This window comes from Capricornis sumatraensis, chromosome 8 (assembly GCF_032405125.1).
Source record: "Capricornis sumatraensis isolate serow.1 chromosome 8, serow.2, whole genome shotgun sequence".
NCBI classification, from domain to species: domain Eukaryota; kingdom Metazoa; phylum Chordata; class Mammalia; order Artiodactyla; family Bovidae; genus Capricornis; species Capricornis sumatraensis.
The window spans coordinates 11689138-11750838 of NC_091076.1; the positions used below are offsets into that span (position 1 = coordinate 11689138).

General features: G+C 42.7%; 1 protein-coding gene and 1 pseudogene across 1 annotated transcript; both read left to right on the forward strand.

Moving 5' to 3' along the window:
* The first annotated feature begins 7404 nt into the window (after positions 1-7404).
* Positions 7405-16594, forward strand: LOC138084424 (pregnancy-associated glycoprotein 1-like; annotated as a pseudogene).
* A 34125-nt stretch (positions 16595-50719) lies between these two features.
* On the forward strand, positions 50720-59609 carry LOC138082961 (pregnancy-associated glycoprotein 1-like). The gene is made up of 9 exons (XM_068976477.1): positions 50720-50820; positions 51899-52046; positions 53020-53137; positions 53236-53354; positions 54545-54738; positions 55659-55775; positions 57448-57589; positions 57676-57774; positions 59460-59609. The coding sequence occupies exons 1-9, from the start codon at positions 50720-50722 to the stop codon at positions 59607-59609; spliced, it is 1188 nt and encodes a 395-aa protein (XP_068832578.1).
* Positions 59610-61701: the final 2092 nt, after the last annotated feature.

The window sequence follows — 61701 nt, forward strand, 5'->3', positions numbered from 1 at the left end:
AACACAATAATAGTGGGAGACTTTAATATCCCACTCACACCTATGGATAGATCAACTAAACAGAAAATTAACAAAGAAACACAAACTTTAAATGATACAATAGACCAATTAGACCTAATTGATATCTATAGGACGTTTCACAACAAAACAATGAATTTCACCATTTTCCTCAAGGGTTCATGGAACCTTCTCCAGGGTAGATCAAATCCTGGGCCATAAATCTAGCCTTGGTAAATTCAAAAAAATTGAAATCATTTCAAGTATCTTTTCTTTTCTTTTTTGTTTATTTTTATTTTTTTTTAATTTTATTTTTACTTTATTTTACTTTACAATACTGTATTGGTTTTGCCATACATTGACATGAATCCACCAAGGGTGTATACGAGCTCCTTCTGACCATAATGCGGTAAGATTAGATCTCATTTTTATACTTTCTTGTCTTCTTTCCTTTTTTGTTTTCTCCATATTTGTACAGCCTGGGCTATCTCCTCTCTTATAACCTCATCTATATCCATATCTGCAGGCCAAAACAGACAGAGAGCTGTGTGGGGAGAACCAAAGAAGAATGAATTACAGCGAGATGAATGAAGGTTGGTGGCCCTTGCTACTCATCATGAATGTTCTTCAGTAGGATCACGTTCCCCTGCCCTTCTGTGTGCCCACCACCCCCAGGTTTGCCATGAACATGGAAGATTCTTCAGCCAGTGGAATTTGAGTAGAAGTGATATATTACTTCCAAATGGAAGTATTATTTTCTGTCCCACTAGCTGGAATGCACATGTAATGACAGGAGCTGGAGTAGCCATGTTAGACCAGAGGTAAGTAGCACAGGTGGAAGATGTGCCAAGAAAGAAGTGGGCCCTCATCTCTGCGGAGAGACCTACACTAAGATTATATGACAGAGAATTGAAATTGTGTTGTATTTAAGACAATGTTATCTAGAGTTTGATTACACTCGTTGAAGCTGTAATCTAACACTCAGAATAGCTGATCTTTGTGTTAGCATTTTCTTAACATTAGGGTCTGAATGAGACAATATCTACTAATGTACACTTACAAGTGAGTCAAGTGACAGCCCTGCCCTCTGGAAGGAGTGGTCTAGTGTGGGATTCAGAAATTCAAGCAAGAACAAAGCCACATGGCAGGACACTTTCAAGATCCTGTAGGATCAGCCTTCCCAAGAAGGGAGAATCTGGGGTTATAAAGAGGCTGAATATGCTTTGGTCTCAGGGATGTGTCAACAAACTGGTTATCACCAGGAGCATCAGGTGCCAGGGGCACCACCAATGCCTCTGACTATCTCCATGTACTTGTTCTCAGGAGTAGAAATGCCAAGAAACTGCTAGAGCAAAGAAACAAGTAATGACTCTTGTTTCATCTTGCCCCGTGTGAATCCCATGGACCTTTGACCACACTACTCTCTGCCCAAAAACTCTTTCCCCTTTTGCTTCCTCAAAGGTGACTTGTGAATTACATCAGCACCTGACTCTGAAGCCTGGTGGATGGAACTCAACTCACAATCAGCTGGGACCCAGAGATGTCTAGCCTTGTCCTGAGTTTATGTCCTTTTTCTCCAATCAGATTCATAAACCAAAGTCCCTAAAAAATATAAGGGTGATTGTAATTCTCTCAAGGCCTTCGAATCCCCAAGGTCTATTTGGAGCATCAAAGAGGGAACACATTCCCCTGCATCCAGGCTAGTCTCAGACCTTAGCCTCCCTCAGCAAGGGGTTCCCTGAGGAAACATAAGACACTTATCTAAGTTGCCAGAAGGCTAAGAAGAGTTTCTCACTGTGAATGCAGATTCATGTTATCCAGTCACCCAAAGGTCTGTGTTGTCTGAATGAGGATTGGGAGCTCTGGGGATTCTGAGCTGGGAGTGAGTCAGTCACCACCTGCACGACTGTCTCCTTGGGTCACTACAGCTGAAACTCCCCTGCTGTGCCTGGAACCCAGAAGAAACAGCCTGCAGTATTGCTTTCCTGCTGCTACAAGAAGGCAGGTCTGCTGATAAAATCAGAACCAGACTTGAGGGGCAAAGGGAAAGGAACTTCCACTCTGGTGCCTGCAGATATCTGAGAGCTGCCCTGCAGGGGATGCAATTGAGCTTTCTCTCATCTTTCCCTTCCTTGAAGTCATCTAGCCTGGGAACCAGAGTTCCAGGGTCACAAGTCTTCACTAACTTACCTGCAACTTTAGAGTGAGTCATACCACCCAGGGTTCAGTTTCCCATCTCTTGGATGAGGGAGACTGGACTTGCTCCAGAACACTTGTTCCAGACTGAAGTTCAGCGCCAATCAGTGGACAAGAGGCTCAAAGGTGCATGTTGCTGAGGATGCTTAGGCTGCCTCTGGTGGGCAGGGGGCTGTAACTGTCTGGTGATGTTCATGGGTCCTGGGATCAGAACTGATAGAGATAGACCACTTGGCACACAGCTGCTGTGACACCGAGGACCTTAGAGGCCTTGCCCCCTGAAACTTACCATCATTTGGATCCTGTGGGATGAGATCAGGTACTTAAAAGTCAGATGCTACCCATGGGGAAGTTTGTAGATTCCTCAGCAGAAATCCAAATTAAGCTGATGAATCATCTCTGCTAAAAATCTTGGAGAACTAGATATGCCAGGACTCTTAGACAAATTTTGTTGCATTTTACATACCATTAAAGTAGGTCATCTTTTGGATGACCTGCCATTTGCTCTCTGGCTTGGGATGATACCCACAGTTAGAGTGAAATCAAAGGGCTCTGGGGGAGGTGTCCCTCTCCCTGTGACTCATTAGCAGTGAGTACAGCTCTCTCCCCTCCACATCTGGAGCAGGAATTCCAGCAGGAAGGACGTGACTTCCAAGTTTAACCAGAAGCCTTAGGTATGTCTGGCCCTCAGGTAGGTGCTATTCTTTTCCCATTGCTTCTTCCTTCCCTCCTGGGTCCTGTGAAAGCTACCCACCTCCTGGTTATTGGGTTGTGAATTCCTCCTCCCTTCTCTTGCAAATATCCATGCAGTCCTACTTGTGGCTTCCTCTCTACCCAGGCCCAATCCCTTACATGCAGATGGCACTAAAGAAGGGAAAACCAAGGAGGGGTCTGCCCAGTTCATTCTTTCTAAAAATGTCCACATTCCTTCTGCTTCAAGACCTTGTCCTGAATCATTAACATCTCCAGCTAGATGACTCAGCTTAGCAGGGCTATGGAGATGAAGATAGTGGGGGGCAGTAAGGTTGTCAAGTGTGGGGGACAGTTTTCAGATGACAAGAGATGAGTTGGAGTAAGGAGCATGTTGTCCTCCAACCACTCATTCATTGGGGACCTGCCTGAATCTGCTATCTTGGGCCCCTCAGGATATCTCTAAGACAGAAATTCAAAATGGACTTTCTATAAACTTCTTACTACAAAACGGTTTCAAACATAACAAATAAAATAAAGAAGAGTATCATAAACCCTTTATTTTGTCATTTGGCATCAATAACTACAAAACTAACCTCTTAGTCCCACCGGTTGTCATAGACTGGAGACTATGCAACATCAAGGTGATGACCAATTGATTCCCCAGTGAAGACATTCTTGAGTTGCATCAGTCTTTCTCTTCTTGCTATCTTCTCACATGTGGTGGTTGAAAGGAACTTGGAAGAGGGAGAATAAGAGAGAAAAAGAGGGAGAGGCTAATCCTATCATGAGGTACCACCATCAAAACCCCATGTCAATGTTGGTACCTCCCAAAGGCCCTACTTCCTAATACCATCATATTGGGAGTCAAGGGTGGACACAATTCAATTCATAGCAGCTATGCAGATCTGTTTTTAAATCAATACAGACACTAATTTCATTCTTTTTTTTTTTTTTACTTCTTATTCTTTTTTCCTGAAGTGTTTTAGGGACCAGATGAACAATTCACAAAATGTACATAATTAGTATTTTGGGAAAATAATGTGATGTTAAAAAAATGCTCTTAGTTCCCAATAAAATTAACATTTAATATCCAGTCCATATGCAAATTTTCCTGATTCTCAAAAAGCAGATGTCTTTTCACAGTTTATTGAAAGAATGTACTCATATGTTACACTTGGTTGTTCTCCTTTAAGATGAAATAACTGTTCCTCTCACAATTTTAATGTCATTCATTTTTTCAGAAACTGGGAGGAAGCAGGGTGGTTTGTCTTACAGAATGCCCCACTATTGGGTTTAGAACAGGAGTCCACAATACCTGCACAGTGGGTCAGGACCAGTACCAGTCCTTGGTCTATTAAGAACCAGACCTCCACAACAGGATCTGAGCTGCAGGCTAGTGAGTGAGGCTTCATCTGTATTATACCCGCTCCCCATCACTCTCTCATCACCCCCAGAAGGGACAGTCTAGAGTGTTTTCCTGGAACTGTTGGTAATTACATAACCTATGCTTAGTAGAAGCCAAAATATCTTAAATATTGATGATAATTTTCCTTTCTCGGTGCTCAGAATGGTGAGTTGGTGCCCTAGCAATCTATCACAGTGACAAATTGGATGTCGTCTGTTAACATTTGGACACATTTGGCCAGCTTAAAATTAAATCTTAAAAAACTAAGATCATGGGAGCCAGCCCCATCCTTCATGGCAAATAGAAGGAGAAAAGATGGAAGCACTGAAAGATTTCTTCATCTTAGCCTCTAAAACCACTGTGGATGGTGACTGCAGCCATGAAATCAGAAGGTGTTTGCTTCTTGGCAGGAAAGCTATGAGAAACATAAACAGTGTGTTGAGAAGCAGAAACATCATTCTGCGCAACAACCTGGTAGATGTTTGGCCTTTTCATTTGGAGACCTAAACTTTCTGTCCAGTCCCCATTGGTCTTTGAAGTACCTTAGCTTTCTGGTCCTTCACAATTCCCAAGATTATTTTGTGCATTTCTTTACCCAGTCCTGAAATCAGCCATCTCTTTAAGAATCCATTAATCGTCTGATGGGAAATGTACTTAGAAGCTAGATGTTAGACCTCAGAATAGTCACTGTTATCAAGTTGTCATTGCTTCTAGGCTTTACATTGGTCAGAGTAGGAAGGACACATTTTCTAAAAAAAAAAAGAATATAATTAGTTGGTACAAACTTATGCTTTCAGTTCAAGGTTTAAGACAGCAGAGTTTTAATTAGAGTACTTTATGTTATGAGTGAACCTCTTTTTCTAGCCACTGAAAGGCTTACTTCAGAACATTAGTTTTAATTATTGTGTAGCTTTTACCTGTTAACACATACATGATTCTGTCACAATAACAGAAGCAATATGAGGAAGAATAAGTTGTATAATATAGTTTCAGATTTCTTTCCTGTATTTCTTTTTATTTTCTTTGGTCTTGTTTTGGACGGGCAGCATTTTTATTTTTCCTTAGAAGATATTCCACTCTGAATGTAGTCATAATTCTGAATTTTAAAGCCATTTAAGTAATGTGTTGTTATGGGCAGCTAGTCACCAACTTGATGCAATTAGATTTATCAGTCTTTGTTCTCAATTTGTTCGGTTCAGTTCAGTCCTTAAGTCTTGTTGGTCTCTTTGCAACGCCATGGACTGCAGCATGCCAGGCTTCCCTATCCATCACCAACTCCTGGAGCTTACTCAAGCTCATGTCCATCGACTTGGTAATGCCATCCAACCATCTCATCCTGTCTTCCCCTTCTCTTCCTGCCTTCAATCTTTCCTAATATCAGGGTCTTTTCCAATGAGTCAATTCTTCCCATCATATGAGCAAATAATTGGAGCTTGAACTTCAGCATCAGTTTTTCCAGTGAATATTAAGGGATGATTTGTTTAGGATGGACTGGTTTGATCTCCTTGCAGTCGAAGGGACTCTCAAGAGTCTTCTCCAACACCAGAGTTCAAACGGCATATATTTGTGTCATTTGTCAGTGACGTCACATAACCCCTGTTGGGATTTAACCACCAGAACTGAATTTTAACAATGTGCAAAAATCAGTGTTAAGACACAGTGCCCCATCTACACACATCTGGTGACTAGGAGAGGCTCTTGTTGTATTCAAGGGACATTCATTGATAGATCTCATGCATGAATAGGCCCTGGGAGTCCTGGATGAGTCATTAAATATGATTGGCTTTACATGGCTGCCACAGTTGTTTTGTCTTCTTTGATTGGGAAGACGTTTCAAAAAAAAATTTTTTTTTGTATGTTTGATTTGGCAGACAAAATTTTTCACAGCATAGACCCTATGAAGAAATTATATCAGAAATATATCCATTTATCTTCAGCAGTTAAATTCATTGGTTTGTATGTCCCCGGTGATATTTCTTCATAAATAGAAAGGAAACACACATGTTCAGTATGCATTCAGTCTCTTTGTAAATCAACCAACATGAATTAAATTCCTCTCTGTCTCCACAGCACTCCCAACTCTAGGCGAGAAATAAAAACCTGCAGAGACTGAAGGCTTATTCCAGCACATCACTGTGGAGATTTCATTTCCACTTTTTTTTTTTTTTGGTAAAGAAAACTTTAGTTGCTAATATAAAAATCAGCACATTGTACGTATATATCCAAACTTCTGATTTCTCTTGAAAATGTGGCCAATTGGCCTGCTTTCCAGCATGGTTGAAGTGTAGGAAAGGCTGCTCCCAGTGCTGTGCTGGGAGGGTTCTGTGCTGCCCAGGGCCTCCTGGGGCCATGAGTGTGTGAGAACTAGACTGCTAGCTATCTTAAGATAAAGACTACTTTTGTCTTGATCAACTTTGACTTTGAAGCCTTTAACCCAGAACCCAGAACACGCTACTTCCTTGTACATTTTTTGGATGATATGAAATATCTTGTGGATGCATATTACATTTCTTCCAGTACTGAAACCATGCAATTGAAGTACTGCTCTGCTCTAAATCTTTGATGCAGACTGGTATCATAGACTGCCCCTGATATCTGCCATTAGACCCACTACCTAAAGCCAGTTGTATGTCCCTGGGCTGTCCCTGAAGTCTTCACTTTGCCATTTGACAACTTATCCTCCTAGCAATCTCCTCTCCAATGAAGACAGCAATGCATATCTCATGAAGTGGCTAGGAAGATGACATGAAACCACGAATGTCGAGCATGGCTCTTAGTATCCATTTTCATGATGCTCTTAGCACTTTTTTTCTCCAAGTAGTCAAGGTTCTCCATCTTCTTAGATGTCCATACAGATCAGTCTGATTTTCCAACCAAGCTTTAAGGAAGATACTACAGTTCAATTCTCTGTATTCTGTGAAGCTTCAAAGTCCACTCGCCAAGGACACTGATGAAGGAAAGATTTTGTCGAGACCTTGTGTTTTTTTCAGACCTATTAGTGGCCTAAAGGCCTAAACTAGGGCATGTCAGATCATATACAACTAAGGACTCCCGGTCACCACTACATGCTAAGAAACTGATCTTTCCTGAGTACTTGGAGCCAGGAAAGAAGCATGAAGTGGCTTGTGCTCCTCGGACTGGTGGCCTTCTCAGATTGCAGAGTCATGTAAGTATGGAGACTGTAAGCCACATCATATTCATTTCTGTGATTTTTCTTTTCATCTGATTATTCTATTCATCCGTTTTATAAGGGAATGGAATATTCCCCTGACAATCTTAAAGTTCAATTCTTACTTTTTGATAAGTATGTTGCTATAGGAACTGTGGGTCCCAAGGGTCTTTGTGTAGATTTGCGTAGCTGCACAACTCTTGGGGTCCAGTCATGTCATGATCTATTGAAATAGGAACTCCTTGCAATTTTCAGTACACAGTCAATTCAGATGTAGGTGCGGTCCTGTGGAATAGCACTTTTCTACCTTTTATTTAGCATGTTTTCTTTGTTCCCTCTCTGCTTCAGTGTGTATATGTCTATGTCTGCATCTCTGTATCACTGTCATTTATCTCTCCATCCCTTTGGAAGGCTCTGAGTGTATTTCTCTGTGTTGTTTTCTTTTAATTTTTCATGTGACTCATCTTTCCTTCTCAAGCTTCTACATTTCCCTAACTTGTTCCCTATCTCCTGGATTCTTTTTTCAACTATCTCTTCTCTTTCAACTTGGAGAAACATTGGGAGAGCTACTTATACACTGTTTTATATCTGACAAGCAGTGTGACCACAGCCAATTCACAAGCCTCTTGCATTTCTAATTCCTCCCATGTAAAAGAGGAGAGGAATCCCCCTTCAACCTCCTTCCCTGAGCTTCTATGAGAAGGATAAAGTGGTATGGCAACAGCAATGCTACTGGCTGTCATGTTGAGACTTCCTATTTATCAGACACCTTATATCCATCACTTCACTTATCCCCAAGATATCCTATTTGGAGGGTTTGAATCATTACATTCCATTATTTTACCAAAGGGGAGACTGAGACTCCACGTGGTCATATGGTTTACTCAACATTACAGAACAGAAGCTTTATTCAAACCTACGTCTTTGCCATGGAATATGCATAAAATTCTGATAATAAGCTACCTCATAAAAATGATTAGAAAATACACACTGCCATTGCAATGACAGTTATACCTTAACACTGACAGCTAAATGTAGCATCTTCTTTGTTTTCTTTGTCAAGTGTTCAGTGAAAGAATACCTCTAAGGAAAGTGAAGACCATGAGAAATACCTTCAGTGAAAAAAAAAATGCTGAACAATTTCCTGAAGGAACATGCTTACAGACTGTCTCAGATTTCTTCTCATGGCCCAAATATAACTATTCACCCCCCTGAGGAACATCATGGATGTGAGTGTTTTGGGAGGATGGTGCTCCACAGCGCCCCCTGGTGCTCTAGCCTACCACTGGGGCTCAGTTGGAGATGCCAGGTGGTATGCTGTGGCTGGGGCTCCTGCATGAGGCAGAAGAACTGGGCCAAAGAGGCCCCACGCAGAGGAGAAGGCAGTATCATCCTTAACTCTTGTCTTGGTGACTTGGCCCAGAAATTAGCAGATGGCGAGTAAACATCCATTTCTGTGTCAAAGATGTGTCATTAGTTTGAGGAGATTGTTCCTTCTGAGCAGAAGGCAATGATGACCCACTACAGTCCTCTTGCCTGGAAAAACCCAAGAACAGAGAGGCCTGGTAGGCTGCAGTCCATGGGGTCGCTAAGAGTTGGACACGACTGAAAGACTTCACATGCAGTTTTCACTTTCCTGAACTGGAGAAGGAAATTGCAACTCACTCCAGTGTTCTTGCATGGAGAATCTCAGGGACGGTGGAGCCTGGTGAAATGCTATCTATAGGGTTGCACAGAACGGACACGACTGAAGTGACTTAGCAAAGCAGCAGCAGCAGCAGCAGCAACAGCGGCAGCATTTGCTTCTGAACTAAGGGAGTGAACTAGTTACAGATGAAGAGTGAACCGTCTCTGATCAGAAGGTAGAACCAACTGCAAAGCAATTGTGAATAACCGGGCAGAGGAATTCAGTTTCCACAGATGCAAGAACCACAGCAGTAAAAAGTTATGGAACCCATATTCCGTGTAAGGCCATCAGAATCTAACACAGTGGTTATGGTTTTTTGATTAGAAAAAGGGCTTATTTTGTCTTCAAGAATGCCCATGCCCGCCTGAGAGATATGCAAAGAGTAAATACATGTCAAATGAAAGGGTCACTTGTGTTGACTTGTGTTGACTGGATGTGGTCTGAGTTTAGAGGGAGTGGCTGGGGTTGATCAAGAAGGACCTCCTGGAGAAGGAGGTGCTAAGGCTGGGTTTGAAGAGACTACAGAGTTCCTCAAATAAAGGCACCAGGACTTCCCTGGGTGTCCAGCAGTCCTAGATGCCCAGTGGTTATGCCTCTGTGCTTCCAATGCAGGAGGTACCACTTCAACATCTGGTCATAGAATCAATATCCTGCTTGCAACGTAGCATAGGAAAAAAAAAATCAAATGAAAGCCCCTCTGTGATCAAAGGCTGTGAGCTTCACAGTGGTTGGAAAGTGATCTCAAGAGATCTATAGCACCCAGAGGGAGACATCAGTGTGGGATTAGAGGGTAGCCAGTTCTGCACTAACCCACTCCCTCCTTTGCACTGTAGATGCTCTATGTGGGTAACATCACCATTGGAACACCCCCTCAGGAATTCCAGGTTGTTTTGACACAGGCTCATCTGACTTGTGGGTGCCCTCCCTCTTTTGCCCCAGTCCAGCCTCTTGTGAGTACGAACACTCCCTACCCGGACCATCCTTTGCTTGCCCTGCCGCCCTGTTTCCATCCTTGGCACCTGCTGACACTCATCTCTTGTGTCTGCAGCTACACAAGTTAGATTCAGACATTACAAATCTTCCACTTTCCGGCCTACCCAAAAGACCTTCTGGATCACCTGTGGATTTGGGAGCATGAAGGGATTTCTTGCTTATAACATTGTTTGGGTAACGTGTAAAGAGAAGCTGAGTCAGGACTAGCTATGGACAGATGCAGCACCATCTGGTAGCTCCATTCCTAGTCTAACTCCCATAGATGTTGATCATCTTATCCACAGGATCCTGTCCCTGGGAAGGCAGTGCCCATGGTGACACACAAGCAAACGGATTAGCTAACCCAGGGGGTGGGTTGAGGTATGGACTTGCAGCTCCTCTGCCCATGAGCAGTTCAAGACTCATTTGCTGGGAGTGAGAAGATGGGGAAAAAAGCACCCGCTTTTATATTCACAGACTGTTCCAGGCACTTTCAGGTAATAACTGGTTTAATCCTGCAACAACCCCACAAAGCAGGTGGTCTGATTAGCTCATGAGACATATGAGGAAACTGAGGTGCAGACACCAAGGGCCTTGCTGAGGTCACACATGTGGTAAATGGTGGAGCTGGGTTGGTTTTTCAGGACTGAAATTGCTGTAGGGTGTTTAGGGACAGGATAAAAGTGATCTGGGGATCCTTGGGGCAGTCAATGGCTTCAGGTATCAATAGAGAGAAACTGGAGGCCAGAGATGTCAAGGGGCCTGATAAATGAGTTCTCACTCTAGGGTGCGTTTGAGAGTCTCATAAAACGTATGGCCTACCTTCTCAAAGTACTTGAGTAGTTCTCCCCCTCTCTTTCTCTCTCATACACACTTGCACAAATACACACATATTCCCAAAAGTGAATTTCCCAGGCAGCAGTTTCATTGAACCCTAAGAGCAAGACTATGTTTTCGACTTCTGTCTTCCTGGACAGATGCATAATCGACAGTACCTTACAGAGAATTCATTCCATTCCTGTCATTAGGTCATAGTGATGCCAGAGAAGGCTACCTTGCTCTTGACTCATTTTGGCCACAAGGGGGCACCAATGGGTTCTGGCCTGATTCTTGATTGCCCCACCTGGACAGAAGCCACAAGGCCAATTTGACTCACTCAGGTGGTGTTTTTCAGAGGGGCAGATGTTTTAAAATTCACAGCTTCTCACAAATGAGACACAAATTTTCCTCCCAGCATGGTCTAACCGTCTGAGGTCCACCAAAGACACACCCCAGCCTCATTTCTTCTCTGAGGATTTAATGGCAATGCACCCCAGCTCAGTCCTAGCCTCACTTCTTGTATCTCTAAGGGAACACTCTTCTCTCCCACAGATTGGGGACCTTGTAAGTACTGACCAGCTATTCAGTCTAGGCGTTGTGGAATACAGGTGTGAGGATGCATCTTTTGATGGCATCTTGGGCTTGAACTACCCCAATATATACTATCCCTATTTTTTCCAACCTGAAGAATCAAGGTGCCATTTCTGAGCCTGTTTTTGCCTTCTACTTGAGCAAGTAAGTTTGAGATGAACAATTCCTTTCTCCAAAGTAGCTATAAGATACTTTCAGTTGCATGAAAATTATTGAACACTTGATAAAGAAGAATCCTGAGAGATAATCTAACCAAGGATAAATATAGCCCCAGGGCCGTACCTGGCTTCACCACTGGCCGTTATAAATAACTTTTTTTATTGGAACACAACCCTGCTCCTGGGCTCAAGACCAGTAACTTGGTCTAGGGGGTTGAGGAGGAAGACTAATGGAAGGCTACAGGAAACAACTTGGAGGAAAAAGCAATACGATTTGCTTATGAATTTGATAAGGAAGGAAGGAGAAGGATGGCGGATATCTTTCCTTCCTCATTAACATTCCAATGGGAGCCCTGGCCAGCAACCCAATTTGTAGGAGCCAGTGAAAAATGAAAGTGTGGAACACAAAACAAACATGTGGGACCCCTTGTTCAAGAAATATTCAGCATTTCAAAACAGGGAAAGCAGAGGTGGGGTCCCTTCTGAGTGTGGGGCCCTTTGAACAGTAGAGGTCACAGGCCAGTGGTGCCACATCTGGGTGTCGTGAACCCACACCCTTAGAACTCCCAGGCTTTGATTTTCCTGAAAAATGACAGGCTGGACAAGGAGAAAGCCAATATGCTTCAGCACCGAGTCCTATGAGTGTGTCTGAGCACTCAGGTCGCAGGAGGTAGGGCATCTTCAGAAGATATAGTGGGTGGATCCCAGCCAGGTGACTCAGCTTCTAACCTCCTCTGTGCTACTCATTAGCCAGTAACAGACCTCAGTCTGGATCTCAATCGCTCCTAGATGCTATTTCTGCATCTGTACATCGGGACCTTATTAGGCCTTGATAGGTGGACCAGCACAGCTCTCAGACAGTGCTGTTGTTGCTGTCCACCAAGGATGTCCTCCCTCTCTTCTCTCTATACCTGCAGGGCAAAAGGCAGTGTGGTGGTGTTTGGTGGGGTGTATAAATCCTCCTACCAGGGAGTGCTCAACTGGGTACCATTGATCCACACGGGTGGACCGGTAAACATCTCCCTCTGAGGGTCAGCCCAAGTAATGCTCCCGCTACTGTACATGGACACAGGCAGTCACACACAGATGCATTCTCAGACACTCAGTCACACAGACATAGACACCACCCAAAATGACATTGACACACAGACACATTGAAGCACACAAGCAGACACATGTCAACATACACAGAGACACACAAAAACATGCATAGCTAGTCAGAGACACACAAACACTCACAGAGACACATACAAACACATATACAAAAAAACACACAAGCACACAGATATACAAACAACCCATGGGTTCATCATCCCCAGGCCTTCTGACCAGGGCTCTACCAGGGCCCTAAAAGGGTCCGGAGAGGTCTGTGCCACTGGAAGAGGATTGCACCCACTGCCCTGTGAGGCGTGGAGCATGGTTAGAGGACTCTACAGTGTGGTGAACAGAGGATCAGGGAGAATTTCTCCAGCCTGAAGAGAGGTATAAGATGACCAACTGTCTGGAGCTATCTGGGACCAAAGAAGTTCTCAGTACAGGTAAATGCCAGGTAGAAAACAGGGACGGTCTTGAGCAAATTGGGAGAACTGGTCTACTAAGGGAGCAACTGCTGAGAAGTGTACAGAGATTTGCTAGAGTCTTAAGATGTGAAAGCAACTAATAAAAAGACACCCCAAGTTCATGGGCACAGTGGGGCAAGGGCTATAACAGAGAATCAGGACGGTGGAATCGAGGAGTGACCTGTGGACAAGAGGCATAATTGATAGGATTCTATGTGATCAGACAAAAGCTAACCCATCCTTTGGAGTTTCTGTGGGCTAGTCATGTATTTCCTGGCCAGGGACTCAGCATCTGAGCTGGTTGTAGGAGCAGTGCTGGCAGACACCCTCTCCAAGAGGAGCCCCTCTCTCCCACCACTATGAGAATCAGCTGCCCTTGTGAATCTCCATCATCACTCTGCGGTTGACCTGTTATTTGTTCCCAGTCAGATACAGCTCTCTGGATGTTTCTCATTCATTATTTTCAGTCTTCGTTCACTCACTAAACAGACAAGCATTGGGTATCCACAGTGTGCCAGGCACTTTAAGGAAGCAATGAAAATAAAACTTGCCCTCACATCTAAGAAGGCAGATGCACAGGTAATGAGACACACATAGTGAATTGTGACTTTGGTACATGCTAGACATGAGGGAATCTCTTGTGCCTCAGATGGTAAAGTGTCCGCCTACAATGCGGGGGACCCGGGTTCAATCCCTGGGTCAGGAAGTTTCCCTGATGAAGGAAATGGCAACCCACTCCAGTATTCTTGCCTTAAAATCCCATGGCCGGAGGAACCTGGTGGGCAACAGTCCATGGGGTAGCAAAGAGTCAGACACGACTGAATCACTTCACTTCAGACATGAGGAAGTGTCTACAGAGACTGTCAAGAAAGGAGACTGAAAAACACCGAGGGAAAGACTTCCCTGAAACCATGACAATTAAGCAGGAATCTGGAAGATGAGAAGAAATTTGCTAGTCAAAGGGGAGTGGGCTCCTCTAGGAAGGAAGACCAGCTTGTGTCAAGGTGCAAAAGAGCCTGGTGTATTCAAGTACTGCATTCAAAAATGTCAAGGAAGGTGCCGTGTCAGGAGCAAAGGAAAAGAGGGCAAGAGACAAAAGGCTGTTTAGAAGACAGTCGGGAAGGGGGCATTTCTGGGGAGATCCAGAGTGACGTCGATGCCTGCTTAGTCACACTGTCTTTCAGCATCTCCATGAAAAGAAATATTATTGCTTGTTCGGCGGCTGTGAGCCCTTTGTGGATACCAGGACATCACTGATCCTTGTCCCAAGAAGACTGGTCAATAACATCCAGAAACTCATCAGCTCGACGCCAAGGGGTTCAGAGGTAAAGGGTCATGCCCCAGGGTCACTCCTAGTCTCCACACACAAGAAGGCTCTCCAGGGCCAACCTCTGTCACTCTCTCTCTAACAGCACTACGTTTCATGTTTTGCAGTCAATACCCTGTCCTCTATTATCTTCACCATCAATGGCATCAACTACCCAGTCCCAGCTCAAGCCTACATCCTCAAGGTGAAGGGAGGACCCTGAGGGGTGGTTCTCAAATAGGAACTTGCAGGAACCCTTGGGCTGCTATGGGGAAGAAGATGCCCTCTGCAGGCCATCTCACACTATTGCAGATGCTGCTGAGCCCTGTGGCTGGGCCAGAGTCTCCCACAACATGAACCATTTGAGAGTAAAGGGCCGTTTGGGACACTGATCATCTTGAAATAAATGTGGAGACACCACACCATGCTGGCATGGTGGGAGTCACAAGGAGAGGTGATCACTCAGGTCCTCAGTGTTCAAAGAGCTTCAGTTCAATCTGAACCCTCAGATGTATGAACATGGTAGGTTAGCTCTAGCAGCCCTTGAAATAAGTCATGTGACAAGGAGAATGGCTGGGGACACTCCCAGTGTGCTGCCCCACCATAAGGATTAACAGTCTCCCTTCCCTTTTCGCAGTTTTCCTGGTTTCGATGATAAATTACAAGGTCACCCTAGTTCTCAGATGCATCTTCCCATAGCTCTGGCCTGGTGTCCCCTTTGTGAGTTGGGATACCTGACCCCTCTGTGGGGAGGCTGGATGCTAATGTGAATAAAGGGTGCACAGTGACTGCTCAGCCCTGGCACAGGGTGCAGGCTTCATGTCAGCTCCCTGTGGGAGTTCAGAGCTGGCTGATGGGCTCAAAGAAGACTTTGAGGAAGGGAGGGAATTTCAGGAATTCTAAAACTGTAAACTCATGGAGCCATATGGAGGGTTACTTTGTTCTAGGCGAAACTGCACTGGATTCCATGCAAATGGCATCCCAAGGTGCTCTGGGTTGGGGCACTGGGGACTTAATCTGGGTGATGAAGGCTATGGACTGACCAGAGGGGTTGGAGAACCGGAGTATGTTACCCAACCAAGCCTGGAGTGGCCAAAGAGGGTGAGTTTTGGCCAAAGGAGGCTTCCCAGAGTTTCTAAGTTAAATCTTCAAGAACGTGTTGTGGGCACTGTTCTATTTAAGATGGATAACCAACAATGGGTTACTGTGTAGAATGGGGAACTCTGGTTAATTATATGACAACCTGGATGAGAGGGGTATTTTTGCAACCAGGATACAGGGATATACATTGTTGAGTCTGTTTGCTGTCCCCCTGAATCTCAGAATATTGTTAATCAGCTACACTCTAATACAAAATGAAGCTTTTTAAATAAAGTATGGATTGTGGGGATGCAGGAGGAGAACCAGCATTCTCTGCAGAGAAAACAAGGAGCAGGAGTCAGAAGGAAATAAACAGGGAGAGAGGAGAACTATGGACATTCTTTTTGCTTTCTAAAAATTTTATTCAACTGTGGCTAATCTTCAGTGTTGCATTAAGATCTGCTGCACAGCAAAGTGACTCAGTTATACACATACAGAAATACATATTATTTTTCTTATTCTTTTTCATGTGGTTTATCAATGGATAGTTAATATATTTGCTTATGCTCTCCAGTAAGACTTTGTTGTTTATCATTCCTCTGTATCCCCAACTCCCACACCCTTCCTCATGGCAACCTCATATCTTGGCCCCTTTGGTTGTGGATGAACTCTCATATCCCCTGCTTAGGAGAAAATCCCTTGATACTTACCAAAAGAGGGAAATAAAACCAAGAATTGTGCTGGGTCTGGATATTTGTGGGAGTCATAGGTAAGGGCTCACGCTGACTGATGTGTGTCTCTGACTCCCCCAGGATTCTAGAGGCCACTGCTATAACACCTTTAAAGAGAACACAGTGAGGACATCTAGAGAGAACTGGATGCTGGGTGACGTCTTCCTGAGGCTGTATTTCTCAGTCTTGGATCGAGGAAATGACAGGATTGACCTGGCATAGGCAGTGTAAATGCTTGGAATGGTTCAGGAATCAGTAAGGCTGCTCCAAGCAAGCACTAAATCACACTTAGGGTACTCCTGCCTGGGATGCTGTTGAACTGTGTTTTGTGGTCTGCACACCCTATTCTCAATAAAGAATAAAGTGTTTTACTCGTAATGTTGCTGAAACAAATGGATTGCCTCTGTTTGTGTCTGGGAGGAGTAAAATGATCGGGAAGGATCTAGAACCAAGTCTGAATCACAGTTGAGAGGATCGCACTTTCAACTGGCTTTCAGGAAAGTGGAGACTCATTGAAATGATTCTGGGAATCCAGGACACAAGAATCAGAGCAAATGCAAAGATCTCAGTGACTGGACCCAAGAAATCAGAAGTCATCAGTTCTCTATTTCACACCCTCACTCTTTCATGCCCTCTTCTTTGATGGTCTTAGACTGACAACTTTCTTCCTTAAGGCTTCTACACCTAGTGAGGGAGTCCAAGTTACCTGCCCTAGGCTTCTATATCCTCAAGGCATCTCCAATAAGGAAAGAAAAGATTGAAGACATCAGAGTTCAAGGGTGTTCTCTGAATGACCCACCTCAGATCACATTTACAGCCCTAGATCAGCCATCCTGACAGGGCCATTTGGTCCTATGATTGGCTTTACATGGTCCTGTGGCCCTGACCCAGCAGTACACATGATTGTCAATTTCCTCCAGAACTACATGACTGAAGCTGGGAGAGACAGCCTCAAAAAAAGTGACTGGGAGATAGTCTAGGCCATGGAATGGTTGGTGATGACCCACCAACTTCACCACCTCCTCATTCAGATGAATTATGAGGGGTAATGAAATAGACTCTCTTCATCCCATCTCAAATGATCTTATCACTGGGCTTGTCCTCCAGGGGTGTTTTGGTGAGGTACTTCATGCAGAGCTGGTTCCTTCTTGTTCCCACATGAGCTCTCTGCCACATATGCCTGCTCTGTCCTTTCCAGTCTTACTTGGTAAGTGGTGGCCCTAGTGGATCCCTGAGCCATTCCCCTCCTCCAGGGCCCAGAATGCCCCTTCCTTGGCCTCCAATGCTGCTAGTGAGAATGCAACACATGTATCGAGAGACCCAGGGTACACAGAGCCTTCAGCCTTTCTGAGCCTCTCCATGGGTGGGGATACACACTATTTGCTTGGAACTGCCATGATCAGGCACTTTTGCAGTGGAACCATCTGTTCTTTTCTCTGGAGGCCATCAGTAGATGCCTCAGCTGAGACAGCAGGGGTCAGAGGTTGATTTCCTTTCAGATTGACTAGTTTGATCTCCTTGTTGTATAAGGGACTCTCAAGAATCTTCTCAAGCACCACAGTTCAAAAGCTCAATTCTTTGGCAATCACTGTTTCTTATGGTCTAGATATCACATTGGTACCTGATTACTGGAAAACCATAGCTGTGACACTACAGTCCTCTGTAGCAAAGTGAGTCTCTGCTTTTTAATACACTGTGCAGGTTTTTCATAGCCTTTCTTCCTTCCAAGGAGCAAGTGTCTCTTAATTTTGTGGCTGCAGTCAAGGTCCATAGTGATTTTGGAGCCCAAGAAAATAAAATCTGCCACTGTTTCTACTTTTCCCTCATCTATATGCCATGAAGTCGTGGGACTGGATGCCATGGATGTTGAGTATCTTTTTGTGAATAGTTTTTTGAATGTTGAGTTTAAGCTAGCTTTTTCATCTCTCCTCATCGAGAGGTTCTTTAGCCCTTTTTTGCTTTCTGCTATTAGGGTAGTGTTCTCTTCACATCTGTGGATGTTGATACTTCTCTCAGCAATCTTAATTCCAGCTTGTGATTTATCCAGACCAGCATATTGAAAGATGTATCCTACATGTAAGTTAAATAACCAGAGTGACATAACCAGTGTATGCCTTGTCATTCTCCTTTCCCAGTTTTAAATCTTCCAGTTGTCCCATGTGTGATTCTAACTGCTGCTTTTTGGCCTACATACAGACTTTTTAGGAGTAGGCAAGTTGATCTGGTACTCCCATTTCTTTAAGAATTTTCCACAGTTTGTTGTGGTCCACACAGTGAAAGGCTTTATCATAGTCAGTGAAGCAGATGGAAATATTTTTCTGAGATTCCCTTGCTTTCTCTATGATGCAATGGATGTTGGCAATTTGATCTCTGCTTCCTCAAGCCAGTTTGTGTATCTGGAAATTCTCAGTTCATGAACTGTTGAAACTTGAAGGATTTTGAGCATTACCTTGCTAGCAAGTGAGATGAACACAATGGCATGATAGGTTGAACATTCTTTGGAATTGCCTTTCGTTTGGATTGGAATGAAAATTGACCTTTTCCAGCACTGTGGCCACTGCAGAGTTTTCCAAATTAGCTGACATATTGAATGCAGCACTTTGACAACCTCATTCTTTAGGATTTTTAAACAGCTCAGCTGGAATTCCATCACCTTCCCTAGCTTTTCTTGTAGTGATGCTTCCTAAATCCCGCTTTACTTCATACTCCAGCATATCTGGCTTTATGTGAGTGACCCCAGCATCATCCCTGTTGTGGTCATTATGACTATTTTTGTATAGTTCTTCTGTGCATTCTTGCCACCTCTTGCTAATCTCACCTGCTTCTGTTAGGTCTTTGACTTCTCTGTCCTTTATCATGCCCATCTTTGCATCAGGTGTTCCTCTGGTAGCTCCACTTTTCTTGAAGAGATCTAGACTCTATACAATTTTGTTCTTTTCCTCTAATTCTTTCACTTTTCACTTATGAAGACTTTCTTACCTCTCCTTGCTATTCTCTAGAAGTCTGCATTCCATTGGGTATATCTTTCCCTTTCTCCTTTGCCTTTTCCTTCTCTTATTTTCTCAGCTGTTTTAAAGGCCTCCTCAGGCAACCACTTTGCCTTGTAACATTTGTTTTTCTTGAGGATGGTTTTGATGCCCACCTCTCGTACCAGGTTACAAACCTCTATCCATAGTTCTTCAGGCTAACAGACCTAATCTCTTGAATCTATTTTTCATCTTCACTATATAATCATGGGGGATTTGATTTATGTTGTAGCTGAATGTTCTAGTGGTTTTCCTTACTTTCTTCAATTTAAACGTGAATATTGTTTTCTTCTGCGTAAGCATTGCTTCCAGATCACCACCCACCACTCCCAGTGGGTGTGGAGCAAAAAGACACAATATGAGGACTGTTACCCTGGGTTTGTGCTTGGCTTTTCACGTGCTTAGCTGTGTGACCTTGATCAAGTCTCTTAACCTCAGTTTTCTCATCTGGAAAATGGGCACCATGATGATAATTCCACCTTCTAGATTGCATGTGTGCCTGCAAAGAGCAAGTGGTCCCAAGAGGGCTTTCTGTGTTCCTGAGTCTGGAACAAATATGAATTATTCTGCCACCTGGGGAGAAGGAAATGTGTTTAGAGGTTATGGCTGCCATCCCAAGGCTAAATATTGATTCCAGCCAAATGACATCTATTTCTGACCCAGAACTGACCCAGAACTCTGAGCCAGTGCTTCTGTTTTCTGGGATTCCTACAAGAGCTATTGATTACTGGCTCAGATCACTCCCTTCCTCAGCCTTACCAGTCAGCCTTTTCTTGTCAACTACTTCTCCCCTGAAGTCACACTGCAAGGAAAGTTGTACAGGCTCTTGGCCTCTTGTCAGTTTCCCACAACTTCAGTGTAGCAACAAGTAGCTGTTATGGCTACTTGTTATAGCAACAACAATGGCAACCTGTACAGTTCAATCTCAGCCTATTAAATGAATCTTTCTCCATTTGGCCCTTCATGTTTAAATTACCTGTAGTTACCTTTGTAACCTTCCTATGCTTACTGTTTAATGTCGAAATATGTGTGGACCTCATCTAGTTTTCTTTCGCAAGCATAATTCCAACCATGCAATTAAGTAATCAAATATTTAGTCTTTGAACTACCCACAGGAATTAACAAAAACAAACCACCCATCATACATTTCTTGCTTGCCCCAAGACACCATTGAAATGATCTGCTGAAACAATGTGATACATTGGCATGTACTCTCCAGAAGGGACACTTTTTCACTGGATTTGTTTTCCACCTAGTGCAGAATGTTTACCATAAGCCTAGCCCTCCTTAGCTGGTCACCCAATTTTTGCAGACTCAGTCCACTCCAGATCCCTTCCACATCCCTCAGTAAATCTAGAGAACAGACTCAGCCAAAGTTCTCACTCCTGCAGGAAACAGTTTTTTGTTTTTTTTAGAAAACAATATTTGGTAATACATTCAAAATCTTGTGCTCCTTGCCTTGGATTCAAGGACCTGCACCAGAGGATGGGAAGCCTGTGCTTCCACCTAAATCTTTCATGACTCCCACCAGGGCCACAGGCTTGAGTGGACCTGAAAGACTTCTGCCTGCTCGCTGATGTCCTCTGTACATCAGTTCAGTTCAGTCTTTCGCTCATGTCCAACTCTTTGCTGTATCGTGGGGTTCAGCTTGCCAGGTTTCCCTGTCCATCACCAACTCCCAGAGCTTGCTCAAACTCATGTTCATCAGGTCGGTGATGACAACCAACAATTTCATGTTCTGTCTGCCCCTTTGCTTTCTGCCTTTAATCTTTCCCTGCATAAGGGTCGTTTCTAATGAATCAGTTCTTCCCATAAATTGGCCAAAGTATTGGATGTTCAGCTTCAGCATCGGTCCTTCCAAAGAATATTCAGGACTTATTTCCTTTAGGGTGGACTGGTTGGATCTCTTTGCAGTCCAAGAGACTCTCAAAATTCTTGTCCAACACCACAGTTTAAAAGCATCATTTCTTTGGTATTCAGCTTTCCTTATGGTCCACCTCTCACATTCAACACAACTTCTGGCAAAACCACAGCTTTGACTATACAGACCTTTGCTGTAAAGTAATGTCTCTGCTTTTTTAGTATGCTGTCTAGGTTTTTCATAGCTTTATCTTCCAAGGATCAGCGTCTCTTTTTATCACAGATGCAGTCATTATCTCCAGTGATTTTGGAGCCCAGGATAATAAAGCCTGTCACTGTTTTCATTGTTTCTCCAGGTATTTGCCATGAAGTAATGAAATGGGATGCCATGATCTTCGTTTTTTTTTTTTTTTTGATCTGTACATACCATATCAAGACCATCCTTAAGAAAAAGAAATGCAAAAAGGTTGTCTGAGAAGGCCTTACAAATAACTTAGAAAAGAAGAGAAGCAAAAGGCAAAGGAGAAAAGAAAGACATACCCATCTGAATGCAGAGTTCTAAAGAATAGCAAGAAGAGATTTTTTAAAAAGGCTTCCTTGCTGGGGTCCAGCCCCAGTGGATCCAGGGTGATTCGAAGGTGGGGACGGAATCAACGTCCTAGGAAAAATCTTAATTACAGATATATAGAGAGATTAGAAATGGATAGTGTAGTAGGAAAATTAGTGGAGAAAAAGAGGCTGAATAACTGGTTTACATGGAATACCAATCACCACCTACGTAGGCCACAGGCGTCTTTCCATTCTCCCGAAGGAGAGGAGGCACTGAGGCCTCCCTTGTCCAATCTCAGAAGCCCAGGCAGAATTAGCAGGTGTGGTGAGTACCCACATTTCAGATGGGAATTCAGCCAGGAAAGCAAGAAAAAATGACACAGGGGAATCAGTCTTTCCAGAAACTGATCGGATTTCTTTATTTTTCAGGTTTGTTTATATACCTTTTGTTATACATAGGGATGAATACAGAGTCACGTGGGGGTTAGTGGACCTGACCCTTGTCAAAATCAGATGCTTCATATAAAATTATACAAAGGTCTTATGGGTTTTTACATCATCTTCTGGCCATGAGGTCTGCTGACATTTTATGGCCCTTTCTGATACCGGTCAGTTAACCAGAAAACTTATTTTTCCAGGGGTGATTTTTTTCTTAAATCAGGCGCCACCCTCCAAATAAAGTTGCATTCCTATAGGGTGAGGGTGTAGTGAGTTACAATCAAGAAAGGAATTTACTGAGCCTAATGTTTAACATGATTAATCTTAAAGGTTAATACTTATTTTTCCTATATGCTAGTTATATTCATTATAAGGGCAAGGAATATGGAGATTTAGCAGCAAACATCAACCCAACAAATGAAAACCCTTCACCAATGTTTCCCTTAAGATCTATTTAGTCTTAAAATAGTGATAAAGTTACATTTTTGGATAGCAAGGATGCAGTGATTTATAACAAAGTACAGTGGTCTATAATAAAAGAAAATTCATTAACTCAAAAAGTCTGGTATTGCTAACATCAAAAACTACTATATTTCCTTTTCTATATTCCAAATACATTGATTAATATATTCCCAGGTGCTTAAGGATATGGAGGCCTGATGGCAATCATGGACTCATCAATGAAAAAAGCCCTATGCTAATACTCCAAACTCTCTGTGCTGTTCATGGTTGAGAGGTTTTCACACAAGCTAGCCTGTCAGCAGAGAGGTTTGACCTGAGACATCCTTGTCACACCCAGGGCAGGGAATTAGCAGTAATTATTGGCATGACAAATGAAAAAAACCCTTCTCCAATATAATTCCTAATCAACCCACTAATACTATACTAATAATCTTCTAACTTCTCAAAAGAGTCTGTATTTAGAAAGTTTTAAAGTACCTCGTGCTTCTCACAGTTGGGGGGTTGTAAACAATCACATGTGGCTGGACGAACCTATACAGGCAGGCTAGATAACCTTCAGAGTTTGTAAGTTGAAACACTCTTGTCACGCCCAGGAATTTTTATTAACTTGGAGTTGCAAGTTAACTCCTTCTCTGAGAGAAATGGTTATGGGGGAGAGCTCCCCGTAAAGTACTCTGGTTTTGGGGGTAGATGCTCAGGAACAGGGGGTTTCCTGAGGCTTGATCACGCCTTTGCATATGCCAAGCTTCCTTCCTCATGACCTTTGCCATGGGCGGAGTTCCTCACGCCGGCTCCCGGCACTTCCTAAGGATCAGTGCAAAGAAATAGAGGAAAACATTAGAGTGGTAAAGACCAGAGATCGCTTCAAGAAAATTAGAGATAAGGAAGGAATGTTTCAGGCAAAGATGTGCACAATTAAAGAGAGACATGGGATGGACCCAACAGAAGCAGAATGTATTAAGGAGAGTTTGAAATAATACATAGAAGAACTGCACAAAAAAAGATATTAATGACCCAGATAACCACGATGTGGTGAGCACTCACCTAGAGCTAGACAATCCTGAAATGTGAAGTCAAATGGGCCTTCAGGAGCATCACTAAGAGCAAAGCTAGTGGAGGTGATGGCATTGCAGTAGAGCTATATCAGATCTTAAAAGATGATGCTGTTAAAGTGCTGCACTCAATATGCCAGCACATGTGGAAAACTCTGCAGTGGCCACAGGACTGGAAAGGTCGTTTTCCTTGCAATCCCCAAGAAAGGTGATTTAAAATAATGTTCAACTACCACACAGTTGCATTCATCTCACATGCTACCAAAGTAATTTCTCCAAGCAATCTTGAACAGTAAAATTTCTTCAAGCAATCTTGAAACTGTGAAATTCCATATGTTCAAGCTGAATTTAGAAAAGGCAGAGGAAACACAGATTAAATTGTCAACATTCGTTGGATCATAGAAAAAGCAAGAGAATTCTAGAAAAACACCTACTTCTGATTTATTGACCATGCAAAAGCCTTTGACTGTGTGGAGCACAACAAACTGCAGAAAACTTACAAAGATGGGAATGCCAGACGATCTTACCTGCCTTCTGAGAAATCTGTATGCAGGTCAAGTAGCAACAGGTAGAACTGAACATGGAAGAGCAGACTGGTTCCAAATCGGGAAAGGTGTATATAAAGGCTGTATATTGTCACCTTGCTTATTTAACTTATATGCAGAGTACGTCATGTGAAATGCCTAACTGCATGAAGCACAAACTGGAATCAAGATTGCTGGGAGAAATATCAATAGCCTCAGATACGCAGAAGACACCATTCTCATGGCAGAAATTGAAGAGGAAGTAAAGAGCCTCTTGATAAATGTGAAATAGGAGAGTGAAATATCTGGTTTAAACTTCACATTCAGAGAATGAAGATCATGGCATTTGGTCCCATCACTTCATTGCAAATAGATGGGGAAACAATGAAAACAGTGAGAGACTTTAATTTTGGGGGCTCCAAGATCACTGCAGATGATGACTACAGCCATGAAATTAAAAGATGCTTGCTCGTTTGAAGAAAAGCTATGACAAACCTATACAATTTTTTTTTTAAAGTGGAGTCATTATTTTGCTGAAAATTTCAGTATAATCAAAGCTATGATTTCTCCATTTGTCATGTATAGATGTGACAGTTGCACCATAAGGAATGGTAGCGATGAACAATTGATGGTTTTGAACTCTGGTGTTGGACAAGTCTGTTGAGAGTGCCTTGCACTACAAGGAGATCCACCCAGTCATCCTAAAGGAAATCAAACCTGAACATTCACTGGAAGGACCGATGCTGAAATTGAACCTCCAATACTTTGGCCAACTGACGTGAAGAACCGACTCATTAGAAAAGACCCTGTTACTGGGAAAGATTGAAGGCAGGAGGAGAAGAGGATGACAGATGATGAGATGGTTGGATGGAATCACCAACTCGGTGGACATGAGTTTGACCAAGCTCCAGGAGTTGGTGAAGAACAGCGAAACTTGGTGTGCTGCAGTCCATGGGGCTGTAAAGAGTCAGACATGACAGAGCCACTGAACTGAACTGAACGCACCACATAGCAAATACTATTTGTAATTGGCATGTTTTTCCAGCAAGACTGGGGCTCCCTAGGCCACAACACATATCCCCAATCAAGTTTGCACCCATGCACAGAAGTCAGTGTCTAGAATTCACAAAGCATTCAGTGAGTTCTGATTGCAGGGGAACCTCCATTTTAGTCGACATAAAGGAGTAAAGGACACATTTATCCTCCTGTCTCAAAGAACTCCAAAGTAGAAAAGACAAATGAAAGAGCATTGTTTTACATCAAACATCTGGCAGCAGAGAATGGATTCCTGAGGTGTGGAGCAAGCAAAGAGAGTTCTACAATTGCGCCAACTCTAGAAATTGTTTCCAACACATACATGGAAGGTGTACCTAGGCAAAGACAAACAGTCTCCCCAAGAAGAGAGTTTTATGACTCTATATAGTTAGAGCTCACAAAAGAGAACTACATACAGAGAACTATGCGAGGTACAGGTGATGCCCTTCAAATTTTTAGCAGAGAGCTGATAGTACTGGTCTGTATTATAGGGAACAATCATTGAGTCTCAAATTTCACCAAGTCTAATTGTGTCCCCATTTGCCAGCGTGGAAATTACTCATTTTTTAATATAAATTTATTTATTTTAATTGGTGGCTAATTACTTTACAATATTGTATTGGTTTTGCCATACATCAACATGAATCCTCCATGGGTGTACTCGTGTTCTCCATCCTGAATCCCTCTCCCACCTCCCTCCCCATACCATCCCTCTGGGTCATCCCAGTGCACCAGCCCTGAGCATCCTGTATCATGCATTGAACCTGGACTGGAGATTCATTTCACTTGTGACAATATACATGTTTCAATGCCATTCTCTCAAATCATCCCACCGTCACCCTCTCCCACAGAGTTCAGAAGACTGTTCTATACATCTGTGTCTCTTTTCCTGTCTCGCATACAGGGTTATTGTTAGCATCTTTCTAAATTCCATATATATGCGTTAGTATACTATATTGGTATTTTTCTGTCTGACTTACTTCACTCTGTATAATAAGCTCCAGTTTCATCCACCTCATTAGAACTGATTCAAATGTATTCATTTAAATGGCTGAGTAATACTTCATTGTGTATATGTTCCAAAGCTTTCTTATCCATTCGTCTGCTGATGGGCATCTAGGTTACTACCATGTCCTGGCTATGATAAACAGTGCTGCGATGAACTTTGGGGTACATGTATCTCTTTCAGTTCTGGTTTCTTTGGTGTGTATGCCCAGCAGTGGGATTGTTGGGTCATATGGCAGTTCAATTACCAGTTTTTTAAGGAATCTCCACACTGTTCTCCAGAGTGGCTGTAGTAGTTTGCATTCCCACCAACAGTATAAAATGGTTCCCTTTTCTCCACACCCTCCTCAGCATTTGCTGCTTGTAGACTTTTGGATAGCAGCCGTTCTGACTGGCGTGAAATGGTACCTCATTGTGGTTTTGATTTACATTTCTCTTATAATGGGTGATGTTGAGCATCTTCTCATGTGTTTGTTAGCCATCTGTATGTCTTCTTTGGAGAGATGTCTATTTAGATCTTTGGCCCATTTTTTGATTGGGTCTTTTACTTTTCTGGAATTGAGATGCAGGAGTTGCTTGTATATTTCTAGATTAATTCTTCTTCTGTTACTTCATTTGCTATTATTTTCTCCCATTCTGAAGGCTGTCTTTCACCTTGTTTATATTTTCCTCTGTTGTAAAGAAGCTTTTAATTTTAATTAAGTCCCATTTGTTTCCTTTTTGCTTTTATTTCAAATATTCTGGGAGGTGGGTCATAGAGGATCCTGCTGTGATTTATGTCAGAGAGGGTTTTGTCCATGTTCTCTGCTAAGAGTTTTATAGTTTCTGGTTGTACATTTAGATCTTTAATCCATTTTGAATTTATTTTTGTGTATGGTGTTAGAAAGTGTTCTAGTTTCATTCTTTTACAAGTGGTTGACCAGTTTTCCCAGCAACATTTGTTAAAGAGATTGTCTTTTCTCCATTGTATATCCTCGCCTCCTTTGTCAAAATAAGGTGTCCATAGATCCATAGGATTTTTGCATCTATGTTCATCAGTGATATTGGCTTGTAGTTTTCTTTTTTTGTGTGTGTGACATCTTTGTCAGGCTTTGGTATTAGGGTGATGGTGGCCTCATATAATGAGTTTGGAGGTTTACCTTCATCTGCAATGTTCTGGAAGAGTTTGAGTAGGATAGGTGTTAGCTCTTCTCTAAATTTTTGGTAGAATTCAGCTGTGAAACCATCTGGACTTTTGTTTGGTGGAAGATTTCTGATTACAGTTTCAATTTCTGTGCTTGTGATGGGTCTGTTAAATTTTTCTATTTCTTCCTGGTTCAGTTTTGGAAAGTTGTACTTTTCTAAAAATTTGTCCATTTCTTCCACGTTGTCCATTTTATTGGCGTATAATTCCTGATGGTAGTCTCTTATGATGCTTTGTATTTCTGTGTTGTCTGTTGTGATCTCTCCATTTTCATTTCTAATTTTATTGATTTGATTTTTCTCCCTTTGTTTCTTGATGAGTCTGGCTAATGTTTTGTCAATTTTATTTATCTTCTTAAGAACCAGCTTTTGACTTGTTGATTTTTGATATGGTTTCTTTCTTTCTTTCTTTCTTTCTTTCTTTTTTTTTTTTTTGCATTTGTTTCTGCCTGAATTTTAAAGATTTCTTTCCTTCTACTAATCCGGGGTTCTTCATTTCTTCCTGTTCTAGTTGCTTTGGGTGTAGAGTTAGGTTGTTAATGTGACTTTTTTCTTATTTCTTGAGGCATGCCTATATTGCAATGAACCTTCCCCTTAGCACTGATTTTAGTGTCCCACAGGTTTGGGGTTATTGTGTTTTCATTTTCATTTGTTTCTATGCATATTTTGATTTCTTTTTTGATTTCTTCTGTAATTTGTTGGTTTTTTATCAGTGTGTTTTTCAGCCTCCCTAGGTTGGAATTTAATAATTTTTCTCCTGTAACTGAGATCTAATCTTACTTAATTGTGGTCAGAAAAGATGCTTGGAATGATTTCAATGTTTTTGAGTTTACCAAGGCTAGATTTATGGCCCTGGATGTGATTTATCCTGGAGAAGGTTCCGTGTGCACTTGAGAAAAAGTTGAAATTCATTGTTTTGGGGTGAAATGTCCTATAGATATCAATTCGGTCTAACAGGTCTATTGTATCATTTAATGTTTGTGTTTCCTTGTTAATATTCTGTTCAGTTGATCTAGTCATAGGTGTGATAGGGTAGTAAAGTCTCCCACTATTATTGTGTTGTTGTTAATTTCCCCTTTCACACTTGTTAGCATTTGTCTTACATATTGCGGTGCTCCTATGTTGGGTGCATTTATATTTATAATTGTCATATCTTCCTCTTGGATTGATATTTTGATCATTATGTACTCTTCTTATTTGTCTCTCCCCTTTTGATTCCCCCTTTTCTCTCCTGTTCACCTCTATCTCCATCCTCCCTCTTCTCTTTGCTCTGTAACTCTGTGAACATCTCTGAGGGATCCAGACTGTAGAGAGCTATAAGGAAGTGATTGCTGGCTAGCTTGCTCTCTCCTTTAGATTCTCCCTCTTCTGCTCCTGGTCACCTCTGTCTCCCTCCTCCCTCTTCTCTTCTCCATGTAACTCTGTGAATCTCTCTGGGTGTCCCTCACTGTGGAGAAATGTTTCATCTTTAACCTAGATGTTTTATCATTGGTGCTCTATAGATGGAGAAGTCTTGAGGCTACTGTAAGAATAATACTGAAAACCAGAGACAGGAGGCTTAAGTCCAAATCCTGAGAACACCAGAGAACTCCAGACTCCAGGGAACATTAATTGATAGGAGCTCATCAAATGCCTCCATACCTACACTTAAATCAAGTACCACCCAAGGGCAAACAAGTACCAGAGCAAGACATACTACACAAATTTTCTAACAACACAAGAACATAACCCTGAGCTTCAATATACAGGCTGCCCAAAGTCACTCCAAACCCACTGACATCTCATAACTCAGCCATGACATTAAAAGATGCTTAATCCTTGGAAGGAAGGTTATGACCAAAATAGATAACATGTTGAAAAGCAAAGACATTACTTGGCCAACAAAGTTCCATCTATCAAGGCTATGTTTTTTTCCAGTGGTCATCTATGGATGTGAGAGTTGGACTGTGAAGAAAGCTGAGCGCAAAAAAATTGATGCTTTTGAACTGTAATGTTATAGAAGACTCTTGAGAGTCCCTTGGACTGCAAGGAAATATAACCAGTTCATTTTAAAGGAGATCAGTCCTGGGTGTTCTTTAGAGGGAATGATGCTAAAGCTGAAACTCCAGCACTTTGGCCACATCATGCGAAGTGTTGACTCACTGGAAAAGACTCTGATGCTGAGAGGGATTGGGGGCAGGAGGAGAAGGGAAAGACAGAGGATGAGATGGCTGGATGGCATCACCGACTCGATGGACATGAATTTGAGTAAACTCTGGGAGTTGGTGATGGACAGGGAGGCCTGGCGTGCTGGGATTCATGGGGTCACAAAGAGTCGCACATGACTGAGCGATTGAACTGAATTGAATTGATATGCTCTCCACAATCTGGATCCCTCAGAGATGTTCACAGAGTTTCACAGAGAAGAGAAGAGGGAGGAAGGAGACAGAGGTGGCCAGGGGGATAAAGAGAGGAATCAAAAGGAGAGAGACAGATCCAGCCAGTAATCAGTTCCTTAAGTGTTCCCTAAGTGTTCCCTAAGTGTTTCCGGAACACACAAAGAGATTCACAGAGTTGGGTAGAGCAGAGAAGGGGGGAGGGAGGAGATAGAGTCAACCTGGTGGAGAAAAAGGAGATCCAAATTGGAAGAGAGCAATCAGACCAGTGATCTCTCTCCCAAGTAAAAATGGTTACTGAAGATTGGGTTCTTAAAGGTACAAAATTGATACCAAATACCAAAAAGCAAAATTTGAAAATCTAGAGTAGAGTTTGGATTCTCAAAAACACAATATTTAAGGAAAAAAACAAAGTCACAAAATTATATATATGTATGAAGTTTGCTTTAAGAAATAGGGTCTTTTATTTTTTCAAAGTAATAGTAGGTTATGAAAATGAAAATTAAAAGAGTAGTAGAGGACGTAAAAATTAAAAAGAAAATAAATTTAAAGAATGAAGATAGTAAAAAATATATCTAGGACTTTCTCTGGTGGTGTTGTGAACAGTGTGGGGTCAGTTCGCTTTCAGATAGTTCCCTGATCCAGCTTATACTTCTCAAGATCTATAGTCTTCTCCCTATGTAGTCGGTGCTAATTGCAGGGTTTTAATCTATTGCACCTGTCAGTTCCAGGGCGATTCCCTCTGTTTTAGCTTCTTTTGTTTACTGGTCTCTTCAGTGTCTAATTTCCACCCTAACCCAAGGGGGTGGCAGTGGATAAGTTTTTAGGTTCACTTGTTCAGTCGTGCTGTGGGGAGGGAGGAACGCTGCAAACAAATATCACTTGTGTGTGTGGGGGGAATGCTCCCAGTGTCTCGGGCACACTGGGTTTGCCCCTGGTCATGGAGTGTGTGCTTTCACAGTCTACACTGCTCAGGCTCTAGGTTGCTCTGCCAGGAACTGTCTGAGGAGAGCCCTGGGTTGCCTGCACTTCCCAGGTCTAAGCCACTCAGGTTTAGGTACTCGAGTACTCCTCAAAGGTGCAGAATTGCTTGGGCCTGGGTTTTGTGCCCTCCCCAAGTCTGAGCAACTCAGTTGACCAGGTGTTTGGAGAGTGTGGTCACTGTGACTTATTGCCTCTCCCATCCCTGCCACCCATTTTTCTGGGTGTACAACCAGCACACCTTCTCAGGCGGATGTTGATGTCCAGAATCCCAAGAAATCTTGGTTAGCATTGAAGCCTGCTTGCAGTTTCATAGATGATGACTCTCTGGGGCTGCGGTTGCCCCCTTCTGACTCTGGCTGCCCTTGCCTCCCTGTCTTGGGCAGGGGATGGGACGGTCTGCAGCTGGCTAGCTCTGCTTAGTCCTTTGTTCTGTGAGCAGGCCTGGTGGTGTCTTAGTTTATGGCTTTTCACTGGGGTAGCTACCCAAGGGTCTGGTTTGCTATTTCAAGTTAATTCCCTTAGATTGCCCTAGGAGCATTCAGGCCTGGTCCTTATTTTAAGCAATGCAGTCCGCTCCTCCCTGGCCAGCCCCTGCTTGCTAGTGGTGGATGCAGGTGCCTGTGCTACTTCTGCACTGGGAGTTACCGTTGGGCATGTAATCTGTGGGTTTAAATTATTTATTCATTTTTCCTCCCAGTTATGTTGCCCTCTGAGGTTCCAAGGCTCACCACAGACTCCCCAGTGAGAGTGTCTCCTGGTGTTTGGAAACTTCTCTCTTTTTTAAGACTCCCTTCCCAGGATAGATCTTTGTCCCTACCTCTTTTGTCTCTCTTTTTATCTTTTTCATTTTTTTCCTACCTCCTTTTGAAGACAATGGGCAGTTTTTCTGGGTGCCCGATGTCCTCTGCCTGCATTCAGAAGTTGTTTTGTGGCATTTACTCAGCGTTCAAACGTTCTTTGGATGAATTTGTTGGGGAGAAAGTGGTCTCCCTGTCCCATTTCTCCACCATCTTGTGACTGCCTTCGAAATTACTCCTATTTCCTGTGAGATCAATAGGGCCCTGAAGACAATATTGCCTTCCTAGTGGGGAATAGTAAACATGGTCTAAAGGCTGGTTGCATCTCAGCTTAAAAAACTTTACAGGAAGCCTTCAAATATGCAATTGTTTCCAAGAAATTAACAGTGTTTGCAAACAGTGAAAGGAATAGTTTATAAAAATTAAAAAAAAAAATCCAGCATCCAAAGGCACTTTAAAATGACCACATCCACAATCTAATTTAAAATTTTCATATAAATTGTGAAAGTATTTGTCCTAGTTTCATCTCAGTATTGTAAGGTAATTATACTCTGATTAAGATAAATAATTAAATTGAAAAAAATTCCTGATGTGTAAATAAGAAAGAAAATATCCATAACGAGGGAAAAATCAGTTAGTTAAAATACAAATAAAATATATATGACATAGTTAGCAGGGAAGGACATTAAAATGCTTACTACATCTATAATCTTTATTTTCATGAGGCTGAAGAATATTAGGTATTTTAAATAGAGACATGTAAAATAGAAATGCAAAGACTGTGGGAAAAATTAATTGTGCATCAGCGAGATCTGAAGTAATTTTAAGAGTGCTAAAACATATGTAAATGGAATCCCACAGGAAGTGAATGGCAGGAGAATAGAGCAAAGAACTTCATAAATACTGGCTGAAAAATTCCCAGGTATAATGAAAGCTTTAAACCCATTAACACAGAAGCTCAATTAATTCAAGGACAAGAAATATGACAACTATACAAAGGCACATCATAATTCATGATTTAAGACAATCAGTGAAAGAAATGTAACCAGAAGGAGAAACAGACACAGTAGAACAAAAAATGGGGATGACAGCAGATTAGGCAAATGAAACAATGTTAGCCAGAGGACACTGGCCTTATATCTTAAATTCTGAGAGAAACATAATTGACTCAGAATTCTATATCCAAGAAAAATACATATCAAAAACAAGATAAAATACTTTCTCAGACATACAACAACTACAAGACTGCATCACCACCAAGAGACCACTGTAATAATTTTTTTTAAAAAGGTCTCAAGTCAGAAGAAATTTAAAACCAAGTGAAAATCTGGATCTACAGGGGGAATGAACAGTACCCAAAATGATAAACATGTAATATGTTTAAAAGGTAAATATATGGACTTCCTTGGTGGTCCAGTGGGAAAGGATCTGCTTTGCAATGCAAAGCATTTGCAAATGGCAAAGGCTTGTTCCTTTGCCAGAGAACTCAGATCCCACATGCCGCTGAACAACTAAGCCTGCATGTCTCAAATAGAGTTTACATGCTGCAACTACTGAGCTTTCCCTCCTCAAATAGAGAGTCATTACCAAGTCTAGTCAAGGCTATGGTTTTTCCTGTGGTCATGTATAGTTGTGAGAGTTGAACTGTGAAGAAGGCTGAGCACTGAAGAATTGATGCATTTGAACTGTGGTGTTGGAGAAGACTCTTGAGGGTTCCTTGGACTGCAAGGAGATTGAACCAGTCCATTCTGAAGGAGATCAGTCCTGGGTGTTCTTTGGAAGGAATGATGCTAAAGCTGAAACTCCAGTACTTTGGACACTTCATGCGAAGAGCTGACTCATTGGAAAAGACTCTGATGCTGGGAGAGATTGGGGGCAGGAGGAGAAGGGGATGACCCAGGATGAGATGGCTGGATGGCATCACGGACTCGATGGATGTGTCTGAGTGAACTCCGGGAGATGGTGATGGACAGGGAGGCCTGGCGTTCAATTAATTCAAGGACAAGAAATATGACAACTATACAAATGCACATCATAATTCATGGTTTGAGGCAATGAACCAAAGAAATGTAACCTGAAGGAAAAACAGACACAGTAGAACAAAAAATGGGGATGACAGCAGATTAGGCAAATGAAACAATGTTAGCCAGGGAACACTGGCACCACATCTTAAATGCTGAGAGAAATATAATTGACTCAGAATTCTATACCCAAGAAAAACACATATCAAAAATAAGATAAAATACTTTCTCAGACATACAACAACTACAAGACTGCATCACCACCAACAGACCTTTTATAAAAGGTCTCAAGTCAGAAGGAATTTAAAACGAAGTGAAAATCTGGATCTACAGAGGGAATGAACATACCCAAAATGATAAACATGTAATATGTATTAAATTGTAAATATAGGGACTTCCTTGGTGGTCCAGTGGTTAAGGATCTGCTTTGCAATGAAAAGCACTTGCAAAAGGCAAAGGTTTGTTGCTTTGCCAGAGAACTAAGCTCACACATGCCACTGAGCAACTAAGCCTGCATGTCTCAAATAGAGTTTACACGCTGCAAGTACTTAGCTTGCCCTCCTCAAATAGAGAGTCCCTACTACAAGGAAGATTTTGCATGTCACACTAAGATCCAGTACAAATAAAGAAATGATAAATAAATAAATAATTTAATAATATCATAATAATGATAGACTGGCAAGTTAAAGATGCATACCATGGATCTTAAAACTACTTAAAAACAGTTACAGTTAATAAAATGACAAAAGATATAAAAGGGAATTATAAAAACTACTCAGTCACAAAGAAGTCAGCGATAAAAAGAGACATCGAAAGAAAGAAAATGGGACAAAATAAAGATAAAGAGCAAGATGATCGAATTAAACCCGACTAGAGTTAACTGCTCCGATGTGAACCCAGAATGAAGATATACCCCAGGGCCCAGACGACAGCAGATCCACATACACTGCATATTGCAGCCAAAAGAGAGCCTGCCAGGCCCCAGGGCCCCACGTGCCTGGGCACAGAACAGCACCAGAAGTTTATATGGAACAGTAAATTAGAAGACTTTAATCATACAACGTACATCCTCTGTTTATAAAGAAATGGCATTAGAAATCAATGTTCAGTGGACAAAAGAAGAAGAAGGTGCTAGCATAGTGAGGACCTTCCCTCTTTTACAACTCTAATTCTTCTCAGGAGGGACCAAGTAAAATGACAGGACTTACATCTCTTCAATACTAGACATACTTGGTATACATAGACATTACTAGACATACATGTTTGATTTTCACGGTTCAGTCTCCTCTCTCTTCTCCTCTCTTGCTCATCCTGGGCAACAGGGACTGATCCTCTAAACCACAGCTCAATCACTACACAGAAATCTGGATGATATTTGCTGAGTCTTTCACATAAACTAGTGAAAACTTTCCTCCTATTTCTCACTCTTGGCTCTTTTCAACCAACCACAGCTCTTGTCCTACCTCCTGGGTTCCTGGTCCTCTGTCACTTGCAGCCATGTTCCCATACACGGGGCCTAAATTACACCCAATGAAATTCCTATTCAGAGTGGCCATAATACATGCAAAAATGGAAAGAACAGGGAGCTCCTTTCTTTCATCTCTTGTTCCTTCATACATACATTCACTGAAAACCTGTGTAACAAGTTTGTTACATAAAAACATTCAAGTTGAAAACTTTCAAACATGTAAAAGTACATTTGCATGTGCAATCACATCACTTAGTTCACAGATCTAACACACACTGTCATAGGCACATCCAAGACAAGTTGGTGTGCATTTGTGTACTTTACTGTACAGAGCTGTATGGAGTACAATAATGCAAGACTTTTACGTCAAGCCAACACTGTCTGAAAGGAAGCATAAATGCAGTGGTAATGTAGATGGTGCTAATATTCTATTTTTAAAAGTGTGCTTAGATGCTCAGCTGTGTCTGAATTTTCAACATATGGACTGCAGTCCGCCAGGGTCCTCTTACCATGGAGATTCTCCAGACAAGAATACTGGAGTGGGTTGCCAAGACCTATCCAGGTACTGCAAGATTAAAAATGTTTCTTTTATTGTTTGTGTTTGCTTTTAATGTATTATTTGTGTGAAAAGTATCATAAAGCTATGAAACTACAGTAATATATAGCCAATTGTTTTCGTTGGCTACCTAAGTAACTTTGCTGGATTTATGAAGAAATTGGGATTTTTGAACACCCTTTTCAAATGTAACTAGTTCATATACAGAGGACTTACTGTGCTGCTAAAACCTGTGGATCCAAAAGTAAGCATCCCTCCAGGTCCAAGGAAGTCACATTCTTGATTGTGATTTTAGAGGAAATGTGAGATCTCAATAACTCTAGTGATTTCAGTCTTTTCAAAAGACCTTGATCAAGACAAACAAATACTAAAGTAGAAATAGTCATTGTGTTTCTACCCACTTCTAGAAAGTGTTGCTAAGTTCTCAATGCTGGATCTTGTAATGCTGATGGACTAGATGGAGAAGTGATGTGAACAGAAATAAAGAAGATGAGACAGGTAGGTAAGAATGCGAGGTAATAAAGAGAAGATATTTAGAAGCTGAAGAATTGAGTGAGATTTGGGACCTGGTTTGGAAAAGCTGTTTTCAAAACCAGTTGGGTCATGTGGTATGTGTAATCCTCACGTCCTTCCTTAGAATATCTCTACTGACCAGTCTGCCTCTATTTTCCAATGCACAGTTCAGATCCACCTAGCTGTTTCTCATTGTTGCTCCTTTCTTTCTTTTCTTTTCTTTTCTTTTTTTTTTTTTTTTTGCTTTATTTTACTTTACAATACTGCATTGGCTTTGCCATACATTGACATGAATCCACCACGGGTGTACATGAGTTCCCAATCCTGAAGCCCCTCCCACCTCCCTCCCCATATCATCTCTATGGGTCATCCCAGTGCACCAGCCCCTAGCATCCTGTATCAAACCTAGACTGGCGATTCGTTTCTTACATGATAGTATTCATGTTTCATTGCCATTCTTCCAAATCATCCCACCCTCTCCATCTCCCACAGAATCCAAAAGTCTGTTCTATATATCTGTGTCTCTTTTGCTTTCATGTATATAGGGTTATCATTACCTTTTTTCTAAATTCCATATATATGTGTTAGTATACTGTATTGGTGTTTTTCTTTCTGGCTTACTTCACTCTGTATAATAGGCTCCAGTTTCATCCACCTCATTAGAACGGATTCAAATGTTTTCTTTTTAATGGCTGAGTAATACTCCATTGTGTATATGTACCACAGCTTTCTTATCCATTCGTCTGCTGATGGATATCTAGGTTGTTCCCATGTCCTGGCTATTATAAACAGTGCTGCAATGAACATTGGGGTACACGTGTCTCTTTCAATTCTGGTTTCCTTGGTGTGTATGCCCAGCAGTGGGATTGTTGGGTCATATTGTAGTTCTATTTCTAGTTTTTTAAGGAATCTTCACACTGTTCTCCAGAGTGGCTGTACTAGTTTGCATTCCCACCAACAGGGTAAGAGGGTTCCCATTTCTCCACACCCTCTCCAGCATTTATTGCTTGAAGACTTTTGGGTCACAGCCATTCTGACTGGTGTGAAATGGTACCTCATTGTGGTCTTGATTTGCATTTCTCTGATAATGAGTGATGTTGAGCATTTTTCCATGTGTTTGTTAGCCATCTGTATGTCTTCTTTCAAGAAATGTCTGTTTAGTTTTTTGGCCTATTTTTTGATTGGGTCGTTTATTTTTCTGGAATTGAGCTGCATAAGTTGCTTGTATACATTTGAGATTAGTTGTTTGTCAGTTGCTTCATTTGCTATTATGTTCTCCCATTCTGAAGGCTGTCTTTTCACCTTGCTTATAGTTTCCTTTGTTGTGTAGAAGCTTTTAATTTTAATTAGATCCCATTTGTTTATTTTTGCTTTTATTTCCAGTATTCTGGGAGGTGGATCGTAGAGGATGCTGCTGTGATGTATGTCGGAGAGTGTTTTGCCTATGTTCTCCTCCAGGAGTCTTATAGTTTCTTGTCTTAGGTTTAGATCTTTAATCCATTGTGAGTTTATTTTTGTGTATGGTATTAGAAAGTGTTCTAGTTTCATACTCTTACAAGTGGTTGATCAGTTTTCCCAGCACCACTTGTTGAAGAGTGTCTTTAATCCACTGTATATTCTTGCCTCCTTTGTCGAAGACAAGGTGTCTGTAGGTGTGTGGATTTATCTCTGGGCTTTCTATTTTGTTCCATTGATCTATATTTCTGTCTTTGTGCCAGTACCATACTGTCTTGTTGACTGTGGCTTTGTAGTAGAGCCTGAAGTCAGGCAGGTTGATTCCTCCAGTTCCATTCTTCTTTCTCAAGATTGCTTTGGCTATTCGAGGTTTTTTGTATTTCCATTCAAATTGTGAAATTATTTGTTCTAGCTCTATGAAAACTACCGCTGGTAGCTTGACAAGGATTGCATTGAATCTGTAGATAACTTTGGGTAGTATACTCATTTTCACTATATTGATTCTTCCGATTCATGAACATGGTATATTTCTCCATCTATTAGTGTCCTCTTTGATTTCTTTCACCAATGTTTAATAGTTTTCTATATATAGGCCTTTAATTTCTTTAGGTAGATATATTCCTAAGTATTTTATTCTTTTCGTTGGAATGGTGAATGGAATTGTTTCCTTAATTTCTCATTATTAGTGTATAGGAAAGCAAGGGATTTCTGTGTGTTGATTTTATATCCTGCAACTTTGCTATATTCATTGATTAGCTCTAATAATTTTCTGGTGGATACTTTAGGGTTTTCTAGGTAGAGGATCATGTCATCTGCAAACAGTGAGAGTTTTACTTCTTCTTTTCCAATTTGGATTCATTTTATTTCTTTTCCTGCTCTGATTTCTCTGAGTGGCCAATACTTCCAGAACAATGTTGAATAGTAGCAGTGAAAGTGGACACCCTTGTCTTGTTCCTGATTTGGCTCCCACACTGTTCGCAGATGTTCAGCGTATTCCATTCTTTTCTGTTTTTGTTGCTATTCTTTAAGCCAGGCGATGCAGGCTGCCTACAAAATGATCTATTCCCTGCTTCTCTTTCAAAACTGGAAATAGTTTGTTATATAGCCATGAGCACAGTAGCTACAGGACTGCGTTTCCTGCCCACCCGTGCTCTTAGTCATGACTGGTGATTCAGAGATGCAAGCAGATCTGTAAGAGGGATTTCTTGGAAGACTGCTTTCAAGGAGCTGATTTAGCTGAGAGATGGGACTCTTCCTTTCCCTACTTTCTTCCTAACTGTTGTCTGGATTTTAGTTGTGATTTCTGGAACTCCTATAGTTGTATTTGGCAATCATGTAACCTTGGAGATGGATACCGCCCAAGCTCTGGCTGGCCCAACTCCAGCTTTGTTTCAGTGGGAGAGAAAAATCAAGTTTATCTTGTTAAAGTTATGGTTGTTTTAGTTTTTTTCAATGGGCATCCAAACTTAATCCTGATACTACTATGTGTTTAATATGATATAGCCTTATTGTTTAGTTGGGTTTAGTGAATATATTTATATTTTACATTTCTCTATTTTTTATTTTATAAGTTGATTTATCAACCATTATATCTAAATTGTATAAATGCAAAATTATGACTCTAAACATTCTTTCCTTTAGATTTTGCATTGTTCTATTTTCTTATCTTATTACCGTTCTTGTTTTCTCCATATTTGTACAGCCTGGGCCATGTCCTCTCTTATAACCTCATCCATATCCAGATCTACAGGCCATGACAGACTGAGAGCTGTGTGTGGAGAACCAAAGAAGAATGAATTACAGAGACATGAATGAAGGATAGTGGCCCTTGTTACTCATCGTGAATGTTCTGAAGTAGGACCATATTCCCCTGCCCTTCTGTGTTCCCACCAAACTCCAGGTTTGCCATGACCATGGAATTTGAGTAGAGGTGATATGTAACTTCCAAATGGAAATATTATTTTTTGTCCCACTAGCTGTAATGTAGATATAATGACAGGAGCTGGAGCAGCCATGTTAAACCAGAGGTAAGTAGCACAGGTGGAAGATGTGACAAGAAAGAAATGGGCCCTCATCTCTGTGGAGAGACCTGCACTGGCATTATATGACAGATAAGTGAAATTGTATTGTATTTAAGATAATGTTATTTCGGGTTTGATTACAGTCGTTGAACCTGTAACCTAACACTCATAATAGAATAACTGATCTTTGTGTTAGCCTTGTCTTGACATTAGGGTCTGAATGAGATGATATCTACTGACATATACTTAGAAGTGAGTCAAGTGACAGCCCTGCCCTCTGGAAGCTGTGCTCTAGTGTGGGATTCAGAAACTCAAGTAAGAACAAAGCCACATGGCAGGATAGCTTCAAGATTCTCTAGGAACACTTGGGAGGGGAACCTCAATCATTCCTGATCTCAGGAGGTTGTTTGAAGCAGGGACAATCCTCTTTCAGTCTCCTCATAAATAGGCCATGGTGCCAAGTTTCATGTAAAAGTGATTTTTATTTCAAATTCCTTCCAGAGTGTTTTTCCTTTTGATCCAGTGATTAAGACCTGGTTTGGGAAGATTGCAAATGCCCCAGGGCAAGTAAGCTGGTGGGCCACAACTGAGCCTGAGTGCCCTAGTGCCTGTGATATACATCAACAGAAGCACAGGATTGAAAAGCCAGTACACTGCAATTACAGAGTAGCCCCTGCTCCCTGCAAATAGAGAAGTCTTGAGCAGCAATGAAGACCTGCTGCTGCTGCTAAGTCACTTCAGTTGTGCCCGACTCTGTGCGACTCCATAGACGCCAGCTCACCAGGTTCCCACGTCCCTGGGATTCTACAGGCAAGACCAATGGAGTGGGTTGCCATTTCCTTCTCCAATGAATGAAAGTGAAAAGTGAAAGTGAGGCTGCTCAGTCGTGTTCCACCGTCATCAACCCCATGGACTGCAGCCTTCCAGGTTCCTCCATTTATGGGATTTTCCAGGCAAGAGTACTGGAGTGGGGTGCCATTGCCTTCTTCACAATGAAGACCTAGTGTTGCTAAAAAAAAAAAAAAAATTCCCAGAGAAGCCAGTGAGGTCTCAGAGGAAGCAGGACATGTAAAGGATGAAACCAGTCTGTGTCTGATATCATGCAAGTCATGGAGAGGGAAGCTACAGCCTGTTTTCACAGGAAACTTGGGATGTAAGTTGTGTCTCAAACTTGACCAATCCCAAGTCTAGGGAGCTGGGATTTCACTCTCCTACTAGCGCCTCCCTCTCATCTTTCAACTAACACCAAGCTGGTGTCTCCAAGACCTTGTATTATATCATTCAAAGACAAATCAAAGGTGACACTAGAAGCAAAAGACATCAAAGCTCAGGAAAATGCAACCTCAAATAATCTCTAGATTTCTGCACCCATTCTGCCATCTCCAGCACCATATCTAAAATCCTGCAAGTCGAAAGAACTCCATGGGTCTCCAAATGCAAGCATTTTTTTAAAAATCAGGTGTCAATTTATATAGGAGCATAGTTGATTTACAGCATGTATTAATATTAGTTGTATGGGAAATTAATTCCCTTATACATCATATATCCATTGTTTCTTAGATTCTTTTCCCATACTTGATATTACAGACTATTGAGCAGGATTCCAATGCTGTACAGTAGGTTTTTGTTGATTATCTATTAAATAAAGTAGTATACATATATTAATCTCAAACTCTCAATTTATCCCTCTCCCACCTTTCCACTCTGCGAACTATAATTATTGTTTTCCCAGAGGGAAGGGTCTAGGCATTTTTTGGACGAGAGTCTGTGCTTGTGAGAGTGCAGAGGCCAGGGAAAGCAAGCCTGAGAGAGACTCACTTGAGATGATGCTAAATGTTGAGAAGGACCTTGCCATGCAAAATTTTGGAGAAAAATACTGTAGATGTGGGAAGTAGACCCTGCTAAGGACCAAGGTAACAAAGTTTAATAAATGGCTACCCTTCAACTGCCAATCTTCCTTCCTTTCTTGGAACTTGGCCTACAGATCAATCACCATGACCTCATCCCATGCTTCAGTTGTGAGTTAGCAGCAATGAGCCATGTCAGCCTTCCCAAGAAGGGAGGACCTGGGGCTATCATGAAACTGAATATGTTCTGGACAAACTGGTTATCACCAGGAGCATCAGCTGCCGGGGCACCACCAATGCCTCTGACTATCTCCAAGTACTTGTTCTCAGAAGTAGAAATGCCAATGAAGCTATAGAGCAAAGAAACAAGTAATGACTCTTGTTTCATCTTGCCCCATGTGATTCCCAGGGCCCTTTGACCACACTGCTCTCTGACCAAAATCTCTTTCCTCTATTCCTTCTTCAAAGGTGGCTTGTGAATTACATCAGCACCCTACTGTGAAGCCTGGTGGCTGGAATTCAACTCACCGTCAGCTGGGACTCAGAGATGTCCAATCCTGTCCTGTGTTTCTGTCCTTTTTCTCCAACCAGATTCATAAAGCAAAGTCCCTAAAATAAATAAGGGTGATTGTAATTCTCTCAAGGCCTTTGAATCTCCAAGGTCTAATTGGAGCCTCAAAGAGGGAACACATCCCATGAATCCAGGCTAGTCTCAGACCCCAAACTCGCTAAGCCAGTGGTTCCCTGAGGAAACATAAGCACATATCTAAGTTTCCAGAAGGCTGAGAAGAGAATGCTTCTCGCTGTGAATGCAGGTTCATGTTACCCAGTCAGCCAAGGGTCTATCTTGTGTGAATAAGGAGAAGAAGCTCTGGGGATCTGAGTTTGCAGTGAGTCAGTCACTGCCTGCATGACTGCCTCCAAGGGTCGCTACACCTGGGGCTCCCCCACTGTGCCTGGAACCCAGAAGAAACAGTACTGAATATTGCTTTCTTGCTGCTACGTGTAGGCAGGTCTGCTGATAAAATTGGAACCAGACTTGAGGGGCAAAGGGAAAGAAACTTCCACTCTGGTGCTTGCGACATCTGACAGTTACCCAGCAGTGGATGCAATTGAGTTTTCTCTCATCTTTCCCTTCCTGGAAGTCTCCTAGCCTGGTAAACAGAGTTTCTGGGTCCCACGTGTTGACTAACTTACCTGCATCTAAGGTGAGTCATACACTCCAGGGTTTAGTTTCCAATCTCTTGGATGAGGGAGACAATACTTGCTCCAGAAGACTTGTTCCAGACTGAGGCTCAATGCCAATCAGTAGACAAGCAACTCAGATGTGCGTTTTGCTGAGGATGCTGAGGTTGCCTCTGGTGGGCAGGGGGATGTAACTGTCTGGTAATGTTCATGGGTCCTGGGGTAGGAATGGGAGTGGTAGACCACTGCACACAGATGCTGTGACACTGAGGACCTTACAGGCCTTGAGCACTGGAACTTACCATCATTTGGGTTTTGTGGGATGAGATCAGGTAGTTATAAGTCAGAAGTTACCAATGGGGAAGCTTGTAGATTCTTTACCAGAAACCCAAATTAGGCTGATGAGCCATCTCTCAAAAAACAAACAAACAAACAAACCAACAAACCTCTGTGAACTAGATATGCCAGGACTCTTGGACAAATTTGGTCATATTTTAAATATCGTTTAAAGTAGGTCATCTTTTAGATGATCTGCCATTTTTTCTCTGGCTTGGGATGATACCCACACTTAGAGTGGAATCCAAGGGCCTCTAGGGGAGGCTGTCACTCTCCCTGTGACTCATTAGCTGTGAGGACAGCTCTCTCCCCTTCACTGTGGAGCAGGAATTCCAGCATGAAGGACGTGACCTTCAAATTTAACTGGAAAACTTAAGAAGGTCTGGGACTCAGGTAGGCACTATTCCTTTCCCAGTGCTTCTTCCTTCCCTCCTGGGTTCTGTGCAAGCTGCCCACCTTCTGGTTATTGGGTTCTGAATTCCTCCTCCCTTCTTCTGCAAATATCCATGCAGTTCCATTTGTGGCTTCCTCCCTACCAAGGCCCAATCCCTCACCTGCAGATTGCACTAAAGAAGGGAAAACCAAGACAGGCCTTCCAAGTTCATTGTTTCTAAAAAATGTCTGCATTTTCTGCTTCCAGATCCTGTCCTGAATCATCAGTATCTCCAGCTAGATGGCTCAACTTAGCAGAAGAATGGAAATGCAGATGGGGGAGGGGGGCAATAAGGGTGTCATGTGTGGGGGACAGTTTTTAGATGACAAGTGATGAGGTGGATTAAGGAGCATGTGGTCCTCCAAACATTCATTCATAGGTGACCTGCCTGAATCTGTTATCTTGGGCTCCTCAGGGTATTACTAAGACAGAAGCTTCAAAACTGACTTTCTATAAACTTCTTACTGCAAAACAATTTCAAACATAACAAATATAAGAAAGATGAGTGTCATGAACCCTATATTTCATTATTTGGCATCAATAACTGCAAAACTAACCTCTTAGTGCCACAGGTTGTCATAGACTGGAGACTATGCAACATCAAAGTGGTGGCCAATTGAGTTCCCAGCAAAGACAATCTTGATTTGCCTCAGGCTTTCTCTTCTTGCTATGTTCTCACATGGTGGTTGAAAGGAAGGAGAAGAGGGAGAATAAAAGAGAAAAAGAGCGAGAGGCTAATCTCATCATGAGGAACCACCATCAAAACCCCATGTCAACCTGGGTACCTCCCAAAGGGCCTACTTCCTAATACCATCCCATTGGGAGTCAAGGGTGGACACAATTGAATCCATAGCAGCTATGTATAGCATAGAAGCTATCTGTTTTAAAATCTAAACAGACCATCATTTTATTCTCTCTTTTATTCCTTATTCACTTTTCCTGAAGTATTTTAGGGACAAGACGAACATTTCACAAAATGTACATAACAAGTATTCATGGTAGAATGATAGGATGTGAAAAAAAAAAAAAAGCTCTTTTGTTCCCAATAAAATGAACATTTAATATCCAGTCCATGTACAAATTTCCCTGATTCTCAAAAAGGAAATGTCTTTTCACAGTTTATTGAAAGAATGTAGTCATATGTTTCACTTGCTTGTTCTCCTTTAGGACTAAATAACTGTTTCTCTCCCAATTTTAATGATATTTATTTGTTCAGAAACAGGGAGGAAGCAGGGTGGTTTTTCCTACAGAATGCCTCACTATTGGTTTTAGAGGAGGAGTCCACAATACCAGCAGAGTGGGTCAAGACCAGAATCAGTCCTTGGTCTATTAGGAACCAGACCTCCACAGCAGGAGGTGAGCTGCAGGCCAGTGAGTGAGGCTTCATTTGTATTATTACTGCTCCCCATCACTCTCTCATCACCCCCAGAAGGGACAGTATAGCTTGTTTTCCTGGATCTGTTTGTAGTTACATAACCTATGCTTAATAGAAACAAAAATATCATAAATATTGATGATTATTTTCCTTTCTCAGTGCTCAGAATGGTGAGTTGGTGCCCTAGAAGTCTCAGTGACAAATTAGATGTTGCCTATTAGCATTTGGAGATATTCAGCCAGCTTAAATTTAAATATTAAAAAAACTAAGATCATGGGATCCAGCCTCATCCTTCAAGGCAAATAGAAGGAGATGTTCCTGCAGCCATGAAATCAGAAGGCATTTGCTTCTTGGCAGAAAGCTAGGAGAAACATAAACAGTGTGTAGAGAAGCAGAAACATCGTTTTGCCCAACAAACTGATAGATGTTGGCCTTTTCATTTGGATTCCTAAACTTTCTGTCCAGTCCCCATTGGTCTTTGAATTCCCTCAGCTTTCTGGTCCTTCATGATTCCCAAGATTGTTTTGAGCATTTCTTTACCCAGTCCTGAAATAGCTGTCTCTTTAAGATCATCTGATGAAAAATGTTTTTAGAAGCTAGATGTTAGACCTCAGATAAGTCACTGTTATCAAGTTGTCACTACTTCTAGGCTTTACAGTGATCGGAGGAGGAAGTACACATTATCCTTAAAAATTAAAATAAAAAGAAATATAATTAGTTGGTACAAACTTATGCTTGCAGTTCAAGATTTAAAACAGCAGGGTTTGAATTAAACTTCCATATGTTATGTGTGAATCACTTTTACTAGCCACTGAAAGGCATACTTCAGAACGTTAGTTTTAATTATTGTCTTGCTTTTACCTGTTAACATACATACAATTTTTTCAAAATAATGGAAACAATAGGAGGAACAATAAGTTTTTGGATTATTGCTCGCATCAGCTGCAATGGCGGTGCAGATGCATGGCGGCTGCAAAGGCAGCCCAGAAGCGTGGTGGAGAGGAACTCCCCCACGTCCAAATCAGGGGTGGCATCCGAGAGGAGCTACCCTACTTTCAAGGTAAGGAGCAGTGGCTGCGCTTTGCTGGAAGAGCCATTAAGAGATACCCCACGTCCAAGGTACGAGAAACCCAAGTAAGATGGTAGGCACTGAGAGACGTCATCAGAGGGCAGACAGACAGAAACCACAGTCACAGACAACTAGCCAATCTATCACATGGACTACAGCCTTGTCTAACCCAATGAAACTAAGCCATGCCATGTGGGGCCCCCCAAGATGGACAGGTCATGGTGGAGAGATCTGACCGAATGTGGTCTAGTGGAGAAGAAAATGGCAAACCACTTCAGGATTCTTGCCTTGAGAACCCCATGAACAGCATGATAAGGCAAAAAGATAGGACACTGAACAATGAACTCCCTAGGTCAGTAGGTACCCAATATGCTATTGGAGATCAGTGGAGAAATAACTCCAGAAAGAATGAAGTGATGGGGCCAAAGCAAAAACAATATCCAGCTGTGGATGGGACTAGTGATAGAAGCAAGATTCCATGCTGTAGAGAGCAATATTGCATAGGAACCTGGATTGTTAGGTTCACGAATCAAAGCAAATTGGAAGTGGTCAAACAGGAGATGACAAGAGTGAGCATAGACATTCTAGGAATCAGTGAACTAAGATGGACTGGGATGGGTGAATTTAAATCAGATGACCATTATATCTACAACTGTGGGCAAGAATCCCTTAGAAGAAATGGAGTAGACATCATAGTCAACGAAAGAGTCTGAAATGCAGTACTTGGATGCAGTCTTAAAAATGAGAGTATGATCTCTGTTTGTTTCCAAGGGAAACCATTCAATATCATGGTAATCCAAGTCTATGCCTCCATCAGTAACACTGAAGAAGCTGAACAGTTCTATGAAGACCTACAAGACCTTCCAGAAAACACCCCCAAAATGTGCCATTTTCATTATAGGGGACTGGAATCCCAAAGAAGGAGTCAAGAAACACCAGGAGTAACGCACAAATTTGGCCTTGGAGTACAGAATGAAGCAGGACAAAGGCTAATAGAGTTCTGCCAAGAGAACTCACTGGTCATAGCAAACACCCTCTTCCGACAACACAAGAGAAGACTCTACACATGGATATCACCAGATGGTTGGAACCAAAATAAGACTGATTATATTCTTCACAGCCAAAGATAGAGAAGCTCTATACAGTCAGCAAAAACAAGACTGGGAGCTGACGGTGGCTCATGTCATGAACTCCTTATTGCCAAATTCAGACTGAAATTGAAGAAAGTGGAGAAAAGCACTAGACCATTCAGGTATGACCTAAATCAAATCCCTTACGACTATACAGTGGAAGTGAGAAATAGATTTATGGGACTAGATCTAATAGACAGAGTGCCTGATGAATGATTGACAGAAGTTCATGACATTGTACAGGAGACGGGAATCAAGACCATCCCCAAGAAAAAGAAATGCAAAAAAGCAAAATGGCTGTCTGAGGAGGCCTTACAGAGAGCTGGGAAAAGAAGGGAAGAAAAAAGCAAAGGAGAAATGCAATGATATACCCATTTGAATGAAGACTTCCAAAGATAGATAAGAAAGCCTTCCTCAGTGATCAATGCAAAGAAATAGGGGAAAACAATAGAATGGGAAAGACTAGATATCTCCTCAAGAAAATTTGAGATACCAAGGGAATATTTCATGCAAAGATGAGCTCAGTAAAGGACAGAAATGATATGGATCTAACAGAAGCAAAAGATATTAAAAAGAGGTGGCAAGAATACACAGAGGAACTGTACAAAAAAGATCTTCAGGACCCAGATAAACACGATGGTGTGATCACTCACCTAGAGCCAGACATCCTGGAATGTGAAGTCAAATTGGCCTTAGGAAGCATCACTACGAACAAAGCTAGCAGAGGTGATGGAATTCCAGGTGATGGAATTTCAAATCCTGAAAGATGATGCTGTTAAAGTGCTGCACTCAATATGTCAGCAAATTTGGAAAACAGCAGTGGCCACAGGACTGGAAAAGGTCACTTTTCATTCCAATCGCAAATAAGGCAGTGCCAAAGAATACTCAAACTACCACAAAATTGCACTCATCACATGCGCTAGTAAAGTAATGCTTAAAATTCTCCAAGCCAGGCATCAGCAATACGTGAACATGAACTTCCAGATGATCAACCTGATTTTAGAAAAGGCAGAGGAACCAGAGATCATATTACCAACATCGGATGGATTCTCAAAACAGCAAAAGAGTTCCAGAAAAACACCTACTTCTGCTTTACTGACTATGCCAAAGCCTTTGATTATTTGGATCACATTAAATGTGGAAAATTCTGAAAGAGATGGGAATACCAGACCACCTGACCTGCTTCTTGATAAACCTGTACACAGGTCAGGAAGTAACAGTTAGAACTGGACATGGAACAACAGACTGGTTCCAAATAGGAAAGGAGTGTGCCAAGGCTGTATATTGTCACCCTGCTTATTTAACTTATATGCAGAGTACATCATGAAAACGCTGGGCTGGAAGAAGCACAGGCTGCGATCAAGATTGCAGGGAGAAATATCCATAGCCTCAGATATGCAGATGACACCACCCTGTTGCAGAAACTGAAGAAGAATAAAGAACCTCTTGATGAAGGTGAAAGAGGAGAGTGAAAAAGTTGGCTTTAAGCTCAATATTTAGAAAAGTAAGATCATGGCATCTGGTCCCATCACTTCATGGCTAATAGATGGGGAAACAGTGGAGACAGTAGTTGACTTCATTTTTCTGGGCCCCAAAATCACTGCAGATGGTGATTGCAGCCATGAAATTAAAAGACACATCTGGAAGGAAAGTTGAGACCAATGTAGACAGCATACTGAAAAGCAGAGACATTACTATGTCAACAAAGGTCCATGTAGTCAAGGCTATGGTTTTTCCAGTTGTCATATAAGGATATGAGAGTTGGACTACAAAGAAAGCTGAGCCCCAAAGAATTGATGCTTTTGAGCTGTGGTGTTGGAGAAGGAGATTCAACCAGTCCATCCTAAAGGAAATCGGTCCTGAATGTTCACTGGAAGGACTGATTCTGAAGCTGAAACTCCAATGCTTTGGCCACCTGATGCGAAAAGCTGACTCATTTCAAAAGACCCGGATGTTGGGAAAGATTGAAGGCAGGAGGAGAAGGGGATGACAGAGGATGAGATGGCTGCATGGCATCACCAACTCAATGGACATGAGTACATGTGGACTCCAGGAGTTGGTGATGGACAAGGACACATTGCGAGTTGCCGTTCATGGGCTCACAAAGAGTTGGACTCGACTGAGCAACTGAACTGAACTGAACTGAAGGTTTTGAATATAGTGTCAGATTTCTTTCCTTTTTTTCTTTGGTTTTGTTTTTGATGGGCAGTAGTTTTGTTTTTCCTTAGAAGATACTCCACTCTGAATGTAGAGTCATAAGTCTGAATTTTAAAGCCACTTAAGTAATATGTTATAGGTAGCTAGTCAACAACCTGATGAAATTAGATTTATTAGTCTTTTTTCTCAATTTGTTCGGTTCAGTTCAGTCCTTCAGTTGTGTCCATCTCTTTGCAACACCATAGACTGCAGCATGCCAGGCTTCCCTATCCATCACCACTCCCAGAGCTTGCTGAAGCTCATGTCCATTGACTTGGTGATGCCAACCAAACATCTCCTTCTGTCTTCTGCTTCTCCTCCAGCCTTCAATCTTTCCTAAGACCCTATATCAGGGTCTTTTCCAATGAATCAGCATGTTTAGTATGCATTCAGTCTCTTTTTAAATCAGCCAGCATGAATTAAGTTCCTCTCTGTCCCTACTGCACTCCCAACTCTAGGCCAGAAACAAAAAATTGTAGAAACTGAAGGCTGATTCCAGCACATCGCTGTGAATATTTCATTCCCACTTTTTTTCTGGGAAAAAAAAAATTAGTTGCTAACATTAAAATCAGTAGACTGTAAATAAATATCCAAAATTACGATTCTCTTGAAAACATGGCCAACTGGCCTGCTTTCTAGCATGGGTGAAGTGGAGGAAAGGCTGCCCCAGGACATAAGGCCTGTGCTGCCCAGATTCCAACATGGCCACCTAGTCCTAGTATCATATCTCCTGCCTCTTGGGGCCATGAGTTTGTGAGAACTAGACTTCTAGCTCTCTTAAGATAAAGACTACTTTTGCCTTGATCAGCTTTGGCCTTGAAGCCTTTAACCCAGAACCTAGCACACAGTTTTTCCTTGTGTTGTTTTTGGATGCTATATAATGTCTTATGGATGCATATGACATTTCTTCCAATACTGAAACCATGCAATTGAAGTACTGCTCTGCCCTAAATCTTTGATGCAGACTGACATCATAGGTATCCCTGATGTCTGCCATTAGACCATTAGCTAAAGCTAGTTGTATGTCCCTGGGATGTCCCTGGAGTCTTCACTTTGCCATTTGACAATTTATCCTCCTAGCAATCTCTTCTCCAATGAAGAGTGCATTACATATCTCATGAAGTGCCTAGGAAGATGATATTAAATCACGCATGTCGAGCATGACCCATAGTATCCATTTTCATGATGTTCTTAGCAGTTTTTTCTCCAAGTAGGCAACGTTCTCTGTCGTCTTAGATGTCCATGCAGATTAGTTTGATTTTCCAGCCAAGCTTCAAGGAAGACACTACCGTTCAATTCTCTGTATTCTGAGAAGCATCAAAGGCTACTTGCCAAGGACACTGATGAAAGTAAAGATTTTATCAAGAGCTTTGTGTTTTTTTTTCATATTTTTTAGTGGCCTAAAGGGGAAAAATCGGGTAGGTCAGAGCATATATAACTAGGGGCTCCTGGCCACCACTACATGCTGAGAAACCAAACTTCCCTGAGTACCTGGAGCCAGGAAAGAAGCATGAAGTGGCTTGTGCTCCTCGGGCTGGTGGCCTTCTCAGAGTGTATAGTCAAGTAAGTATGGGGACTGTAAGTCACATCATATTCCTTTCTTGTATTTTTATTTTCATATGATTATTCTTCCACCCATCAGGTTTAGAATGGAATGGAATATTTTCCTAAGAGTCTTAAAGCTCCACTCTTACTTATTGATATGTAACTTGCTATAGGAACTTTGGATCCCAAGATCTTGGTGTAGACTTGGGTTTCACAAATCTTGGGGTCCAGTCATGTCATGACTTATTGAAAATGCAACTCCTTGAAACTATTAAGTGCACAGTCTATGCAGATGTCAATATGGTCCTGTGGAATAGCACTTTTCTACATTTTATTCAACATGTCCTCTTTTTTCCCTGTCTACTTCAGTGTGTATATGTCTATGTCTGCATCTCTGTATCACTGTCATTTATCTCTCTATCTATTTGGAAGTCACTGGGTGTGTATTTCTTTCTGTGTTGTTTTCTTTTAATTTTTCATTTGACTCTTACTTCCTTCTCAAGCCACTGAATTTCCCTTACTGTTCCCTATATCTTGGATTCTTCTTTCAACTCTCTCCTCTCTTTCAACTTGGAGAAATATACACTGTTTTATATACACTATTTTATATCTGACAAGCAGTGTGACCACAGCCAACTCAGAAACCTCTTGCATTTCTAATTGCTCCCTTGTAAAAGAGGATAAGAGTCCCTCTTCCAACTCCTTACTTGAGGTTCTATGAGAAGGAATGAGTGGGATGGCAACAGGAATGCTAATGGCTGTCATTGTTGAGACTTCTTATTTATCAGGTACCTTATATCCATCACTTCACTTATCCCCAAGATATTCTATTTGGAGGGTTTGTATTGTTACATTCCACCATTTTACTGAAGGGGAGCCTGAGACACCACATGGTCATATTGTTTACCCAAGATTGCAGAACAGAACCTATATTCAAATCTATGTCTTTGCCATGGTATATGCATAAAATTCTGATAATAGTGTGCCTCATAAAAATGATTAGAAAATACACAGTGCCATTACAATGACTGTTATACTTTAACACTGACAGCTAGTTGTGACATCTTTGTTTTCTTTGTCAAATGCTCGGTGAAAGAATACCTCTAAGGAGAGTGAAGACCATGAGAAAAAACCCCAGTGGAAAAAACATGCTGAACAATTTCCTGAAGGAGCATGCTTACAGACTGTCCCAGATTTCTTTTCGTGGCTCAAATCTAACTCACCCACTGAGCAACTACATGGATGTGAGTATTTTGGGAGGATAGTGCTCCACAGAGCCCCCTGGAACTCTAGTCTAGCACTGGGGCTCATCTGGAGGTGCAGATGGGATGTTGGGGTTGGGGTTCCTGCAGGAGGCAGAGACACTGTAAAACAGGGACCCCAACCAGAGGAGAGGGCACTCTCATCCTCAACTGTTGGCCTTTGTGTCTGGGCCCGGCAATTACCAGGTGGCAGGTAAATATCTACTTCTGTGTCAAAGATGTGTCATTTGTTTGAGGGTGATTGTTTCTTCTGAACGAAGTGAGCCACTCAGTTATAGATGAAGAGTAAACCATCACTGATCAAAAAGTAGAACCAATCTGCAAAACAATTGTGAAACCCCAGGCAGAGGAACTCAGTTTACACAGATGCAAGAATGACAGCAGTAAAAAGTAACTGAACCTGTATTCCATGAAGGGCCATAAGAATCACTGTGATTACTGTTTTTAGATTAGACAAAGGGCTTATTTTGTCTTCAAGAATGGCCATGCCAGCCTGAGAGATAGGCAAAGAATAAATACATGTCAAATGAAAGGGTCACTTGTGTGGTGTTTATTGGATGTCCTCTGAGTTTAGAGGGAGTGGCTGGGGTTGATCAAGAAGGACCTCCTTGAGAAGCGGGTGCTAAGGCTGGGTTTGAAGAGACTGCAGAACTTCTCAAATGAAGGCACCAGGACTTCCCTGGGTGTCCAGTGGTCCTGGAGGTCCAGTGGTTTTGCCTCTGGGCTTCCCATGCAAGAGGTACCACTTCAAAGCCTGGTCATAGAGTCAATATCCTGCATACAATGTAGCACAGGAAAAATATATGAAATGCAGATACCTCTGTGACCAAAGTCTGTGAGCTTCACGGTGGTTAGAAAGTTATCTCAAGAGATATGTGACACCAGAGGGAGGCCTCAGTGTGGGGATAGACGGTAGCCAGTTCTGCACTAACCTACTCTCTGCTTCTCCCTGTAGATACTCTACCTGGGTAACATCACCATTGGAACACCCCCTCAGGAATTCCAGGTTGTCTTTGACACAGGCTCATCTGACTTGTGGGTGTCCTCCGACTTTTGCACCAGACCAGCCTGTTGTGAGTACAGACAACCCATACCCAGAGCATCCTTCACTTGCCCTGCTGCCCTGTTTCGACCCTTGGCAACTGGTGACACTCATCTCTTGTGTCTGCAGCTACACAGGCTAAGTTCAGACATCGTCAGTCTTCCACCTTCCGGCTTACCAATAGGACCTTCCATATCATCTATGGATCTGGGGGCCTGGAAGGAGTTGTTGCTCATGACACAGTTCGGGTAACAGTGTAACAAATGCTGAGTCATGACTGGCTATGGAGTGACCACTGCTTGCAAAACAGATGAAGGACCATCTGGAAGGACCCTTCCAGCCTAACTCCCATAGATATTGGCCATCTTATCCACAGGGTCATGTCTCTGTGGAGGCAGTGCCCATGGTGACACATGAGAAAACAAATTAGCTAATCTAGAGAGTGGTTTGAGGTGTGGACTTGCTGCTCCTCTGCCCATGAGCAGTTCATGGTTCATTTTACTGGGAGTGAGAAGAAGGGAAAAAAGCACCCACTTTTAAATTCACTGTTCCAAGCACTTTCAGGTGATAACTGGTTTAATCCTGCAACAACCCCACACAGCAGATACTCCGACTAGCTCATGAGACATATGAGGAAACTGAGGTGCAGACAGCAAGGGCCTTGCTGGGGGCACACATGTGGTAAAAGGTGTAGTTAGGCTGGCTTTTCAGGACTGAAGTTGCTGTGGCGGTGATTGGGGACAGAATAAGACTGATCTGGGGACCCTGGTGGCAGTCAAAGGCTTCAGCTATCCAGAGTAGTAAATTGGGGGCCTGAGAAGTCAAGGGGCCTGATAAATGAGTTCTCACTCTAGAGGACCCTTGAGAGTCTAAGAAACCAATGGCCTGCCTCCTCCAAAATACTTGAGTAGTTCCCCTCTCTCTCTTTCTCTCTCATACACAATCACAGAAATATACACATATCCCCAAAAGTGAATTCCCCAGGCAGCAATTTCATAGAACCCTGCAAGCAATATTGTGTTTTCGGCTTCTGTCTTCCTGGACAGATGCAGAATCCACAGTGCATTACAGAGAATGCAGTCCATTCCTGTCATTAGGTCACAGTGATGCCAAAGAGGCTCTCTTGCTCTCAATTGTTTTGTCCATAAGGTGGCGCCAATGGGACCTGTCCTGACTCTTGGTTGCCCCACCTGAACAGAAGCCACAAGGCCAATTTGATTCACTCAGGTGGTGTTTTTCAGAGGGACAGGTTATAAAATTCACAGCCTATCTCAAATAGAACCCAAATTTCCCTCCCAACTTGGTCTAACCGTCTGTAGGCCACTGAAGACAGATCCCAGCCTCAGTGCTTCTCTGAGCATCTAATGACAATGCACCCCAGCCCATTCCTAGCCCTACTTCATGTATCTGTAAGTGGGAACACTCTTCTCTTCCACAGATTGGGAAACTTGTAAGTACTGACCAGCCGTTTGGTCTAAGTGTGAAGGAATACGGGTTTGAGGATATAACTTTTGATGGTGTCTTGGGCTTGAACTACCCCAACATATCCTTCTCTGGAGCCATCCCCATCTTTGATAAGCTGAAGAATGAAGGTGCCATTTCGGAGCCTGTTTTCGCCTTCTACTTGAGCAAGTAAGTCGGAGATGGACAATCCCTTTCTCCAAATTAGCTGTAAGATGATTTCACGTGCACAAAAATTATAGAAATTTTGATAAAGAAGTATCCTGAGGGATAATCCAACCCAGGATAACTATGGCCCCAGGACCCTACCTGGCTTCACCCTTGGCTTTTATATATAAAATTTTCTGGAACACAACCCTACTCCTGGGCTCAAGACCAGTAACTTGGTCTAGGGGGGTGAGTGAGGAAGAAGGCTGATGAAAGGCAACAGGAAACAAGTTGAAGGAAAGGCGTTAGGATTTGCTTATCAATTTGATCAGGAAGGAAGAAGAAGTATGGTGGATATATCTCCTTCCTTGTTAGCATTTCACAGGGAGCCCAGGACCAACTACCCAATTTGTAGGAACCAGTGGGAAACGAAAGTGTAGGACAAAAGTGTGGGACCCATTGTTCAAGAAATATGAGGTATTTCAAGACAGGGAGAGCAGAGCGGGGGGTCCCATCTGAGTGTGGGGCTCTTTGGACAGTAGAGGTCACAGGCCATTGGAGCCAACTCTGGGTGATCTGAACCCACACTCTTAGAACTCCCAGGCCTTGATTTTCCTGAAAGATGACAAGGTGGACAAGGGGAAAGCCAAACGCTTCAAAACCCTGTCCTCTGAGGGTGTCTGAGCCCTCAAGTCACTGGAGGTCCAGGGCGTCTCAGAAGACATACTGGGTGGAGCCCAGCCAGGTGACTCAGCTTCTAACCTCCTCTGTGCCACTCATTAGCCAGTAACAGACCTCAGTCTGGATCTCAATCTCTCGTAGATTTGATTTCTGCATCTGTACATGGGGATCTTATTAGGGCCTTGATGGGCGGACAAGCACAGCTCTCAGACAGTGCTGTTGTTGCTGTCCTCCAAGGATCGCCCCCTCACTTCTCTCTACAGAGACGAGCAGAAGGACAGTGTGGTGATGTTTGGTGGGGTGGACCACCGCTACTACGAGGGAGAGCTTAACTGGATACCACTGATCGAAGCAGATGACTGGATTGTACGCCTGGACCGGTAAGCCTCTCCCTCTGAGGTCAGCCCAAGTGATTCTCCCACTACTGTACATGGACACAGGCAGACACACACAAATACATTCTCAGATACACAGTCACACAGACATATACACCACCTTAAACGACAGAGACAGACACAAAGACACATGGAAACACACATGCAGACACATATTAACATACACAGCAACACATAAATACATAGCTAGTCAGAGACACACAAGCACACACAGAGATGCATACAAATACACATACAGACAAACGCACAAGCACATAGATGCACAAACAAGCCATGGGTTCATAATCCCCAGGCCTTCTGAGCAAGGCTCTGACCAGGGTCCTAAAAGGCACCACAGAGGTCTGTGCAGCTGAGAGAGGGCTGTACCCACTGCCCTTGGAGGTGGGGAGCATGGTTAGAGGACTCTGCAGTGTGGTGAACAGAGGATCAGGGAGAATTTCTCCAGCCTGAACAGACTTATGATAAGATGACCAACAATCCAGGGCTACCTAGGACATAGGAAGTTCTCAGTACAGATAAATGTCAGTTAAAAAACAGGGACAGTCCTGAGAAAATGGGGAAAACTGGCCTTAGGGAGCAGCTATCCAGGAGTGGAGAGAGGTTGGCTGCAGTCTTAAGATGCAAAAGCAACTAATAAAAAAGACACCGCACGTTCTTGGGCACACAGTGGGACAGGGGATATAAAAGAGAATCAGGAAGGTGGAATCCAGGAGTGACCTGAGGACAAGAGGCATAATTGATAGGATTCTGTGTGATACCCTCAGACAAAAGCTGACTGTCCTTTGGAGTTTCTGTGGGCTAGTCGTGTATTTCCTGGCTAGGGTCTCAAGTTCTGAGCTGGTTGTAGGAGCAGTACTGGGAAACACCCTCTCCCAGAGGAGCCCCTCTCTCCCCCTACTATGAGAATCTGCTGCCCCTGTGAATCTCAATCTTCACTCTGTGTGAGAACCTGTTATTTGTTTCCCACAAGATACAGTTCTCTGGGGGTTTCTTATTGTTTTCTCAATCTTCTTTCATTCATTGAACAGACAAGCATTGGACATCCACTGTGTGCCAGGCACTATAGGGAGGCAAGGAGAATAAAACTCGCCCTCACATATAAGAAGGCAGATGTACAAGAACTGACTCGCTCACATAGTGAATTGTGAATTTGGTACATGCTAGACATGAGGAGGAGAAGGCAATGGCAACCCACTCCAGTACTCTTGCCTGGAAAATTCCAGGGACGGCAGAGCCTGGTGGTCTGCCCTCTATGAGGTCACACAGAGTCGGACACGACTGAAGTGAGTTAGGAGCAGTAGCAGCAGCATATATGAGAAAGGGTCTACAGAGAGTGACCAAGACAGGAGACTGATAAACACCAGGGGAAAGACTTCCTGAAAACAATACAATTAAGGTGGAATCTGGAAGATGAGAAGAAACTTGCTAGTCAAAGTGGAGTGGAGTCTTCTAGGAAGGAAGACCAGCTTGTGTCAAGGTACAAAAGATCCTAGTGTATTCAAGTACTGCATTAGAGGATGCCAAAAAAGGTGCTGTATTGAGAGCAAAGGAAAAGAGGGCGAGAAACATAGGGCTGTTTATGAGACAGTCGGGAAGGGGACAACTCTGGGCAGACTCACAGAGACCTTAATGCCCGCTTTCTTCCATTGTCTCTCAGCATCTCTATTGAAAGAAAGGTTATTGCTTGTTCTGGTGACTGTGAGGCCGTTGTTGACACCGGGGCAGCATTCATCGCAGGCCCAAGAACACTGGTCAATAACATACAGAAGCTCATCGGTGCCAGGCGGCGGGGTGACAAGGTGAAGGGTCATGCCCCAGGGTCACTCCCGGTCTCCACACACAACAGGGATCACCATGGCCAACCATCTCTCTCTCTCTCTAACAGTACTACGTTTCATGTTCTAAGATCAATACCCTGCCCTCTGTTACCTTCACAATCAACGGCATCAACTACCCAATACCAGGTCCAGCCTACGTCTTCAAGGTGAGGTGACGATACTGAGGATTGGTTCTCAAACTTGAGCTTGCAGGAACCCTTGGGGTGCCACTGGAAGGATGGTGCCCGCTGGAGGGCATGTCACACCATTGCAGATGCTGCTGAGCCCTGGGGCTGAGCCAGTGCCTCCCACAAAACCAATCACTGGAGAGTAAAGGGCTGTGTGGGACACTGATCTTCCTGAAATAATGTGGAGAGGCCACACAATATGACATGGTGGGAGTCAGGGAGAGGGGAACACTAAGGTCCTCAGTCCTCAAAGAGCTTCAATTCAATCTGAACTTGTAGGTGCATGAACATGGAATTCAGCACTAGCAGTCCCTGAAATAGGTCATGTTATAAGGAGAATGGCTGGGGACAGTCCCAGTGTGCTTTCCCAGCATAAGTTAAAAGTATCCCTTCCCTTCTCAATGTTGTTTGGGTGATAAATTACATGGTCAGCCTAGTACTCGGCTGAATCTTTCCCTTGCTCTTGCCAGGTGCCTCCTTTGTGAACTGGGGTACACAACCCCTCTGTGGGAAGGTTGGATGCTAATGTGAATAAAGGGTACACAGTGACTGCTCAGCCCCTGCACAGGGTGGAGGCTTCATGTCAGCTCCCAGCGGGAGTTCAGAGCAGGCTGATGGGCTCAAAGGCGGCTTTGAGGAAGAGGGAATTACAGGAATTCTAAAACCACAAACTCATTGAGCCATATGGAGGGTTGCTTGGTTCTGGGCAAAACTACACTGGATTCCATGCAAATGGCATCTCAAGGTGGTCTGCACTGGGGCTCTGGGGACTTACTACAAGTGATGAGGGCTACAGACTGACCAGCAGGGATGGGGAACCAGAGTAAGTTACCCAACCAAGCCTGGAGTGGCCAAAGAAGGTGAGGGTGGGCTGAAGGAGGCTTCTCAGAGTTCTTGAGTTTAGTCTTCAATAAAGTATTGTGGGCACTGCTGTATTTAAGATGGATAACCAAAAATGAGTTGCTGTGTAGCACAGGGAACTCTGCTCAGTTATATTACAGCCTGGATGGGAGGGGTGTCTTTGGGACCTGGATATGTGGATACATATGGTTGAATCCTTTACTGTCCACCTGAAACTCAGAATATTGTTAATCAGCTATACACAATACAAAATAAAGGGTTTTTTTAAAATAAAGTACAGATTGTGGGGATGCAGGAGGAGAACCAGCATTCTCTGCAGAGGAAACAAGGAGCAGGAGTCAGAAGTAAAGAAACAGGGAGTGAGGAGAACTATGGACACAATTGTTCTTTTCTAAATAATTATATTGAAGTGTGGCTTACCATTGTTGTGTTAAGTTCTGCTGCACAGCAATGTGACTCAGTTATACACATAAAATATATATACATTTTCTTATTCGTTCTCATGTGGTTTATCACTGAATGTTGAATATAGTTCCTTATGCTCTACAGTAGGACTTTGTTGTTTTTCCTTCCTCTGTTTTCCCAACTTATAGTCCTCCACTCACCACACCCTTCTTCAAGAAAACTTCATGTCTTGGCCTTCTTTGGTTCTGGATGAACTCTCTTATCCCCTGCTGCTGAGAAAACCCCTTGATACTTACCAAAAGAGGGAAATAAAGCAAAGAATTGTGCTGGGTCTGGATATTGGAGGGAGTCACCGGTAAGGGCTTATGCTGACTGGTGTGTCTCTCTGACTCCCCCAGGATGATGCAGGCCGCTGCTATACCACCTTTCAAGAGAGCAAAGTAAGACTATTTACAGAGTCCTGGATCCTGGGAAACGTCTTCCTGAGGGTGTATTTCTCGGTCTTTGATCGAGGAAATGACAGGATTGGCCTGGCACGGGCAGTGTAAATGCTTGGAGTGGTTCAGGAATCAGTAAGGATGCTCCTAACACTCACCAACTCACACTTTGGGCACCGCTGCCCAGGATGCTGGTGAGCTGAATTTGCTGGTCTGCATATCCTATTCTCAGTAAAGAATAAAGTGTTTCACTCATTATGGTGCTGAAACATATGGTTGGCCTCTGTGTCTGGGATGTATACAGAGATCAGAAATTATCTAGAACCAAGTCTGAATCAAAATTGAGAGGAGCCCTAAACCAGCTGGCTTCAAGGAAAAGGGAGACTCATTGAAATGATTCTGAGAATCCAGGACACAAGACTCAGAGCAAATAAAAGGTCTCAGTGACTGGACCCAAGAAATCAGAAGTCATCAATTCTCTCACCCTCGCTCTTTCCCTTTGGTCTTCTTTGATGGTCTCAGCCTCACAACTTTTCTCTTTAAGGCTTCTACACCTAGTGAGGTAGTTCAAGCTACCTTCCCTAGGGTTTTGAATCCCGAAGGCAGCAGCACCTACTAAGGAAAGAAGATTGCAGACATCAGAGTTCAAGGGTGTTCTCTGAATGTCCCACCTCAGATCACATGTACAGCCCAGATCAGCCATCCTGGCAGGGACATGGGGTCTTATGACTGGCTTTGCATCCTCTTGGGCCCTGACCCAGCAGCACACATGATTGTCAATTTCCTCCAGAACTACATGACTGAAGCTGGGGAGAGGCAGCCCCAAGGATAGTGACTGGAAGATGGTCTAGGCCATGGAAGAGTTTGTGATGCCCCACCAACTCCACCACCTCCTCATTCAGAGGAAGTATAAGGGGTAATGAAATAGACTTTCTTCATCCAGTCTCAGATGATCTTATCACTGGGCTTCTCCTCCAGGGGATTTTGGGTGAGGTACTTCATGCAGAGCTGGTTCCATCTTGTACCCACACCCCAGTCACCAGCTGTCTGCCAAGTATGCCTGTATTGTCCTTTCCAGTCCGACTTGGTAAGTGGTGGCCCCAGTGGATCCCTGAGCCATCCCCCTTCTCCAGGGCCCAGAATGCTCCCTCCTTGGCCTCCAATGCTGCTGGGGAGAATGCAGCACATGTATTGGGAGACCCAGTGTACACAGAGCCTTCAGTCTTTCTGAGCTTCTTCCAGAGGTGGAGCTACAAACTGTTTGCTTGGAGCTGCCATGGTTAGTGGAGAAGACAATGACAAACCACTCCAGTACTCTTGATAGAGAATCCCATGGACAGAGAAGCCTGGTAGGCTACAGTCCATGGGGACGCGAAGAGTCAGACATGACTGAGCAACTTCACTTTTCACTTTTATGCATTGGAGAAGGAAATGGCAACCCATCCCAGTATTCTTGCCTGAAGAATCCCAGGGACAGAGGAGCCTGTTGGGCTGTCATTTATGGGGTCGCACAGATTCGGACACGACTGATGCGACTTAGCAGCAGGAGCCATGGTTAGGCACTTTTACAGTGTAAGCATCTGTTCTTTCCACCTGGAGGCCCTCAGAAGATGCCTCAGCTGAGTCAGCAGGGGTCACTTGTTGATTTCCTTTCAGACTGACTGGTTTGATCTCCTTGTTGTATAAGGGACTCTCAAGAATCTTCTCAAGGGCCACAGTCCAAAAGCTCAATTATTTGGAATTCACCCTTTCTTATGGTCCATATCGCACATCTGTACATGATTACTGGAAAAATCATAGCTTTGACACTACAGACCTCTGTAGCAAAGTGAAGCTCTGCTTTTAATACACTGTCCAGGTTTTTCATAGCCTTTCTTCCTTCTAAGGATCAAGTGTCTTTTAATTTTGTGGCTGCAGTCAAGGTTCATAGTAGTTTTGGAGCCTAAGAAAATAAAATCTGTCCACTGTTTCCACGTTTCCCTCATCTATATGACATGAAGTGGTGCAACAGGATGCCATGAATGTTGAGTATACTTTTGTGAATAGTTTTTTGAATGTTGAGTTTTAAGCCAGTTTTTGCCTCTCCTCTCCTCATCAAGAGGCTCTTTAGTTCTTTTTTGCTTTCTGCCGTTAGGGAAGTGTCATGTTCATATCTGTGGATGTTGATATTTCTCCCAGCAATCTTTATTCCAGCTTGGGATTT

Coding starts and splice junctions, on each gene's coding strand:
- LOC138082961 (XM_068976477.1), top strand. CDS start 50,720: ATGCTGAGAAACCAAACTTCCCTGAGTACCTGGAGCCAGGAAAGAAGC. Junction 52,047..53,019: donor CACTGAGCAACTACATGGAT/GTGAGTATTTTG, acceptor TTCTCCCTGTAG/ATACTCTACCTGGGTAACAT. Junction 53,355..54,544: donor TTGCTCATGACACAGTTCGG/GTAACAGTGTAA, acceptor TCTCTTCCACAG/ATTGGGAAACTTGTAAGTAC.